Below are 60,948 nucleotides of genomic sequence, written 5' to 3'. Positions count from 1 at the left end.
GGGGACAGGAAGGCTGGTCCCTGAGAGAAGCTGGTCTTTTCCTGTCCTCCTCTCTCCAGGCCAGGGACGGACTGCTTTGGAGCCCACCTCTCACACTGGCACCGCGGGTGGCCTCTGCCCACTGCATGGCGACCCAGAGGGTGGCCCACCAGGACCTCCCCAAGACGGGGTGGAGGAGGGAGCAGGACACGGACGCTGGAGGCTGGCAGCAGCCACAGGAGCAGGTTCAGCTGGCTGCCTGCCTCTGCCCCAGAGCCCTGTCCCTCCACCACAGCCCTGTCACAGGCCATTAAGCTCTCAGCAGGTGCCCTGTGCTCGCTGGAGGCTGGGAGCCAGGTTGGAGGTGGACCTGGAGACATGCCATCTCGCCCCGCCACCCGGCCTGGCACTGTCGGGGCTCAGAGCCCTCCTTGAGGCTCAAGGCACTGGTGGCCAAGTGATGAGATAGTCCTTTGCCACTCAGGGTGTGGCACTTGTCCATTCCATCCCACACGCCTGCGGAGGCCCCTGGGTGGGGGACACGGTGCTGGGCTGGGCACCAGCCAGGAGGCCGCGTGCTCAGGCCCTCCCTAGCTTGGAGCATCAGGGAGGGAGGCTGCCCCGGCCCAGGAGGACATCCAGGAAGAAGTGGCCCTCAGGGCTCTAGGCCTAACCGACACTGACAGGAATCAGGGGACAGACAGCACCTCAATGGCAAGACTCCCTCCTGAGACCAAGGGGGCCAGTAACGCGTGTTCTCAAGAACTGTGACGCGTAGGAGATGGACCGGACGGACCTGTGGACACCAAGTGAGTCCAGGCCGAGGTGGCTCGTTGGAAATGTCGCGTCTTATTTGGGTCCCCTGATTTATTTATTTTTTTAAATGATGGCATTTATAAAGAACTGGCACTCAGAATGTTTTCTAGATATTCATTTAGGTTGAGGGTTATTGCTGAACCTCTGTTGGGGTACAATGACGTGGTATCTTTCATATGTACACACATGATCACAACATGTAAAACACATGTACATGTAAAACGATGTTGCTGTGATCAATAGGTATGCCTATACATTTGTGTGCATGTGTATTTTTATTTATTCACTGAATTATGAGCCCTTATCTTTTAGATACACACTGAAATATTTGTGGGGAAAGCATGTGATGTCAGGGATTTGCTTCAAAATGACAAGAGAAGGCACAGTCGAGGTGGCTGGGGAGGTCACTGAAGAGGTGAGGGTCGCTGGGTCTGGGTGACGGGTCGATGGGTGCGTTAGATGGTCTTATCTAGTTTTGCATCTGTTCTACATTTTTTTTTGTACTAGGAGTCAAACCCAGGGGTGCTTAACCACGGAGCCACATCCTCAGCCCTTTTTTGTATTTTATTTAGAGACAGGGTCTCACTGAGTTGCTTAGACCTCACTAAGTTGCTGAGGCTGGCTTTGAACTTGCGATCCTCCTGCCTCAGCCTCCTGAGCTGCTGGGATTCTAGATTCCGAGCCTGATTCTAGATTCTTTATATATATATATATATATATATATATATATATAAAGAATGCTACTAGCTACTGGGTTGTGTCTTCCTGCTACGAGCATGCTGGGTCGTGTCTGCCTGTGTGTGTGTGTGTGTGTGTGTGTGTGTATAAATTGTAGGTGGACACAGTACCTTTATTACATACATTTTTATGTGGTGCTGAAGATCAAACCCAGGGCCTCACACATGCTAGGCAAACATTCTACCGGCCCTAGATTCTTCATAATGAAAAATAAGACCTGAAACAGAACAGGCGGGGGTGGGGGGTGGGGGAGGGTCAGTGGGATGTGGGGGTGGGGGGGAGGGTCAGTGGGATGTAGGGTTGGGGGCGGGGCCAGCTCTGCAGTGGAGGAAGCAGCTCCTGCAAAGCCCTGAGGGAATACATACAGCTGGTGGCAAGTGAGGCCCCAGGGTTCACAGTTGCTGTAGCGTGAAGCTGTGCCAGGCGCTTAGGGTACTGAGATAACTAAGGCTCAGTCCCTATGCTCCAGGATGAAGACCAATCTCAGTGGAGAGCCCTGCCCTGGCTAAGGAACCAAGAGACCAGAACCCAGTGGGAGAGGCCAGGAATGGCCTGTGAAGCTGGATTGAGAAAAACAGAGGCAGTGGCCGTTTGTCTAGAAAAACTGGTAGACTAGGTGGCCCAGGAGGCATCAGGCAGACACAACCCAGCATGCAAGCAGCAGGAGGCCTGAGGATGGAGCTGCCAGGTGTTTATCCAGGCTCCCAACAAAAATCTTTGCTGGAACTGTAGAACACCCACCTTTGTTTTGAAAATCTTAAATTCTCTTGTGTTCTTCCTGGGTGACCTCAAGCAAGTTACTTAACCTCTCTGATCCTCAATTTCCTCTTATAGAAAATGGGGATAGTAATTGGACTCATCTAAGATGATTATGAATTAAATAAGAAAATACTTATAAAGCATTAAAAAGTGCTTGTGTTAGCTATTATTATCTTCCAAGTTTCAGGGCGGAAGCTGCCCTCCCTGGGGGCCACAAGGGGAAGACAGTGACGGCTGATCTGTGAGCACCCAGTAAGGAGGTGGGACGGCCACGAGCTCCTCCTGGGCAGCCCTGGGCAGGTTTGTGATCAAGTTCTGAGGACAAGCAGTTTCCTTACAGCAGTGAAGAGGGGCAGGTCCAGAGAAGAAGTTGCTGGAAGAGGGGCCAAAGGGAAGACCCCTGGGGCCCATCAGGGCCAGCGTGGCTGGCCAGAGCCACTCCACACAGAAGGAAGCCCGGGGTCCAGCTCCAGGATCCACCCCTGGCCCTGTTGCCCCCTGCGGGTGGCTTCTGGACCTGGGGTCCCCAGGAGGGGGACATCAGCCCCATGGGGAGGGTGGGGCCTGCTGGCCCCTCCCACTCGGGGACAGGGCCTTTCCCTGCAGGCGGCCCTGGGACCACTTCCTCTTTCTTCACTCTGAAGCCAGGAGCCGGCCTGCTGAGCCCGTGGGAAGATGGGAGCCCACTCCAGGATGTCCTAGTCCATCGCATCCCCAAGCCAGGGTGGCTGAGTCTGCTGCTAGAAGTCCCCGTCCCTACTTCAGGACCCCCCTGCAGGCCGGCGGGATGGAGCCGGCAAATGAGGAGAAGCTGGCCTCTGTGTCCAACCTGGTGACTGTGTTTGAGAACAGCAGGTACTGGGCTGCGGGGGAGGGTTGCGGTCAGGCAGGCAGCCCTCCCGTCCTGTGCCCAGCGGCACATGCTCCAGGGCCTCCTGAGCCCCCTCTGCGAATAGCGCTCTGGGGGGTCCTGCCCTGGGCATCCTCCTGTCTGGGCAGCACCCACACCCTTGGTCATGGGTCCCTTGGAGCATAGAGAGTGCAATTGGGGTCCAGGAACGCGGCACCATGACAGAGCCCCGTGTGTTGGAAGAGTTAAAACCAGTGTGAGCCAGGCTTGGTGCCACAGGCCTGAAATCCCAGCTGCTCAGGAGGCTGAGGCAGGAGGGTCTTGAGTTCAAAGCCAGCCTCAGCAATTTAGCAAAGCCCTGAGCAGCTCAGCGAGACCCTGTCTCTAAATAAAATACAAAAAAGGGCTGGGGATGTGGCTCAGTGGTTAAGAACTTCTGGGTTAATCCCTTGTACCTCCCCCACAAAAAAAAAAAACCCAAAACCAAAAACCAGTGTCGTTATGGGGGGAGTGGACAAGGGCAGTGTCGGGGCTGCAGACCCCACCCACTGCCCTTCCAGCACCTCCCAGAAGTAATAGCTAATCCTTCCTGAGCATCTCCTCCCTGTGGGTAGGGCAAACCTATAGCTGGTCACTGCCACAGGACACATCGAAACTGAAAGTGGACGTCATTGAAACGGAGAGAGAAGCGGGGACTGTGCCTGGCGAGGCAGGGTGGACGGACGGACAGCCTGCCCAAGGGCACCGTCTGCGCCCCCTTCGTGCCATGATCATCCTCACGGCCAACCTGGGCTGCGCGGCCTCTGCTTCTGTGTCCACCTTACAGATGAGGAAACAGAGACCCCGGGACGCCCCTGCTTTCAGTCCATGTGCTTGCTGTGCTTTGGGGCAATGCTGAGGCTTCTGCTGAAGGGAACAGGCAGGATCAGATGTGGGAGGTCCCTGGTGGCCTGGCAAGGGGTGCATGTGTGTGTGTGTGGGAGTGCGTGTGTGTGTGTGTGTGTGTGTGTGTGTGTGAGAGTGCGTGGCCCTCACCACTCAGCAGACATTCCCCAAGCCCAGGCCTGTGTTAGCATCAGCCGGGGGTCGGGTCCCCTGGAAGGAGACTGTGAGAAGGGATTTGCTGCAGGAGGTCTATTGTGGAGAGCTCTGGGGACAACCAGAGGAGAGAGGAACAGGAGAGAGGGGCTGGCCTGCGCCAGGGAGCTCTGGGGTGGTGGCCCTCCGTTGTCCCTGCTGAGGCAGAGGTCTGGTTGGGATTTTACCGCCCAGGGACTAGTCTGTTGGTCTCCCTCTCAGAGAGCGGTTCCCAGAGGGGGTCTTCCCGCAGCCGCCAGCCAGGGACTCTTCCCCAGCTGGGGGAGGTGAGCGGACCCCCACCCAGAAGGGAGTGGGGCTCAGCACCTGTGGGAACCCGAGAGGAGGAGGAGGAGGAGGAGGAGGAGGCTACCCGTGTTCGGATGCTAAGCTCCTGTAGTGACCACGGTGCAAGGTCGTGGGCAGGAGACGTCCTAGGAGGGGCCAAGGTGCTGTACAGGAAGAGCCTCCCGTGGGCCTGATCCACCCAGGGGGCCCTGCAGCCACCTGAGCTGGGTGACGTTGCCCTGACTCTCCCAGGGTCCTGGCCCAGCTCGTCCCGCTCAGCACCGAGGACAGCTCTCAGGCACCGCCTTCCTGGCCCACCCAGCCCCGGGTGTGGGGGCCGCGGGCCTCAGCCAGCATGCCAGGTGTGGGGTGACCTCAGTGGAGCCCCCGGGCACCCTGCGGCTGCCCAGCAGCACCCTAGAAGGAGCGGGCAGCCCTGAGACCTGAATGGCGACCCAACAGGTGCCACCAGGAGGGTGACCAGCCTCTACTGAGTGAGGGGCGCCCCACCAGCGCCTGGCCCGGGCTTCTCGGGGGGCTCCAAGGCTCGGCTGATGGGAAACCGGGGTGAGGAGGAAGCAGAAGTGGGCCTGGCGCAGGCAGAGAAATGCAGAAGCTGAACCCGAGTGTACAACAGAAAGCCCGGGCGGCCCGGCCAGGCTGCAGGCGAGAGGCTGAGGAAGCAGCTCTGGGGTGCCGGGGAGGGCTGAGAGTCCTGGGGCAGCAGCCTGGCCCCCTGATCCCTCTGCCACCCACCGGCTGGGTGGCCTGGGGCAGGTCACCATGGCTCTCTGGACCTGTTTCTCCTTTACGCAGATGAGAAGCAGCTCAGGGCCAAGGCTCAGGACCGGCCCGTCTGATCCCAATCCCACTTTTGTCGCATCCAAGCGGCAAGTCCCTGTCTTTCCTGTGTCTCAGTTTCCATGGCTACAAAATGGGAATCATAAGAATCCTTTCCTGCAGAGTTGGAGCTTGCGTACGTGTCTGACCCGTGACGCTCCAGCCTCTTTCTCATAACAATGCCTGCTCTGCGCTGTGGTCACAGCCTCTCCATGCCAGGGGAGATGGGGCACAGCCCATGTCACTGGACATATCCAGTGAGGGTGGTTATGTCCCTCATCTACAGAATGTAACTGACCAGCAGACCCAGAACGCAGGGTAGCCAAGCTGCCCTTGGAAGCCCTGTCCTGGGGGAGCAGGGGATCTGCTCTTAGCCTGGTTTTTCTTCAGCGGGTCATGTGGGGAGCCAAGGTCCCATCTGAGCTTTAGCAGGTCTGCCCTCACTTTAGATCACTCCATGGCTCCCACCTTCCCTCCATGTATCAGTTATTGATGCAGGGGTGAGGCGCAGGGTGATCTGAGAAGAGCCAACTAATAAGCTTTGTCTGTAGAAGGGGGAGGGTCTTCTGAATTCGACTGCATTTCAAACAGGGAAGTATGTAGTTCCCCAGAGAATAAAACAGGGCACACTGACTCATCTTGAAGACTGAAGTTCCCTCCAAGGTTCGGGAGAGACGTGGAAGTCTTACTTGGCAAGTTTCTCCGGAGTGCCGGGCGCTCGGGAGCCGCTGCCCACCAGAAATGGACATCAGTCACCCCCCGAACCCTCACGGGGACAGGCTGCGGTTCTCCCTGTTCTCTGACAAGGACACTCTTGGGTCTGCTCCTTTCTCAGGACCCCGGGAACAGCGCCCAGAGACCAGGCCCAGCCACCATCCCCAGAGCCATGGGAGAAGCCGCATGTCGGGGAGACCCCCGAGTCTGGGCCCAGGACCGTGAGCAGGAGGTGTCTGAGCTCCCTGAAGAACAAGCTGTCCAGTGGGGCCTGGCGGAGACCTTGCCAGCCTGGGGACTCTGCAGGGGCAGTGCCACAGGTAAGCACTGGGCCTCTCCCCTGACCGCCTCCGCAGATGCTGTCTCCCGCCAGAGCCCAGCGGGGGGCTTGTGTGATCAGAGATCAGCCAGAAGCTGGACGGTCCCCCCTCACCAGCCCGGGATGGCTACAGCCCCTGGACTCTCCCCACCTGCCCGTTATTCCATGCCTCCCTGACCCCCGTCAGAATGGCAATCACCAAGCCCACGAGGAGCAACCCGTGTTGGCGAGGATGTGGGGAAAGGCACACCCTTGACATTGCTGCTGGGGCTGCAAATGGGTTCAGCCGCTCGGGGAAGCAGTGTGGAGATTCCTCAGAAAACATGGAGTAGAACCTCCATTTGACCCAGTCATCCCTCTCCTTGGTATATAGTCAAAGGACTTAAAATCATCATACTGCAGGGACACAGCCACCTCAATGTTTATAGCAGCTCAACTCACAGTAGCTAGACTATGGAACCAACCTTGGTGTGCCTTCAATAGATGAATGGATAAAGAAAATGTGGTACCTATACACAATGGAATATTACTCAGCCATAAAGAATAATTAAATTATGGCATTTGCTAGCAAATGGATGGAACTGGAGGCTATCATGCTAAGTGAAATAAGCCAGTCCCCAAAACACAAAGTCCAAATGCTGTCTCTGATATGTGCATGTTGACTCACAAGAGCCTGGGTGGCGGGGTGGTGGTGGTGGTTCAATTTTGGTCTTTTAGGCAAGGAAATCGAAGCTTAAGACACTTGTTCAAGGTCACAGGGCTTGGAACAGTCTTCACCTTGTGAACTTGGGATGCTTCACAGCTGTGGCCTCAGTTTACCCTCTGGAGGGGGCACCAGTCTCACACCAGAAATGGAGGTCTGAGTGCTGATTTCCTGTCCTTAAACTAACACTGGGTCTGGTCCCAAGTGGGTCACCTCTCTCCTACAGATTTGTTTCCTGGACTGTGGATCGGGGCCGGGGGGGACAATACATAGGACTGTACTCCAGAGCCAGCTCTGTGGGCTTGCACCCTGCTCTTCCTCTTTCTCACTGTGTGACTTTGGGCAGTCACTTTAACCTCTCTGTGCCTTATGATGGATGATCACAGTGGTGTGTTCTGGTGATCAAATGTTGTGTAGCAGACACCCCAAACATAGTGGCCTAGTATGACCTTATTGGGGTGACCAGCATGCTGCAGGACAAGTCTTCTGTTGGTCTTGGTTGGGGTCTGCATCAGTCTGCCAGGCTGTCTTGCCAGAATCCCACCCGCTGTGTGCTTTGGACAACAGAAAGGTGTTTTCCCACAGTTCTGGGGACTCAAGTCCAAAATCAAGGTGTGTGTGGGGGGGTGGTTTCTAGGGAGGCCTCTGTTCCTGGCTTGTAGATGGCCACTTTCTTACTGTGTCCCCGAGAGGCCTTTTTCCTCTGTGCATACACATTCCAGTGGTCCCTTCTCTTCTTAAAATGACTCCAATCCTATTGGTTTAGGGTCCGTGCTCCTCATCTCACTTGACCCTAATTACCTCCTTCAGGGCCCCCATTGCCAAATTACAGCTACAGCTGTTGGAGGTGAGGCCTTCAGCAGGGAGCTGGGGTGTGGTGGGGACGCAGGTCAGTCTTTTATCTTTAAATTAAAAAATATATATATATACACACAATACATTTATTTTATTCATTTATTTATATGTGGTGCTGAGGATCGAACCCAGCCCCTCACACGTGCTAGGCGAGTGCTGTACCACTGAGCCACAACCCCAGCCCTGAGACTTTTATTTTTATATTTTATTTTGAGATAGGACCTTGCTGAGTTGCTTAGGGCCTTGCTAAATTGCTGAGGCTGGCTTTGAACTTGCGATCCTCCTGCCTCGGCCTCCCAAGCGGCTGCGATCACAGGTGTGGGCCACCATCCCTGGCACCTTAGTCTCTAACAAGGTCTCTTTCACGTGGCCGCAGGCAGGTGGCGCCGCAGGCTGGAATGCCCAGGGTGGCTCAACCTGTGAGCTGCTCCCTGGGCAGGGACAGCCGAGGCTGGGCTTCTAGGAGCTGCCTTTCTCCGTGTGGCCTCCAGTCTCCCCTCTTTGGGGCCTCCCCTGGAGGTCCCTCCATCAGGCAGCCGCCTCTCTTGAGGTGGTGACTCCCAGCTCCCGAGGGAGCTGCCGGGTTCAGGGGGCCCTTCTGAAACCCAGCACGGGCTCAGCCTCCATCTGCAGGTTCTCTGATGGCCTGGTGCCAGGGCCAGCCCAGATGCCCTGGGGATGGCTGGAACAGCGGAGGGTGCTCCATGGTGACAAACCGAGGGCTCACCAGAGGCGCCCCAGCTCCCTTCTCCCCTCTCCTCTTCCCGTCCCTGCAGGAGCCCGAGGAGAAGAAGGTGGTCCGGGAGCTGCTGGAGACGGAGCAGGCCTACGTGGCTCGCCTGCACCTTCTGGACCAGGCCAGTGGCCAGCACCCCCGGCCCAGCACCAGTGTCCCCTGCCCGCCACCCGCCCTTGTCCTCAGAGCAGGGCTAGGAGCCCTGGGTTTGAAGCCACTGAACCCTGTGGCCGGAGGCTGAGAGAGTGGGGATGAGCCCCTCATCCCCGCTCCCCTCACATCCCTGGTGGCCAGGCCAGCGCCCACAGGCTGTCCTCCCGGCCTGTCCCCCCAGCCTGTCCCCCAGCCTGTCCCCCAGCCTGTCCCCCAGCCTGTCCCCCCGGCCTGTCCCCTGGCCTGTCCTCCCAGCCTGTCCTCCCAGCCTGTCCTCCCGGCCTGTCCTCCCGGCCTGTCTCCCAGCCTGTCCCCCCGGCCTGTCCTCCCAGCCTGTCCTCCCAGCCTGTCCCCCAGCCTGTCCCCCCGGCCTGTCCCCTGGCCTGTCCTCCCAGCCTGTCCGGGCTCCTCACCTGCCATCCCCCATGGACACCCTGACTTCCTTAAGGAGCCCTAGAGCCACAGGGCCAAATGGCTGACCCTCAGCCCAGGGCGCTTCGGCCTGGTGACTCAGGTCCGAGAACTCCATAGACCCCAGACGGGCCTACGTTAGTCAGGCATCAGACTTTGGCCAAATCCCCACATCCCCAAAACTGTGAAGTGGCCAGAGCAGTCTTCCCTGCTGTCCCTCCCACAGGGCCACTGCGGGCGGGAGTCTGGGAGGTCAAGGGGCAGAGCCCTCAGCACCCCAGGCCCCTCTCCCCAGGCTGGGCTGCCTCCCCCGGGTGGGCCGGTGGGCGCTCCCCCAGCAGCCGGTGACCCAGGGTGGCGGCCCCAGGTGTTCTTCCAGGAGCTGCTGCGGGAGGCGCAGGGCAGCAAGGCCTTCCCCGAGGACGTGGTCCGGCTCATCTTCTCCAACATCTCCTCCATCCACCAGTTCCACGCCCGCTTCTTCCTCCCTGAACTGCAGCGGCGCCTGGAGGACTGGTGAGGCCGCCAAGCCTGGCCTGTGCCCGCTGTGTGGCCATGGTGGTCCCTCCCCAGGGCGAGGGAGGGACAGGCACAGGTGTGCGCAGGAAGGGGCGGTGGGGCTGGAGGCTGTGGAGCAGCCACACTGACCTTGGCCTTGGACTTCACGTCTGGTAACTGATCCAACCTTGGAATCAGCGGCCACTCGATGGCCACATTGTGGTCACACGAGAAACCCTCTTTGCTTTCAGAGGTAACCACCATTTCATGGAAAAAGTCACTTGCTTTATATATTTTGCCAAAGAAATGCCATGATGTCCAAAGTGTCCTTGGAAGTCTTCGGTAAAGGAGAAGGTCACCGACTGGTGGTCAATAGATAGGGGCCTTATTACAGATATGTGTTTTACTTTGTAATCACCATTAAAGTAAATATTTTAAGGTCTGGGGCTGTGGCTCAGCAGTAGAGTGCTCGCCTAGCACGTGTGAGGCCCTGGGTTCGATCCTCAGCACCACATAAAAATAAATAAATAAAATAAAGGTATTGTGTCCATCTACCGCTAAAATAAATAAACTATAAGCTGGGAGCGGTGGTATATATGACTGTAATCCCAGTAGCTTTGGAGGCTGAGGCAGGAGGATCTTGAGTTCAAAGCCAGCCTCAGCAATTTAACAAGACCTTAGCAACTCAGTGAGGCCCTGTCTCTAAATAAAATACGAAATAGCACTCAGTGGTTAAGTGCCCCTGAGTTCAATCCCTGGTACAAAGAGAGAGAAAGAGAGAGAGAGAGAGAGAGAGAGAGAGAGAGAGAGAGAGAGAAAGCGAGCGCTGGTGTGGTGGTGTACACCTATAATCTCAGTGACCTAGGATGCTGAGGCAGGAGGATTGCAAGTTCAAGGCCAGCCTGGGCAATTTAGCAAGACTCTGTCTCAAAAGAAAAAAAAAAGGGACATGGATGTAGCTCAGAGGTAGAGGGTCCCTGAGTTCAATCCTTAGTATCCCCCACACACTCACACACACACATAAGAGAGGGAGAGAGAGCAACCCTATGAGTCCACCTACCATCATTCCCATTTGTTTCAGAGTAGATATTGAGGCACAGAGAGGCCACGTGATTGGCCCAAGGACAGCGGGAGTGACTGATGTGGTGGAAATGCAGCTGAGGCAGGCCAGCTCCCGGGGTGGCTTCTTACTGTCCCTGGGTTGAATGACCCCCAGGCCCTGCCTTGGGAGCATGTGGATACATTCTTACCCTCTGAGCCTCCTGTTCTCATCTCTAAGATGGGCTAAAGGCTCTTTCCACCCGCAGGGTTGTGAGAGTGGAAAGGGCTGAGGTGAGGGAGGGCCCTGGTCATGCTCCACGACCAAGCATGGAGGAGTCGCCCAGCCCTGTGGCAGGCCTAGCGCTGGGGAGGTGGGGGCCAGGGGACAGGACGCCTGTCCTGGGGGCGCCTGGGGGACCAGCCCGCCCACACCACCAGAGCCCAGGGCTGTTCAGGGAGCAGGCCCCACCCCGCCCAACTGGAGTCCACAGAGGAGGTGGCCAGGCTGAGGACCATCCCTGGGTGTCGTTGCGCAGGACGGCCACGCCCCGCATCGGGGACGTGATCCAGAAACTGGCCCCGTTCCTGAAGATGTACAGCGAGTACGTCAAGAACTTTGGGCGAGCGGCAGAGCTGCTGGCCACCTGGACCGACAAGTCCCCACCCTTCCAGGAGGTCATCGCCCGCATCCAGGTGAGGCCGGAGGGGAGCCTGGCTGGGGTTTGGGCGTCTCCCGGCTCCCGCCCGCCCCACGCCCGCCCACCTGCTCCTCCGCAGAGCAGCGAGGCCTCTGGGAGCCTGACCCTGCAGCACCACATGCTGGAACCGGTGCAGAGGGTTCCCCGCTACGAGCTGCTGCTCAGGGAGTACGTCCAGAAGCTGCCGGCGCAGGCCCCCGACCGCGCGGACGCCCAGAGTGAGGAGCCAGGGCTGGGGGGGGGGGGCACGCCCACCTGTTTACTGAGCACCTACAATATGACTGTAGGATCGTCATCATCAGTAACGGTGGTTGAGACCTTATGGACATTATCCATACCGCGAGCCATTGTGTGTCAAAAAAGGTCACTGAGACCCAGAGAGTTGAAGTGACTTGCTCAAAGTCACACAGCCGGAAAGGAGGAGAGCTGTAGGGTGCCAAACCTTGTGCTTCTCCCACTGTTCCGGCTTTGTTCAGGCAACAGGGAGTCACCAAAGCCAAACTGCGCTGCCTTCGGGTCCCTTCTAGTCTCCCTACCCTCCATGGCCTGCGCCATCCAGACACCGCCTGTGCAGGACGCCCAGGGGCAGTGCTGGAGGTCCCGAGGGCCTCCCATCCCAGCCTCCAGCCCCTAGCCCCAGCTTGTCAGGGGATGACCCTGGCCTGCCTCCTCTCCAGAAGCCCTGGACATGATCTTCTCTGCGGCTCAGCACTCCAATGCGGCCATCGCCGAGATGGTAAGCGCGACCCTGGGCGAGCGCGTCGGGGACCCCTGGGCCTGTCCTGCCTCCTGTGGCCGGATCCACGCCTGCCCACTGCCAGCCGCCCGCCCGTCCGGCTCCACAGAGCAGGGCCCTGCTGGCCTGGCTGAAGTGCCCCTCCCCTAGGAGCGGCTGCAGGACCTGTGGGAGGTGTACCAGCGCCTGGGCCTCGACGACGACATCGTGGACCCCTCCAACCACCTGCTCCGCGAGGGCCCGGTCCTCAAGATCTCCTTCCGTCGCAGCGACCCCATGGAGCGCTACCTTTTCTTGGTAGGGGCTGCTGGGAGCCTCCCACCCTGGGGAGGGGAGCTCCCGGTTCCTCTGGCCCAGGTGGCCTCTGTCTGGCCACTACCTGGCACTGCAGGGTCGGGGGGCGGCAGGGAAGACCCGTGTTTTGTACTGTGCTATGATGCCTGGTGACTTAGGAGGTCAGGAACTACCTCTGGGCCTCAAGAATTTCTAACTACAATCTTCCCAGAGATGCCCCAGCAAACAAAACTGTTGGAGTTTGAACTGGCTTCAAACCAGTGTTAATCCTGTTCTAGGACAGGCACAGCAGGAAGGCATTAGGTTAGCTACCAGGAAGAACTGCCTTCTTCACTCTGAAGAAGCCAGGGGCTCCCCTGAGATCTGGCAAGGTGGTCCCACCTCCCTCCCCCAAGGCCCTGGGCCCTATGCCCCCTTGAGGACAGCCTAGTAGGTTTCTGAGGTTGGCTTTGTTCCCTCGAGGCCCACAGGTAAGGTGACCTTCAGCACCATCCCAGTGGGGCAGGGGCTAGACAGCCCCCTTCCTTCTCCTCTGTGAAGTCCAGGGAGTTAGGCCAGAGAGTGACCAGAGGGGATTGGGTCAGTGGCTCCGCCCACCCTGGGAAGCCCCGCCTACCCTGGGAAGCCCCGCCTACCCTGAGAAGCCCCGCCTACCCTGGGAAGCCCCGCCCACGCACTCACCCCGCCCCTGTCCCCGCAGTTCAACAACATGCTGCTCTACTGCGTGCCCAGGGTCATCCAGGTGGGCGCCCAGTTCCAGGTTAGGACCCGCATCGACGTGGCCGGGATGAAGGTGAGAGGCTCTGCCGGAAAGTGGGCTCAGGGTGGGAGAGCGCCCCGGGGTGACCCAGGTCCTGGGCGGTGAGGGAGCTGGTGGTCCTCAGCACGCGGGGCTGGAGGAGCTGGAGGGAGAGCTCACCCGCGGGACCAGCCTCCTGCAGGGGCCCTTCCTGGGCCCGAGGGGTGGGGCATGGTCCACAGGCTTCAAGGAGTGACGTGCCCTCCAGGCCCCTGGTGGCGTGGTGGCTGCAGGTTCTGAGTCAGCAGGTCTGAGCAGGGCCGGGCAGTACTGGGGAGTGAGCCAGGGCCTCTGCATGCTAGGCAAGGACGCCACCCCTGGGCTGCGTCTCCAGCTGCCGTCCCAGCCCTTTAAAATGTCTGTATAAGCCAGGCTCAGTGTCGCACACCAGTAATCCCAGCCACCTGGGAGGCTGAAGCAGGAGGATTCCCAGTTCGAGGCCAGCCTGAGCAACTTGGTGAGACCTTGTCTCAAAAAATAATCAAGGCTGGGGATGTAGCTCAGAGGTAGAGCACAGGCCTCTATGCAGGAAGCCCTGGGTTCAAGCCCTAGTGCTGCCCAAAATAACAATAATGCTGCTGCTGATGTTAATTGCATTCTCTAACAATCAGATAATACATATTTCAAAATCAAACAATATAAAAATATATATACAATGAGCAGTCTCCTCCCTGCCCTGTCCCCTTGTCCCCCCTCTTGAAGTCACCTTGGCTTCTCTTTGCACATACATACTATTACCATGGCCATGGCCCTGCACCCTGATTGTTTCACTAGTAGTTCTGGAGAGTGTTGCCCTTGGCACATTAGAGCTGCCTCATCTTTTTATGTGGCTGCATAGTATTCCACTGTGGGTGGGCTGCAATTTACTCAACCAGTGTTCTGCTCAGGGCTGTGTAGATTGTCTTCAGTTGTCAGCTGCAGGAAATAACCTTTCAAAGTCAGCCTGAGTGTGAGTGCAACTACTGTTGATCCCGCTGAGAAAGATAAGAAAACCAAGACTCTGGTTAAGTGTTTTGCTTGCGGCAAATCTTGGTTTGGACAACCTGGATTCAAAGCCCCAAGCGTACCTGGGTCTGGAGCCTGTGGTCTAATCCCCACTCTGAAAGTTCCCAAGTGAGGCTTCTGCCCAGAGCCGTGAAGTCTGTGGCCAAATCTCAGACGTTGAGGAGGAAGTGGCAGCCATCCGTCCTGACCACGGCACCACTCTGAGCCCACTGTGTCCTGAAGCCAGGGCTGGAACTGCAGGGGCCTGGCCTCCCTCGACCCTTCCATGTCCCCATCCCCCACCCTGCCCGAGCTGCAGGTGTGCTCCAGTCTGGAGCCTGGGCCCTGAGACAGCTGGGGATCCCCCTGCTCCACGCTAGATTGTCTGCAGTGGGCACAGCCTGCAGGCGCTGATGGCCCGTGGGGTCATGGGCACCTCCTGGGGGTTCACAGCCCATCCCCACCCTGAGCTGACTGAGGGAGGAGTGTGTCATCACCCCCGGGGATCTAACTTTCCACCCCCAAGTGGCCAGAATGTCCCAGAGGCCGGGATGTGTTCAAGGGTGTCTCTGTGGGATCCTCCGTGGGTGGCATCTTGTCACAGACTCAGGCACAGAGAAGGAGGCAGAGATTGACAGAAAGGTCAAGAAACAGACACATAACATAAAGAGAAAATTCGTAGAGGTGGGGTGCAGCTTGGTGGTAGAGTGCGTGTTTGGCGTGTGCAAGGTCCTGGGGCCCATCCCCAGCACCAGAAAGAAAATATGTCCTTGGTGGCTGGTGAGCTTGTCTCCCTCTAGCGGCCACACAGCACCCTCTCCTGGATGGTACTGGTATGGCAGGTGCTGAGCTGTCCACAGCCCCATGTCTATGCTGGACCATTTTCTGAGTCTGAGGTTTAGAAGAAGCCGTCTGGTTTTGAACGATCAAGATGGCTCTCACCGACCTTCTACGACACGCTGGCCTCCCTCTGGTGTGTCAGCTGACTCCACAATCTCACCTGGTCTTAATGTTTTGCCATCCTGCATAGGGCCAGTCTGCAAAGAAGGAAGGACTATGGGTCCAGCCCCTCAGGGACTCCATGTACAGCTGTGCAGGCTGTGCACTGCACAGGATACCTCATCTGAGAGGGTGCCATCTGCAGCAGACTGCTCATTGGCCGACTCTGACAGTAGCGTAGATGGCATATTTATAGTGAGAAGTGTCCGGCAGATGGCAGTCAAATGTCTTGTTCCAACAAAATCTGGATGTTATGCCAGTTTGCCAACAGATGTCAGTAAACAGATGTCATTTGGAGGAAGGGGGTCCTTTCACCAATGAAGACAAAGGACTGTGTGGGCAAGCGGGGCTCCGCGGTGACCACACCCGGGGCTGGGTGGGGCTGGGTGCAGCAGAGGCTCTGTGAGCATCTCAGGGGGGACCTCGACCCTCAGGTCAGGAGTTCCCAGCTCCCCTTCTTTTGGGGGGTGTTACAGGGGACCTGACGCAGGGCCACTGACCACACCCCCAGCCCTGTTTTGTCCTTGATTGAGCGCAGGCTGCTGGGTGGCTTTCCCTGGCTCTCTTCCCCCCACCTCGCCTCTCACCGCCTGGCGGCCTCCCCGGGGCCCAGGGCGGCAAGTCCAAACCTCTGCAGGCCCTAGCAGAGGGGACACTGGCTCTGGGGCCGAGGCCAGGCCTGCTGGGGGGAAGGATGTGCTCGGGGTCAGTGCTGTCAGGGATGCGGTGCCCCCCCATCACGTGTGAAGTCCCGGCCACTGCGAGGCACGGCAGAGGGCTCAAGGGTCAGGTGGCATCAGACCCCAGTTTCCCAGGCGCAGGCACAGGCTCAGGTGTGTCTAGGTTCTTTTGTGACCCTCTCCCCGGGGCCCGGGAGGTCTGCGCTGCCAGGACCCAGGGCTGGGGTGGAGAGATGTTCTCCCACCTGAGCTTTGGTCTCCCCAAACCTGAGCTGTGACCCTTACTTTGCCATTTCGATGCTGTGTGACCTCAGGCAGGTCTCTGTGTCCTCATCTCCTCCTCCATGAGGATGGTAATGTCTGCCTTCCAAAGTTGCTGCGGAGATTATTTTCTTTAATATTTTTTTTTTTTTTTTTGGTCCTGGGGATACCCAGGGGCACTTAACCACTGAGCCCTTTTTATTTTTTATTTAGAGTCAGGGTCTCACAGAGTTGCTTAGGGCCTCGCTAAATTGCTGAGGCTGACTTTGCACTCGGGATCCTCCTGCCTCAGCCTCCCGAGCCTCTGGGATCACTGGCGTGGGCCACGGCCTCCTTCAGCCTTTTTATTATGGACATTTTTAAGCCAAGAAAATGGTGCACTAAGCCCTCACATACCCGCCTGGTTTGGGGACCCAGTTTCCATTTGGGGTGAAGCTTTGTGGGGGGCTGTTACCTGCATTCTACACTGGGCCACCGGAGCTGGGACTCCCGGAGCTTCAAGGCCGCTTGGCTTAGAGGGGGCCCAGCGACAGGTGCCTTTTGCTGGTTGGGCAGGACTAAGGAGGTGGAGGACCAGCTCCCCATCCCTGTCCTCGAATGTGAACGGCTTCTTGGGCACAACCCACCTCCCTTCTCTCCGCCGTGCTGCGGAGGGGACACAGAGCGACAGGGCTGACTGGTCCCCCCTGCCTGCAGGTGCGGGAGCTGCCCGACGCCGAGTTCCCCCACTGCTTCCTGGTGTCGGGGAAGCAGCGCACCCTGGAGCTGCAGGCGCGGTAGGAGCGGCTGGGGGGGGGCAGGCAGGGGTCCGGCCGCGCGCCTTGGACACCCATGAGCACCTTCCTTCTGAGCAGGTCCCAGGAGGAAATGGCTTCCTGGATACAGGTATGGGAACGCTCCAGGGCTCCTAAGACTCTGACCCTAGAATCCGGGTGTGCCCAGCTGCTCCCTGGTCTGTCTGTGGAGTTTGGAGTCAGCCCTGGGTTCAAATCCTGCTGCCTCTCTCTGCCTTGCTGGAAATCCTAGGGCGAGTCCCTTAACCTCTCTGGGCCTCAGTTTTTACATCTGTACTCTGGGGCTAGTTTCTCTGCTGGGTCTGTTGGTTTGTGGGTGGGCGAGGAGATGAGCCCTCCCTGCAGCTCCTCAGTGACACCCCCTCTCCGCCCTCCGCCCCAGGCCTGCCAAGCAGCCATCGACCAAATTGAGAAGCGGAATGAAACCTTCAAGGCTGCAGTGCAGGGCCCCGAGGGCGACGCCCCGGAGCAGGTTGGTGAAGCCTGTGCCCCCTCCGTGGAGCCCCCTCCCATGAGCTCCCTCTCTGCTCCACCCTGGCCGGCTCCAAGGGACAGGGAGTGTCACCCATCAGGAGTGATTTGAAGCCACCCTTCCTCCCAACATCTCCCCAGTCAGCGACTCCGAGACAAAGTTTCCCACTAGCAAAAACTGCCTTGGGGGGCCGCCCCCTGCAGTGTCCCAGGGAAGGGGACAGAGACTCCAGCTCTGGCTGCCGGCCAAGTGCAAGTTTAGGATTTGAAATTACCTGAGAAACGTAGCCCATGGGACCGGGGAGGCAAGTGAGGTGGGTTAGGGAGACTATCTGGGAGTTGATTTCCTATATGAGCTTGCTGGGTGACTTTGCTGAGTGACTGGACCTCTCTGGGCCTCAGTTTTCTCACATGTAAAATAAGAATTGTAGTAAGTAACCCGTCACGAAGGCTTGATGAGTTCAGTCAGTTTCAAGTGGAAGCCCCCAGGGACACCCCGCTGCGCAGATCTCCTCCAGCGCCGCTGCCCAGCCCTCCTTGCCCCACAGCTGCAGTCTGAGGAGCTGGGCCTCCGAGCCCCGCAGTGGGTGCGGGACAAGATGGTGACCATGTGCATGCGCTGCCAGGAGCCCTTCAACGCCCTGACCCGCCGGCGTCACCACTGCAGGGCCTGTGGCTACGTGAGTGCCCCCGCCAGCGCCCCCGCCCCGACGTCCAACCAGGGCTCCTTCCTGGCCAGCTGCTGCCCAGCCCCCGAGCCTGGGCGCAGGCGGCCTGGTGCAGCCCCAGCAGCGCTCAGCTGAGAAGCCCCGCTTCATAGATAGGAAATGAAGCTCCCATTAGTAAAAGGACCTGGGAGCTGACCCTGTCCTCCCACCTGCCGTCTGTCCACCATTTCCCAAGGGTCGGTGCTCAGCTGGGCTCAGGAGCCAGGGCAGCCCCCACCCCCACCAACACCTCTTGCTTTGCGCCTGGTGCACCTGCTGCTCTGTGGGAGCCCGTCCCTGTCACAGCATGTCCCCTCTATCTACTCTGCAAGCAGAGAAGCCCAAGGCAACCTCCGTCTTTAACAACCTCTGGGGCACAGGAGGAGTGCACAGGACAGGTTGGGGCTAGTCAAGGAGGTGTTCCCCAAATACATTAGACTGCAATCAGGACAGAGGTCAGTTTCTAGGACCGAGGACACACCTACACACAGCAGGCAAGCCCTGAGTCACATGCACCCGCCAAATAGGAGAGGTCTGGGGACTCGCTGCTGTTCTGTAAGTGAAAGTCTCATCCATCTACACTCGCACCTGTGTAAGGAGTCCCTAAACACAGGGAAGAGGCCTGCAAGGTGGCCCACACCTGGAATCCCAGAGGCTCGGGAGGCTGAGGCAGGAGGATCAGGGGTTCACAGCCAGCCTCAGCAATTTAGTGAGGCCCTAAGCAACTCAACGAGACCAGGCAGGGGATGAGGCTCAGTGGTTGAGCGCCCTGGCTTTAATGCCTAGTACCACAGGGGGAAAAAAAAAGCTCCAATTTGCCTGTAGTTTTGAAGAATTGCAAAATTAGAAGTTGGTGAAGCAGAAAAATATTTACTAGTTATAGTAAATGATTTAAATCTCTCAACAAAAATAAAATACTCCCAGGCCAGCCAGAGCCTCTGTGTGGGGCCCTGGCTGCCGCGGCCTCTCGTGCCCGAGCACATCTCTGCGCCCTGGGAGTCGGTGACTCATCCTTTCGGTGGCCCAGGTGCCTGGTTTCCGTCTCCCCGGCTGCCAGACGGGAGGCTTGCCAGGGAGGGACGTTCAGCACTGCCCTGGGCGCACACGCCCCTCCCGGGCCCTTCCTCTCGCCCCTGCTCCTGCACCCCCTTCCTGGCTGCCCATCTTGCTGGGTGCTGTTCCTGGGTCTCCCTACACCTGGCTCCCTTGGTCTCCCCAGCCTGATCCACAGCAGCCTTTGGGGCTTCTCAGTGATGGACTCGGGGCGGGGTGTGTGTGTGTGTGTGTGTGTGTGTGTGTGTGCGAGCGCGCGCTCCATCTCTTCCCAGGTAAAACAACTGGCCCATCATTTTTTCTATTAGAACATTCTGGACTCTGGGATGGAGTAGAAGGCAAAATTTGCATGAGTCCCAAAGCAAACAGAGGGATTTTAAAGACACACCCTGATTGTGGAGGGTCTGCGCTGCCAATTTGCTGTGTGGCCCTCAGCAAGTCATTGCCCCCTCTGGGCCTGCTGTCACCCTCACACGAGGACAAGAGCCCTGGCCCTTCACTTAGAGCACTTTGATAAGTGAATGGGTTAAGGCCCCCAGAGTCCCGCCCCCCCCATGAAAGGGGGGAAGTTGGGGCCCCAGCAGAGGGGCCAGGCCTCAGGCCTACAGCCTCAGACCCAGAGCCTGGCAGCCTGGGGGACCAGCTCTGCTCTGCCCCTGCAGCCCGATGGCTCTCCTGTCCCCGCCCGCTGACCGATGCCGTGTCCCCCAGGTGGTGTGCGCCCGGTGCTCCGACTACAAGGCCGAGCTCAAGTACGACGGCAACCGGCCCAGCAGGGTCTGCCTGGACTGCTTCACCTTCCTCACGGGAAGCGTGCTGCCCGAGGACAGGGACAGGAGGCGGGGCATCCTGGAGGTGGGGCCTCCTGTCCCTTGACCTTGGGGTCCCTGCTGGGCGGGTCCTGGGTGCTGAGGGGCAGTGCGGTCACACCTCCCCTCCTCTCCTCCCCCAGCCGGGCACCGGGGGCCTGGCACCACACAGAAGCGCCTCTGTGTCTCTGCCCACGTCCCCGAGGCCTGCCCCACCGTCCTCGGAGGTGTCTCAGACACCACTGGACAGATGGGGACACTGAGGCTCCAGGACAGGCAGAGCCTGAGCTCTGTCCACCCTGAAGTCCTGAGAGACTGCAGGGTCCACCAGCTGGAAGGGACTTCAGGGACCAGCGGGGCCTCTCCCGTGGAGACCCAGGTCCAGAGGGTGACCTGCCCCACACTTTTGTACGTTCTGTCCACTGCCTCGGGGCCTCACCGAGCCCCTCCCCTCCCCCACAGAGGCCCCCTATGGGGTCCCAGCTGTGTTCCACAGATACCATGTCACCCAGCCCAGATCCTGGTCGCACCCCCCAAAGGCCAGGTGGACGCCATGTCCCTAGGAGATGAGAAGGAGCTGTCTGCACCCAGGTTCAAGTTGGTCCTTCCCACGGACACTGGCTCCCGCCCAATCCCCCCTGTCCCTCCAGGCCTGGTCCCTGCCCAGGCCCCAACTCTGTTCCTTGGGGCATCCCACCAGGGGTGAAGCCTTCCCGGCCCCTGCCCCCCATGGGCACACATGCTTCGGGTCAGGTCCCGTCGGGGCTCCATGCAGCTCAGCCACTGGCCAGCCTGGTGACATAGGCAGGCACATGGTGTGACATTTCTGAGTCCCTGGGGCAAATGACCCCTCCTTGCTTCAAAGATTAAACAGGGAGTCGTCCAGCCCCAGGCCTCCCTGTGGCGTCCAGGACACTGGTGCCACTGTCCTCTCTGCTTCCAGAAAGGCGCCCCGCCCGGGCCCGGCCAGAGTCTGATGTGCAGCTTCCTGCAGCTCCTCGGGGACAAGTGGGGCAAGAGCGGCCCCCGGGGCTGGTGTGTCATCCCCCGCGATGACCCCCTGGTGCTCTACGTCTATGGGGCTCCTCAGGTAAGGCCACCACCTGCCTGCCCGGGTCTGGCCTCCCCACGGTACAGGGCAGGGTTGGCCCCTTTGTCAGATGGACACCGAGGCCCAGAGTCCAATCTGAGCTGGAGCCAGACAGCAGGTGTCCTTCCCCCTCTGAGGGCCAGGTCTTTATGGGGGACCCCCCTGGGGTCTCAGGGGCAGTGTGTGCTCTGGCGCAGGGCAGAGGGCTGGTGGGGTGGCAGCCCACCTCTCCTTCCTCCCCCAGGACATGCGAGCCCACACCTCCATCCCCCTGCTGGGCTACCAGGTGACCCCTGGGCCCCAGGGGGACCCCAGGGCCTTCCAGCTGCAACAGTCGGGCCAGCTCTACACCTTCAAGGCCGAGACGGAGGAGCTAAAGGGCCGCTGGGTGAGGGCCATGGAACAGGCAGCCGGGGGCTGCAGCCCCGGAGTGACTGATGACAGGGACCTGTCTGACTGAGCCACCACCGGCCACACGTCCTGTTCCAGCATTTAGGGGACGTGGTGCACATCTGTAATCCTAGAGGCTTGGAGGCTGAGGCAGGAGGATGGAGTTCAAAGCCAGCCTCAGCCATTTAGTGGGCCTCAAGCAACTCAGCAAGACCCTGTCTCTAAATAAAAATGTGAAAAGGGGGCTGGGGTGTGGCTTAGTGGTCAAGTGCCCGTGGGTTCAATCCCCCTTAACCAAAAAAAAAAAAAAGAAAGAAAGAAAAAAAAGTGAGAGAAAAAGAAGAAAATATGGGTCCATTCCTTTGAGAAGGGGGAACCAACTGTCCCAATTTGCCAGGGCAGAAGGGGTCCCTGGGCCATGGGACATTCAGTGCTAAAACTGGGAAAGTCCGGGTAATCCAGAGTTGTTGGTGCTCTTAGTGCAGCTCTCAAGCTGGATTGCTTTACCAAAGTACTGGTGAGCCCAGCGCGGTGGCCCACGCCTGCAATCCCAGCCACTCAGGAGGCTGAGGCAGGAGGATCACAAGTTCAAGGCCAGCCTCAGCAATTTAGTGAGATCCTAAATAACTTCGGGAGACCCCATGTATCAAACTTAAAAATAAAAGGGGCTGGGGATGTGGCTCAGTAGTAAAATGCCCCTGGGCTCAATCCCCAGTGCCAAAATGAAAATAAAACTAAAAATACTGATGAATATATCCACATGTTAATTTTAAGATTAAAAAATATCAACCAGTACGGGAACTCTCTGTATTTTATGATAAATTTTGTTGAGCAATCTAAAACTTCTCTAAAATGTAGAGGCTACTTAAAAGGAAAATAAACTTAAAACAAATTCTAAGAAAAAAAATCAACCAGGAGTACGTCCTGGTGCACACCCCAAGATTCCAGCACCTCAGGAGGTTGAGGCAGGAGTAGCACAAGTTCGAGGCCAGCCTGGGCAACTTAGCGACACCCTGTTTCAAAAAAAAAAAAAAAAAGAGCTGGGGATGTGGCTCAGTGGTACAGTGCCCCTGGGTTCAGTCCCCAGTATGGGGGGAAGAAAAATTAAAAATAAAGACTATCAATGTCTGTGTCCACCACCCAAGATTTTCATTGACTTGGCTTGGGATGTGGGAGACCTGGGTATTTTTTTAGGAGTACCCACAGGAGTCTAGGGTGCAGCCTGGGGTACGTGGGTGAAGATAGCAAGCTGTTACCAATGGTCTAGCAGCAGGATGGTAGCAATACTGATAAACATCTAGAGGGCCTAGCACTGTGCTGGGTGTTCTATGTGGATTATCTCCTTTTATCATCAAGGATTGCGGTCCCCATTTTTCCCTTGAGGATACTGGCCCAGAGAGGGTTAGTGACTGGCTTAAGTTCACACAGCTCAGGAATGCCAGAGTCAGGGGACTAAAGTCAGATATTTTTCCATCAGATAGCAGAACAGTAAGGTCAGGAGAGCAGGGAGGAGAGTGGGAGAGGGAAAGGAGGGAGAAAGAGCCAAGAAAAGGGAGGGAGAGAGGGAAAGGGTGAAGAAAGAAGTTGGTACCTATATCTGTGCCCCTCCATGAGCCACTCGAGGAGGAAGCTGCTTTTCCACAGGAGACCACCAGGGGGTGGCAGTGGTCAGCAGTGGCCTGGGCCTGGGCCCCTGGCTCTTCCGGGCAGTTCCATCTTGCTGGGTTCTGCCCTTGATGGGAAGGGCGTGGGGAGGAATGGACAAGTCACAGGTGTTTGACCCACCCTGGGCCAGGGTGGCCTCTGGCCGGAGGACACTTCCCGTTTGGAGGGTGTGTATTTTTTCCCCTGCAGGTGGTTTTAAAAAGCCCAACAAGCCAGGTGCCGTGGGACACACCTGTAATCCCAGTGGTTCCCGAGGCAGGGGGGTCACAAGTTCAAGGCCAGCCTGGGCCATTGAGCCAGACCCAGTCTCAATAGATAAAGAGCTGGGGATGTGATTCAGCGTAGAGCACCGTGGGCTCCTTCCCCAGGACAGGAGCTCCGTGACCGACTCTCTCGGGGCCAGCCACGGGCCCCCTTCACTCGTTCACCCAACAATACCAAGCATCTTGCAGGAACCACACGCAGTTCCTGCAAAGTTCAAGCGTCCCTGCCCTCATGGGGGTCACGTTCTAGTGAAGGACACGGGCAACAAGACGAAGAAGTGAAATAGAGAGCACACAGTGTGAGAAGTGCTCCCATAAGGGGCCCAACCAGCCTGTACTTTCAAACCTTAAAACTGAAAGTCTTCAGTTCCAGGAAGCCACTCCCTTTCCAGGCAAACGGGACAGCTGCTCACCCCGCAGAAGAAAAAAGTGAGAAAGAGCATAGATCGTGTGTGCGTGCACGCGCATGTGTGTGTATTTATTTATTTTTTTAAAATGTTGTTTCTTTTTTTTGTTTGTTTTTGAGAGAGAGAGAGAGAGAGAGAGAGAGAATTTTTTGATATTTATTTTTTATTTTTTTTAGTTTTCAGCAGACACAACATCTTTGTTTGTATGTGGTGCTGAGGATCGAACCCGGGCCGCACGCGTGCCAAGTCGAGCGCGCTACCGCTTGAGCCACATCCCCAGCCCCTATTTATTTTTTTACTGCTTTTATTTTTTAAATACAGGACAGTGGAATGCATCACAATTCTTATTATACAAACAGAGCACAATTTTTCATATCTCTGTATGTAAAGTATGTTCACACCAATTCATGTCCTCATACATGTACTTTGGATAATGATGTCCATCCCATTCCACCATCCTTGCTAACCCGCTTGTGTGTGTATTTAAAAGGAAAATGAAGGAAGGCCTTAAGAAGTTAATGTTTAGCGGCCCAGGCCTGTAATCCCAGCAGCTCGGGAGGCTGAGGCAGGAGGATCTGAATTCAAAGGCAGCCTCAGCAACAGAGATGTGCTAAGCAACTCAGTGAGCCCCTGTCTCTAATTAAAATACAAAATAGGGCTGGGGATGGGGCTTGGGGGTCGAGTGCCCCTGAGTTCAACCCTGGTATCTCCCCCCCAAAAAAAGAATCTGTGTCCTCCTACCTCAGCCTCCCAGGGAGTGGGATTATAGGAGTGCACCGCCACTGTGCCCGGCTTCAGGGGGACATATCTGGTGGCCCTGATGGACCTCGAGTCAGCTGGGAGAGAACCTTACCCCCCACAACCCTCCCCACTGCCTTCCTCCTGGGACATCTTTTCTCAGCCACCAGAATCCTGGGCTCTGGGAACAGGCTTCATGCCGTCATTCATCCGTCTCTTCCTGTGATCGCTGGGCTACCATATTGTTTACTATGCACTAAGTGCCTGTCACTTCCTCCCCAAACAGACTTTTTTTTATGCTGGGGAGTGGGGCATGTGGCATACTAGGCAGGCGCCCCACCACTGAGCCACACCCCCACCTCCCAAAACAGTTTTTTGACATCCGTTCAAGTGTCCCCATTGGTAGATGAGCAAAGTAGTCAAGCAAGGTTAAGTAACTGGCCCGAGGTCACCCAGCCTGTAAGTCATGACCTCAGTTCACACCTGGGCCCCGCTGATTCCCCCGGCTGGCACTAGGGGGCAGTGTCTCCCAGGGGTTGGGGGTCCAGGCCACCACCAGCCCTGGCAGACCCCACCCAGTGGGGCCTCTTAGTGGCTGTGGGGTCTTAGAAGCTCCACCGCCCTTGCTGGGTTTCTTCCCTAAGGGTGGGGGAGGAGGGTGTTAACTGAATGAATAAGTGTCCAGCACTCCACAGCGGTGGCCAGTGGTAACTGTCCCAAGTCACTGTGGTGACCATCTGCTCTCCGGGCTGTGCGGCTGCCTCTGGTCACACACTGCAAGCATTTACCGAGTATCTAGAAACACAAAGTTGAATAAGTGGTTGTTCCTGCTCTTGGGGACCTCCGAGTCTAGGCCTCTAGAATGCCCTGGAAAGGTGAGGGGTGGGGGGACACTAGGGACTGAACCCAAGGGCGCTCCACCGCCGAGCCCCATCCCCAGCCCTTTTCATACTTTATGCTGAGACAGGGTCTTGCTCCATTGCCCAGGCTGCCCTTGAACCTGAGATCTTCCTGCCTCGGCCCCTGGAGTTGCTGTGATTTTAGGTGTGATGTGAGCCACTGCGCCCGACTCCCTGGAAAGCTTTTGGAAAAAAATTCCAATATCCAGGCTGCACCCATGCCTGTCACCTGAAAACCCCCCCCGGGATGGGCAAGTCACAGCGCACCAGAGACTACGGGGCAGTTGGATCAGCGGGGACAGGCCAGCTCTTGAGCTCTGGTCCCTAAATTTTTCTAGAGGGTTTAGTCTGCATGGGAAGTGGCTTCACTGCGGAGTTCAGGGTGGTGGAGGAAGGTCAGGGGGAGGGACGAGGCCCTGGGCTCAGGACGGTGTTGGGTGAGCGGAGGTGGGTGGGATGGCAAGCCCACCCTTTCTAGCAGAGCCCTCAAAGTTTAGAAAAAGGGCACAGCCACTAGCCAGCACCGCCATCCTGCCGTAAGTCCCCCACACTGCCCTGTGTGGCCATCCCAAGCCTACCCCTTGCCTCTTGGCAACCTCTTCTGACCTATGATTTTGGCCTGTCCAGTGTCACATAAATGGGATCCTGGTGGCTTGAGCCTGGCTTCTTTTGCTCCGCATTGTGTCCTGAGACTCCACCATGACGCGGCCTCTACCTGGACTCGCTGCCTCCCACGGCTGAGGAGTCCTCTCCCAGGTGGGGACAGCGCCGCCTGCCTCTCTGCTCACCACTGAAGGACACTGGTTCCTGCCCGTGTCAGCTTTTCGTCTCTGTGACAAAATGCCCCAGAAAAGCAGCTTCAAGCGGGAAAGGTTTGTTTTGGCTGCCAGTTTCAGAAGTTCTAATCCGTGGTCAACGGTCTCCATGGCTTTGGGGCCCAAGGTGAAGTAGCAGGAGCACGTGGTGACGGAGAAGCTGAGAAGGAGAGACACAGAGAATGAAAGTCAGGGATCAGGGACAAGATGGACCCTTCCAGGGCACGCCCCCAGCGACCTGCTTCCTTGAAGTAGGTCCCATCTCCTAGGGTTGCCAATAGTCGCCTTCCAATAAGACCATCAACATGGACCCCCAGGGCTGAAGCCATCGGTGAGGTCAGAGTCCTCAGGAGCCAATGGCTTCCCCTCTGAGCCCCTCCATAGTCTTTGGAGGCGTTTCAGATCCACACTCGGATACTTGCCCTTGTGACAATTTTGAGAGATGCTGCTTTGAGCTAGAAACATCCATGTCCGGGTTTTTGTGTGAGCACAGTCTCTCTTCTCCAGGGTAAATGTCTAGAATGGCCCACTGGGCTGCGTGGGGAGCGTGTGATGAACTTTACCAAAACCACCGACGTGGTGGTTCCGCATTGGTGACCCCATCTGCATTCACACCCTTGATGCATGAGCGTCCCTGCCCACAGTGTTTGATGTAGCCAGGGCTGCGGGGGGAGGGGGTGTTTTTATTTTATTTATTTTTGGTTCTGGGATTGAAGCCAGGGCGCTCTATCATGGAACCACATCCCCAGCCCTTTTGCGTTTTTATTTTGAGACAGAGTCTCACTCAGCGGCTGAGGCTTGTGATCCTCAAGCCTCAGCCTCCCGAGTCGCTGGGATTACAGGTGTGCGCCACTGTGCCTGGTGGTTTTTGTTTATCTTAAAAATGTTGGTGCCTATGTAGTGCTCACGAGCTTTTCAAAGATTATGAATATAAAGAAATAAGGACCTTTAATAGTAAATATTTTGCAAACAGTGATCATTGAAGCACCGACTGTGTGCCAAGCATATGCTAATACTTTCGAAATCCCAGGGCTGGTACGGTGGGGGGGCACCCTATGGACGGTCAGGAAAGCTGGAACCCCAGTGCTGTTGAGTGCTCCCCCTGACCTCGGGCAGAGCCTGCATGGACTCTTGGTCAAATGGTGGCAAAGCCTCTTTGCAGGATTTGGTGTGAAGTCAAACAAGATAACGCACACAGAGCCCCAGGCCCGCAGCAGGAGGCCGCAGCCCCTGGTCCTCGGGTCCTCGCGTCCTTCCTCGCTGGCTCTTTATGCACATTCCAACATTCCTGGGATAATTTGTTCCAGTTGCTTCCACCTTCAGGAAACATTCCAGAGGGGCCCCTCCTCACCTCAGCCTCTCTGATCCCAGCAACTGTTATCTCCAGGGCTTTGGAGGCCTGTTTGTGTGTGTGTATGTTAGAGCGTCCCCAAAAAAAGTTTCCCAAGCTCCGTCCCCCCCAGCCACACCACAGTCCTTCTGCACACAGATTCTTTTAAATCTGAAACTTGATCCAGTGGCCTGTTCTCAACCCTCCAGGGGCATCCAGTCAGAAGTCCATCTGATGTCCTACTCATCTAGTCTACCAGGCCCTTTGTGATCTGGCCCCTGGCTGTCTGTCAGAGCTTGGTCCTCTCCTCACCCATTCTCTTTCTCCCTCAGCACACTCCCACCCCAGGACCTTTGCACCTGCTACTCCTTCAGCCTTGAAAGTTCTGGCCCCAGAAATCTACGTGGTGTGCTCCCTCATTTCACTCAGGCCTCTGCGTCAGGGAAAGGTACTTCTTGCCCACCTGCCTTTCCTAGTGCCCTTTGCCACTCTCTGTCCCCTCTGCTCCACTTTATAATAATCACACCTACATTAGACTGCCTTATCTATTTTCTGCTTATTTGATTAATATCTGTCACCACTACTAAAAAACGTCAAGTCCCTGGAGGGCAGGGACTTTGTCTCTGGTTCACTGCTGTTTCCTGGCCCCTGGTCCCTCTTCAGTGAAGATCTGGGGACAGTCAGAAGGAATTGTGGGGCTCAGACAGGGCAAGGTGAGCGTCCCATACCTAGGGATCACCGCTGTCACTGTGGGTGAGGTCACAGAACCTGCCTCCGCCTCTTTTATTCATCTTGGCCTCCCAGAATTCAGACTGGGCAAGCGCTTGGGAAGGACAGCCTGGCCAGTCCTCGCCAGGCTGGCGGCCACCGGGTGCTCTTTCCTTCTCTGGAGGTGACTGGAGGTCAAAGAGGTGAAGTGGAGTATCTGAGGTCACAGAGCAGCTCTGGACTCTCTCAGGGACCAGGGCACGGGCCTCCTAACTGACCACGATCTCAGGACCTCACTCCTTGGTCCCTCCCGGTGGCTGGACTCCAGGACCTGTTTCTCTTGAAATCGGGAAGAGTGGGCGTCTTTACACCATGGAGATGAGCAGACGTAAGGATTGGCAAGTCAGCGCCTCTGACTCTCAGCCCCCATTTTTTTTTCTTTGTTCAAACATCAGTGTTTAGTCGGACAACACATAAAGTCTAGCAACATTTACACAACCAGTTTGAGTGTCTGTTGGCTCGTTTTCAATTGGGAAATTTAACCAGAATGTCACCAAAATGTTGACTGGGACTGGTATCATTTAAGAAATGGGCCGTCTTTGCATCCCCTAGGCTTGGGCCTCTTGTTCCATCAGGACTTGGTTAGAGATGAATGGCCCACAAGTCACCAGCCTTTGAGCGATTTGTGTCATGGTGGAAATTGGGAGTTGGCGGTGGGGGGGGGGGAGTAGAGTTCAGCCCCCATTTTTAACAGGCCCCTGGCCCCAGGGCCCGGGGTTCTCAGGCCTCCGGTCACAGGGTCAGCTCTGGAGCTTACAACCAGCAGACCACCCGCCCCTCGAAGGCAGTGAGGACACCTCCTGCATCTCCCTCTCTCACCTGTCCACACTCTGTCCTGGGCCAGCTGCCAGCTAGACTGGGGCTGAGGAAAGAACTTCTGCAGGCTGAAGCCGTGGGCGAGGGTCCTTTCCTACTGGGCTCCTGCACTGACCCTGGCCTCTGCCTGAACATGGTTCCTGCTGTTACCGGCAGGCCCGGGGCTGAGCGCTGACTCGCTGGGGACTTTTCTACCTCTGGATTTTTCTTCTCCCCATGACCCTCACTCATGTTTCTCATCTTGGCCATCTCCTCAGTTCTCGCTCAAAAAACAACAGCTAACTTTTATGGATTGATTGATTTTGGGTACTGGGGATTGAACCCAGAGTCACTTACCACTGAGCCACGTCCCCAGCCTTTTTAATTTTCTTATTTTGAGACAGAATCTCACTAAGTTGCTTAGAGCCTCTCTAAATTGCTGAGGCTGGCCTTGAACTTGTGATCCTCCTGCCTCAGCCTCCTGAGTCTCTGGGATTATAGGCGTGTGCCGCTGAGACCTGCAAGAGCTAACGTTCAGTGAGCACTTACTATGTCCTTTCCGTGTGTCCACTCGTGTAACCCTGAAGGAATAAAGGATGTGACTTTTCAAAATGTGCCACGTTGGTCTACTGATGATTCCAAGCTGAAAACACTGGAGGGACGGTCACTTTGTGAGCCATTTGGCCTGTCTCTCCTTCTGGGGGGCAGCCACAGAGATTCTTTGGGGAGGGGGGTTCTTCTGACACCAAAATCTGAAAACAGCCTTGGTCACAGAGACTGGTGCTCGGGGTTGCAATGAAGCTGAGTAAACAAGCCCTTTAAGGAACGCTCACCTTCACCACCCCCTGTTCACACCCCCAGTCTCTCTCTTAGTGACGGCCTTAGAATTGGCTTTCCTAGTCCAGGGATCCACTTCTCCTGTATTTCCATCAATGTCAGTCATTCTTTTCTTTTTTGGTACCTGGGATTGAACTCAGGGACCCTCGGCCACTGAGCCCCATCCCCAGCCCTGTTTTGCATTCTGTTTAGAGACAGGGTCTCACTGAGTCGCTTAGGGCCTCCCCTTTGCTGAGGCTGGCTTTGAACTCGCGATCCTCCTGCCTCAGCCTCATGTCAGTCATTCTTTATCGAAAAAGTATAAAAACTTGTGCTTCGGTCCTTTCTTTGAACTTTCTTGGGGAGAGCCCCATGTCTGTGCAGATTTAATAAAACTTTTATGCTTTGCTCTTGGTACAGAGTTCTTGTGCTAATGGGGTCCCTAGAACCAGCCAAAAGGACCCCAGAACTCAGGGGTGGTGGGTGGGGTCCGTCTCGCCGTGGTCCTCAAGGCAATGCCACCACACAGATGGGCACAGGGAGCCACAGAGGTTCCAGGAGGCGCCCCATCTGCAGCTGGTGGACGGGAAGCCGGACTTGCTGGGCGCTGGCGGGAAGCACATAGCACACAGGCTTAGAACTTGAAACCCTGGGTCCAGTTTGGGCTCTGCCACCTCCTGTGACTTCACTCTGGGTCTCAGCTTCCTTCCTCATTCATAAAATGGGCCGACCAACAGCCGCCCTGTCCATTCAGAGGGTTGTCCAGGGGTCAGCTGATGTCATGGGCACCGAAGGGCTTTGAAAATGGCAGAAGCTTAGCAAGTGAGTGGTTATTAGTTCACCAATATTATTATGGATTAGGTTCCCGATTTCCATTTTCTGCTGCCTCTCAGGAAATCTTCTTTTGGGTGGGAGGGCCTGGGGATTGAACCCAGGGGAGCTTAACCAGTGAGCTACATCCCCAGCCCTTTTTAGGTTTTTAATTTTGAGGCAGGGTCTTGTTTGGTGACCGAGGGCCTTGCTAAATTGCTGAGGCTGACCTTGAACTTGGAAGCCTCCCTCTTCAGCCTCCCAAACTGCTGGGATTACAGGTGTGTGCCACCCCGCCTGGCCTAAGGATTTTCTGTGTGTCTCTGGTGCTGGACTCACAATGCCCAGCGAGCTCCCAGGCAGGGACCCTTCTTCTCGTCCTCAGCTCTCAGCAGGGCTCTGATTCCTCAAGTTGTGGGGAAACTCAGTTCCCCTTCCCCTCTCTCTAACACCAAGGCCAAGACCAGCACTGCTGCTGTCTAGCTGGAATAACACAGAACACGTCTTAGACATTAGAGTGGAGATCAGTTGGAAATGATACTCTACTTTCTAGAAGGAGTAAAATTTGCAGAAACCTATATTTTTGTGAATCAAGGCAATAAACCCTGCTTTAACCTCTTTCCCTCTCTCTCTCTCTCCCCCCTTCCCCTCCTCTTTCTGATGTACTGAGGGTTACACCCGGGAGCACCCTGCCCCTGAGCTACATCCCCAGCACTTTCTGTTTTACTTTGAGATAGGGCCTCACTAAGTTGTCCAGTCTGGCCTCAAACTCTTGATCTTCTTGCCTCAACCTTTGGAGTGCAGGTGTGCAGCACCGTACCTGCTTTTAAACATATTGCATAGTTTTAATATATTTCTTTTTTTTCCCCATTAAAAGACATTATCCTTTTGGAAGCATAACTCACGGTAAGTGTTCAGCTGGGCGACTTTCCCACAGGTTCACCCACATCACCACAAAGACCTTGAACATTCCCAGAACCTTAGAGCCTCCCTCGTGCCCCTCCCAATCAACACCTGCCCCCCGCAGTATTGATCTATTTTTCGATAGGCTGTGGTACACATAGTTCAAGATTCAAAAGGTACAAAGGATAAATTCGAAACTCTTCCCCCCTCCGGTCCTGCTGGCAATCACTCCTTTTTCTCTCCCCACAGTCAGTATTACTGGTTTCTTGTAGATGCTTCCAAAGAAAGGGATACACACGCATTAAACATTCTCCCCTTTCTACGCGAAAAGCACCTGGCTCTTCAACTGTTGTGTATGTTGCTTTCTAAAAAAATGTCCCCCTCTTAACACAGATTAAAACACTATAATTAGATCCAGACATGGTGGTACATGTCTGAAATCCCAGCTACTCAAGAGGCTGAGGCAGGAGGATCACAAATTCGAGGCCAGGCTCAATAATTTAGGGAGATCCTGTCTCAAAATAAAAATAAAAAGTACCTTGGGCCGGGGTGGTAGCTCAGAGGTAGAGTGCTGGCCTACTCAGCACACATGAGACACTGGGTTCGAATCTCAGCACCACACAAAAATAAATAAGTAAAATAAAAGTTTTGTGTTCATCTATAACTATATATAAAAAAAAGTAACTGGGTAGCTGAGTGTGGTGGTACACGCCTGTAATCCCAGAAATTTGGGAGACTGAGGCAGGAGGATCTCAAGTTCGAGGCCAGCCTCAGCAATTTAGCAAGACTCTAAGCAATTTAGGGAGACACTGTCTGGAAATAAAAACTATAAAGGTCTGGGGATGTGGCTCAGTGGTTCAGCACCCCTGGGTTTCATCCCCATTAAAAAAAGGGGGGGGGCACTGGGGATACGGCTCAGTGTTGGAGCATTTGCCTAGCATGTAGGAGCCCTATGTTCAGCCCTTAGTGCCACAAAACAAAACTCACTAAAATAATTTGGATAATTGGCAAATTAGTAACTTTTTTTCTGCCTTGGTACTGGGGATTAGAGCAGAGTTGCTCTGCCTTGTAGCTACATCCTCAGTCCTTTTTATTTTTTAATATCCAGACAGTGTCTCCCTAAGATGCCTAGGCTAACCTGGAACTTGGGATCCTCCTGCCTCAATTTCCCCAGTTGTTGGGATTATAAGAGTGGGCCACTCTGCCCAGCTTGGTTTGTTTTTAAAATACAAAATTCAATTTACTGAACAATTCTATGCCCTGCCTTATGGCCCTCAGAGAGTGCTTGGGCAACAAGTCCTACTATTATATCCAAAAATGTAATTCAACTAGGAAAACATAACACACGGTAACTTTTTGATAGTGCTTTTAATACATGATTATGCCAGGTTCTGCCTTATTGGTACCATCTTTTCCTTTATCATTTCTCTCAATAACAGGAGAATGAATTTATAGTCACAGTAACTCTTGAGCCATGAAGGGCTGGTGTAAAGGAGCAAGTCAGGCGTGGTGGCGCACGCCTGTAATCCCAATGACTTGGAAGGCTGAGGCAGGAGGATCGTGAGTTCAAAGCCAGCCTCAGCAACTTAGCAAAGACCCCAAGCAACTTAGTGAAAACCTGTCTCAAAATAAAAAAAGGGCTGGGATTGTGGCTCAGTGGTAAAACACCCTTGAGTTTAATTCCCAGTACCAAAAAAAAAAAAAAAAAAAAAAAAAAAAACAGAAAAAGAAAAAAAAGTAGTGGTGAAAATTTGAAGTCTAAATTGTAGAATTTCTCAAAGGCCTGACTTACAGAGTTGACTGGGTTGGGGTGAATAGGGAGGGAAAGGACTATGCTGTACTTTCAGATGTATTCAGCAGTGCTCCTGGGAAATGGGTCAGGAGATTCCAGGGTGCTGATGGACTTCCTCCTAGGGAGGGCGGGTCAGGCCGGCCAGAGGGCAGCTGGGGGCCGGGGCTTGGGCGGGGAGTTCCAGGAAGCAGGCCAGGGCGGGCGGAGGAAGGCTCCCGGAGTCAAAGTCCTCAGGAGGCTGAAGGGCCTCGAGGCTCCAGAGTCATGGTCACGGGGCAGGGTTTCCGAGTGGGGCCATCCAAGCCTAGGGTGAGGGGCAAGCTGGGAGGCACCAGGTCATTTCTGAGAGTGAGGTCAAGGTTCACTGGTCTCTGGGTGCATGTGTGGGGGGTGCTAACTCAGATGCAGGTAGGTCTGGCCCAGGCTCCCTGGGGAGAAGTGCTGAGATAGCAGCTCCCCCAGAATCGCACCCTCTGTGTACCTGCCCCTTTATCAGGGGACTTTGCTGCTGGGTGTAATGGATTTCACCTCCCCTCAGATCTGGGTGACTCCTGACTTGCTCTAAGTAATAGGCAGAAAGGAAACGGAGCAACTTAAATTTTTTTTTTTTTTTGGTACCAGGGATTGAATTCAGGGGCACTGGACCCCTGAGCCACATCCCCAGCCCTATTTTGTACTTTATTTAGAGACAGGATCTCACCAAGTTGCTTGGTGCCTTGCTAAGTTGCTGAGGCTGGCTTTGAACTCACAATCCTCCTGCCTCAGCCTCCTGAGCAGCTGAGATTATCTTCGCGCATCACTGCATGGGCTGCTGTGCAACTTCTGAGGCTGGGTTTCTGCGTTTGCTCTTTTGGAATGCTTCATCCTGAAAAGAAACCCTGCAAAAGACCACAGGGAGCCAGAGGCCCAGGCATCCGGCTATTCTAGAAGGCCCAGCCCAGCCAATTTATTAGCAGACTGTAGCTACAGGAATGAGACCAGCGGAGGAGCCCTCCAGCCACTTCTCAGAACTGCAAAGAATAAAAAAATGCTGTTTTATTTATTTTTAAGTTTTTATTTTCATTTTTCATATTTACATGGACACAATACCTTTATGTTTTTTATTTATTTTTATGTGGTGCTGAGGATCAAACCCAGTGCCTCACACCTGAAAGGCAAGCAGTCTGCCATTGAGCTATAACCCCAGGCCCTAAACTGCTGTTTTAAATTATTATGTTCTGGAATGTTTTGTTACATGCAATAAATAGCTGATACATCCCTCTACCCTATACACGTCCTGCTCAAGTCTACAAAGGATATCTTTCTATCTCATGTTAGGCCAACTCAGAACTTCTTATGTATTAATAATTACATCCTCTAACCAGGCACAGAGGCACATGCCTGTCATCCCAGCAGCTCTGGAACCCAAGGCAGGAAGAGCACAAGTTCAAAGCCAGCCTCAGCAACTTAGCAAGGCCCTAAGCAACTCAGTGAGATCCTTTCTCTAAATGAAAAATATAAAAAAAAGGGCTGGAGATGTGGCTCAGCGGTTAAGTGCCCCTGGATTCAATCCTTAGTACCAAAAAACAAAACAAAAATGAATAAAATGCCTGGAATGTAGGTTGGTGATAAAGCCTGAGCACCTCTGGGTTCGGTCCCCAGCTCTGCCAAAAAAAGAAGAGACAACAAAGATTCATGTCCGTAAAGGAAAGGCCATGGGCGGGCACCTTGGTAAGGCCGCCACTGAGCAGCCAAGAGAAGAGGCCTTGGGAGAAAACCAGTCTGCTGACACCTCGATCTTGGACTTGCAACCTCCAGAAATGTGAGAAGATAAATTTCTGTTGCTTAAGGTCCCCCGTTGGTGGCAGGGGCAGCCCTAGCAAATTAATATAGATGTCAACACTCAGATTCAGGTCTCCCGCTTTCTTAGAATCTTCCTAAGACAACAAGATATCCCTCTTGGGCTGGGGATGTGGCTCAAGCGGTAGCACGCTCGCCTGGCATGCGTGCAGCCCGGGTTTGATTCTCAGCACCACATACAAACAAAGATGTTGTGTCCGCCAAAAACTAAAAAAAAAATGAATAAATAAATATTAAAATTCTCTCTCTCTCTCTTTAAAAAAAAAAAAAAAAAAAAAGATATCCCTCTTTTTTTTTTTTTTTTTTTAATATTTTGTTTTAGTCGTAGTTGGGCACGATACCTTTATTTTATTTTTATGTGGTGCTGAGGATCAAACCCAGCACCTGCATGTGCTAGGCGAGCGCTCTACCACTGAGCCCCAGCCCCAGCCCAATATCTCCTCTTATATTGAACTGGCAAAGATTTTTAATAGATAAACACACAGATGTGGAGAAATGAAATTTCTCAATCACCGCTGGTGGGAGTCTAAATGAATACAACTTTCTACAGGGAACTTGGTAATGCCTATGAACACTTTAAAATGTACTTACTGCTGGGTGTGGTGGTGCATGCCCGTAATCCCAGCAACTCACTAGGCCAAGGCAGGAGGATCCCAAGTTCAAGGGCAGCCTCAGCAACTTAGTGAGGCCCTAAGCAACTTAACAAGATCCTGTCTCAAATTTTTTTTAAATTTAAAGGACTAGAGATGTGGCTCAGTAGTAAAATGCTCCTGGTTTCAATTCCTGGTACTAAAAAAAAAAAGAAAGAAAAAAAATGCATGGGAGTACACACCTGTTATCCCAGTACTAGAGATGATGAGTTAGGACAATTGCAAGTTTGAGGCCACCTGACAATTTAGCAAGATCCTGTCTAAAAAAAAATAAAAAGGGCTGGGGATGTGACTCACTGATAGAGCACCTCTGAATTCAATTCCGAGTAACACACACACAAACACACACACACACACACACACACACACACACAGTACTCAGCAATATTTTTTTTTAGTGGAAGCAAAATATTGGAAATGACCTATGGCAGATTGTACTTTCTAAAGATGGAAACATCAAAGTATTCCATTTCCCATGCTCTTTTCTTATTTTTTATTTTTATTTTTGGTCCTGGGGCTTGAACTCAGGGGCACTTTACCACTGAGCCACATCCCCAGCCCTTTTTAATTTATATTTTTATTTAGAGACAGGGTCTCACTGAGTTGCTCAGGGCCTTGCTAAGTTGCTGAGGCTGGCTTTGAACTCACAATCCTCCTGCCTCAGCCCCCCAGGTTGCTGGGATTACGGGAGTGTGCCACTGCGCCCCTCTCCCCATGCTCTTCTTACAAGGTGATGTTGGCACCTCCCCTGAGAGGTGGGGTCTATTTCCTCTCCTTGAACCTGAACAGAGTTCTGTAGTTGCCACAGTCCACAGAATACAGTGGAAGCCGAGGTGACAAACATATTGCTAGGTTATGAAAGGCAGGGCCTCTGGGACAGCTTGCACTGGGGAAAGCCAGCCACCACCTCCTGGGGACACCCGGGCAGCTCTGTGGGAAGGATCCCATGTAGAGCAGAGCTGAGGCCCCAGCCTGCAGCCAGCACCCACTTTCTAATCACCTTAGAAAAGGACCCTCTGGTCCCAGGTGAGCCTTCAGATGACAGCAGCCTCTGACTGCACCTGGCTGCTGCCACGTAAAAGCCCACCAGGGACAAGTGTTTAGCTGGGTCCTTCTCAGATTTATGACCAGCAGAAACCATAAGAGGAAATAAGTTCCTGTTGTTTTGCTTTACTAAGTTTTGGGGTAATTTGTTACCCAGCCATCTATGACTAATACACAACTTACATGTTCATCAACTGGGGACAAGGTAGATATATTATGGTACATGCATAGAATGAAATTCTGTGCACTACTGACTTGGAAAACTCTTCAGAATAATTTGTTAAGTGAAAAATACAAAGAACAGAATAGTATAAAAGATACTATCATTCATAGAAGAAAGTTCGAGATGCGGGTGTATGACAGTGTTAAAGCATGCTTATCATCTCAGTGACTTGGGAAGCTGAGGCAGGAATTTGAAAGTTCAAGGCCAGTCTCAGCAATTTAGCAAGACTCAGTTTCAAAATAAAAAATAGAGCACTCCTGTAATCCCAGGGGCTCAGGAGGCAGAGGCAGGAGGTTCTCGAGTTCAAAGCCAGCCTCAGCAAAAGCAAGGCGCTAAGCAACTCAGTGAGACTCTGTCTCTAAGTAAAATACAAAATAGGGCTGGGGATGTGGCTCAGTGGCCAAGTGCCCCTGAGTTCAATCCCTGATCCCAAACAAGTAAATAAAATAAAACATAAAATGCGATGGGGATACGGTTCAGTGTAGAACATCCCTGAGCTCAGTCTCACCACAGAAACAAAACAAAATGTAAAGTTCAAGTGCATTAAATAATGTTTTCTCTTCAACTCAGAAATTTCACTTCTAGGAATTTATCATTAGTAAATAATCATAGCAAAGATTTAAATAAAAGGAAACTAAGTATTCAACCGTAGAAGTGTTGACCCTCCCAGGGCCCTCTCCTCCTCTGCCCAGCTAGAAATAGCTCCAGAGAAAATGATTTCATGCCCTGTGAAGTGATCTAGATAGAGTAATGGATAAGAAGTTATGAAATGGCACTAGGTAATCTTATCTTTCACGTCCATAGTTATATAAATGGAGATTAAGATGTGGATGAAGACACAGAAAAAGCTAAAGATAGAGCTAGAAAACCAAATGTTAACTGATGATCTCGGGGAGGTTCCCCGATCATCCTTGATTTCCTTTTCTTCTTTTCAAGCCATCTCTTTTCAACAACAAACATGCTACTTTGTAAAAGTGCAAGCACTAAAAGTTTGTCTTTAAGAATTCACTAAGGTGCAGCCAAGGTGGCAAGCACCTGTAATCCAGTGGCCCTGTCTCAAAATAAACACAAAATAAGGGCTGGGGATGGGGCTTAGTGGTTGAGTGCCCCTGGCTTCAATCCCTGGTATAAAGGATTGAAAAGGGATCTGGGATGTAGTTCAGTGGCCGAGCACTCCTCCAACATGCTCCAGGCCCCGAATTCAATCCTCAGTACTGCCGAAAGAAAAAAGTAAAAAGTCTTTTTAAAAGTAAAATAAAAGGGTTAGGGATGTAGCGCAGAGGTAGAGAACCTGTGAGTTCAATCCCTAGTTAAAAAAAAAAAAAAGAAAAAGAAAAAAGAAAGAAAGAAAGAAAGAGCCAGGGACACAGACTCACACACTCAGACACACTCCCTGGGTCCCTATGTAAGGACACAGGGAGGAGAAGATGGCATCTACAAGCCAAGGAGAGAGACCTCAGAAGAACCCCACCTGTGACACCTTGATCTCAGGCTTGCAGCCTTCAGAACCACGGGAAAACATTTCTGTTGTTCAATCCGCCATCTAGGGGCCCTTGTGTGGCTGCCCAACCGCACTAAGATGCTGAGCTTCTTGGGGACACTTTTACCTACACTTTACATAAGATCAATAAAATGCCCATTGTCCAGAGCAAAGAATAGTGCCTTCTGGTGATGACATGGAGGGGTGACGCTGGTGGCGATAGTGGGGGACCTTGGGCACCTCCCTGCAGGCTGCAGCTTCCTACCTCTGGCCCTCCCAGCAGGCACAGCCTGGAGCACCAACAGCCTGGAGCACCCAGGGCGGCTCCTGATATGGCCCCCAGCTCCCCATGTGGACCTGCAGCCTGGCCTGAGGCCCTGGCCCGCCCTGTCTCCCGGTTCTCTCCATCCCCAGAGATTTGGGTACCAACAATTGCACCTGGAAGACGGCTGCTGGTGTGTCCAAGAGACTGTAAGGCCCTGAGCTTCTAGATGCTCAGGTCACAGGCTTCAAGGTGTCAATTATATTAAAGTGAACCTGTTGCCGAATGCTTGGTCCTTGTCCCCCTTGCCAATCCAATAACAAGGACATTATTTTGAGAAAAAGAAGTTTTATTGCTTTGTTAGTAAAGGAGAAACACAGGGGACTCCTGTCCCAGAGGCTGTGATTCTGCCCATCAGCAGGAACAGGGGGCTTTTAAAGAGGTGATTCAGAGGCTACATTCCGTGTGTTCTCTGTCCAGAGTTGGAATTCACTAGTTAATTTGGGAGACAGTCATTTCTGAGATCTGGTGCTGTCCCCAAAGTTTGAGTTACCTGTCCCTGTGGTGGGTGTGTGCTCAAGGACAGATAACTCTGCCTAGGATGGGGAAGAAAGGTAATCCTGTTCCCCTGAGATGAGGGAGGGGGAGAGATTAGGGAGGAGCAGGGAGAGAGGAGGAGAAAGAAACACGCCCATTTTAAAAATCAGTTGGGGTGGTACAGGAGCAAGCCATGTTCAGAGCATAGAGTGGACACTGGTACACAGCGTATCACGTTCAGTTTACACGACTGTAGGAGCTGGGTTGCAATTGCCTGGTTAACATTTGGTGGGCATTTAATAATTTCATTCTGACTATATACTTTTCTAGTTTGGGAGGTATTTATGGCTGTCTATGGCTTGGGGCCATGTGACCCACAGAGACGTTCCCAGGATCCCTTCCAAGGAGGTCCCAGCACAAACTATACTCCTGGCCCAAGGGGAGCCTCCAAAGTACCCAGGGTCCAGGGCAAGGCCCCACCTCCTTCGGCCGATGCAGGTGGCAGGGACAGCTCTTTCCTCTGTAAACTCCATCCTTGGTTGACTTTTACCTCTTGCTTCTTGTCCACAGGACCAGAAAAACCAAGGGCTAGAAGGCTCACTAGCCATTGCCAAATCCAAACCTTCTCCCCATTGCCCAGCTGAGAAAACCAAGGCCTAGAGAAGGCAGGGTGACCTTCAAGAGCACCCTTGCATTTCTCGTGGAATTTGAACATGAACTCTGCCCTGGGCTGAGCTCCTTTGATTGCTCAGGTAGAACCCCAGGGCGGGGTGTCTCTCCACCCTTCCCTGATCCCTGAGACTCCCAGGTTCATGGTCATCCCAGTCAGCCTGCTGTCTCTCTCTCAGCAGCACTTTGCTGAGGCCAGAGGAAAGGCCATGGCTCTGCTCCAGGTGCAGAGAGAATCTTGGGCTGCCAGAAAAAATACAGGTTACCAGTTAAATTTGAATTTCCAATAGACAACAAATAACTTTTTTTTTTTTTTTTAATTTTTGAGACAAGTTTTCAGTAAGTCACAAGGCCAGCCTTTAACTTGAGATCCTCCTGTTGAAGCCTCCCCAGTAGCTGGGAGTTCAGGCGTGTGCCATGCCACCACACCTGGCTAACAGATAAACTTGAAGCTTCCAGATGTTCCAAGTGGAGTTGTTCGTCTGAAATTCAAAATCAGCCGGACTTCCTGTATTTTTATTTACTCAAACCGGCCACCCTGTAAGGGTCCCCCCTTTGGTTGGGCCAGCCCCTCCCCGCTGCAGCTGTGAGTTTTCTTACCCCCTCAGCAGCGTGAGTCACCCAGCTGTGGACCTTCAGGCAAATGTTTTTGAACTGAACAGCATCATGGTTTGGGGGAATCCCCCACTGTCCCCAAAACATGTGTTAGCATAGCAGAAGCCCTAAAATAATGTTGTGGGAGAAAAATAGAAAAGGTGACGAGAATTCAAAATGCCCTGGGGAGGGCTGGGGCTGCCTGAGTGGGACGAGGACAGCCATGACCGGAGCCCGGCTCTTCTCCACAGCTGGCTTCGCGCACCGTGGGAAAGCGAGGACCAGACCTTCCCAGGCACCTCCTGTGAAGGTCCAATATTCTCCCACTTTTCTGCGAAGAGGTCTCCTAGGAAGGAGACTTGACTTGAGGTGGCTTGACTTGAAGGATACTGATTGTATCTTCCCCCTTGGGATCATCGTGAGGATCAGAGGAGGAAATTCATGCAAAGTGCTTGGCACGGAACATGGCACACAGTGAGCGCCCACAATCAATGGTGGCTATTGTTCTGAGCACGGAAGGTCATTACCCCCAAGCAAGTGGGTTTTTTTTTTTTTTCTTTTTTTCCTGTGCTGGAGATGGAACCCAGGGGTGCTCTACCCTTGAGCTACATCCCCAGTCTTTTTTATTTTATTTTTTTTATTTTGAGACAGGGTCTCACTAAGGTGCCCAGGCTGACCTTAAACTTGAACTCTTCTGCCTTAGCTTCCCTGGGATTCCAGGTGTGCGCCACCATGATGGCAGGAAGAGCGCTTTCCACGCGGGATGCCCCTGACGGAGGGCAGGCCACACTTCCTGCACGTGTGCGCGTGTGTTGGTGGCGTAAGGGGGCAGAGAAAGGGAGGCCGGATGGGGCCTCCAGAGCTGCGGGTCTTTTGTTTCCTTGCCTGGAATGTCCACCGTGGGCCCTGGCGAATGAGCTGCGGCTGACCCTGGGTGGGAAAGCCCCTGCAGCTGAACTTCTCCTTGAAGCCTGGGCTCTGCCCCAGCCCTGGGTTGGGACACCTTGGCTTCTTAGAACGAAACGGAAAGCCCTCCGGAGAAACTCCACCACTTCCCCTTCCTCGCTAAGAGGAACTTGGAGTTGCCCTGACAGGAAAGTCTTGGTGGGTCTTCTCGGAAGCCGCCACCACTGAGCCACTGAGGAAAACCGCAAGTGGAGGACCAGGCTAGAGGCCAGGCAGGGGGAGGATCAGCCATTGCCAAAGCCTTCACCTCAGCCGCAGGCAGAACGGGGAAGCAGTCAACTCCTCTTCAGAGGGGCTTCGTGCTGCCCCCCCTGGCCCTGTGCTGCCCAAGGTCCCTTCCTAGTACCCACCAGCCAGGATGGTCCTGTGTTCAGCGTCAGGGACTCCCCAGCTCTATCTCCCACCCATCAAAGTGCCTAGCTCCCACCCCTCGGAGAGGTACTGACTCTCCTTGGAGGGACCGAGTGGGAGCTGTGCTGGGGTAGGTCACACCCTGGAGCTGCCTCGGACACCCTCGTGAACTGAAAACAGGGCATCAGCTGGGCACATGGGGATGCCTGACTTGGCAGGGAGGGCTGCAGGGACGGCTGTCCACTCTGGTCACTGCTAGACTGGAAACAGGCCTGTCTCTAGGGTTTGGGGCGCCTCACCAAGGACATATCCAAGGACAGCTGCTGTAGCCAGGAGGAACAGGTCACAGGGACACATCACATCCAAGGCCCAGCACCCCAAGGGACTGACAGACCCTTGGATCCTGAGTCCTAAGCTTTGGTACAAATGAGTCGGGATAGTGTCACACCAGAATCTGGCCACCACCTGTGGGGACAGAGTCCAGACTCTGAAGCTTGTGCAGGACCCTTTGCAGGAGCTGGGGTCTCCCTCCCAGCTCTCCCTGCAGGCTTGGCTCTGGCTGGCCCTTGCCCCTTGCCCCAGCCATCTCCTGATCAGTCTGAGACCAGGATTCCCTGGGGAAGGATTCCCTGCTCCAACCCCGGTCTGGATGGGTAGGGGTGCCTCCGTGACCTCATGGGGTACATCCCTCTCAGGACCCTAATCCATTTCACCTTGTGATTACCGAGTCTCATGACCGTCACCCTGCCTGGAGGCTCCCTGGTGACAGCTGTGTAGGCTTGGCATATCTCAAAGAACATTTGATAAGGGAACAAATGAATAAATGAGAGAATTTGGTGCTACCAAGTCTTGTGGCTGAGGGCCACACGTGTCCACAGGCTCAGACATCCACGTGTGGACAAGTACGCCCGCGTGCAGCGGGAGGAGACACGTGCCGCCGCCTGCCATGGTGATCCTGAGATGTGCCTCGGTAGGTCCGTGCATTTGTCCCCCGGCGTCACCAATGACGCTTTCTGGCCAGCAGGTGGCGCTGCGCCCCGCCTCTGCGGTGCTCGTCCACCCACACCACCGCCGGCTACCAGGACTGCAGAGGCCTCTGCAGGCTCACGCAGCCCACCTCCCTCATCCCACAGGGAACCTGGGCTGCCTGGGTCTCCTGGGGAGTCAGTCTGTTTTTCCCCAACCTTGCAGACAGGGCTCCGGCGCGGCCGTGCCCCAACTCCAGTTCAAGCCCTGCCTGTGCAGTCTGCGCTAGCCCTGAGCCGGACCCAGCAGGGCAGCCGGCCGATGCAGCTGCAGAGCAGAGGTTAAAGGCATGGGTTCCAAGCGGGTTGTCATCCCAGTGACATCGGGAAACTGAGGCAAGAAGGATCACAAGTTCGAGACCAGCCTGGGCCACTAAGAGAACTACTGTACCAAAATAAAGGGGCTGGGGATGCCGCTCAGGGTGGAGCACTTGCCTAGTAGGTGTGAAGCCCTGAGTTTGACCCCCAATATCACAGGCAGACAGTCGCCGGCCCCACCTCCAGAGACCCAGACCCCCTCGGCCTGGGGCGGGACCTGGGAAGGTGTTGCTCCTGCTGCTCCTCCAGGGGACCACTTTGGGAATCAGGATTTTTATAATCAAGTCAGGGGAGACACTCCATTCACGAGCAGGGCCTCCCACGAGGACAGAATGGAGGCCGAGGAGATGGGGGGACACTCCAAGGCTGCAGGGGTCTGGAGAGAGCCCATGCTCGGCCTAGGCGGCAGGAAGGGGAGAAGGAGGGCCACGTGGAGCTCGCTCTGTCCTGCAGCAACTGTTCCCGCCCCGCCCCGCCGGGCGCCTGCAGTCCTGGGGGGGGGGGGGGACCAGGGCGCGGGCCGGCGGGGACTGCCTCAGTCCACGTGGCCGCAGCTTTCCCTGGAAGAGATGGGCTGGTCGGTTCTCGTTCCTGCCTGGCCTCGGCAGCGCCTCCGCTTCTGGGAACTCACATTTCCTCTCTTTCCTTTTTTAAAACGAGATTTTAATCACACTGTCAGAAAGGTAACTCGAGGCCATCTTAGAACATCAATACAATGCAGAAAAGTGTAAAAAAGAAAATGATAGTGATCCAAGATCCGGAGAAAATCGTGGTTAGTTTTTTTCTGGGCTGGGAGTGCAGCTCTGGTAGAACCTTTGCCCGGCATGCTGGACACCAGGGCTTTGATCCCTGGCAATGAAAAAAAGGGGGGAGAGTTTAGTGTATTTCTTTTCTGTATATGTGTCTGCCTCTGCAAAATATTGCATCCACTTGACATTGTAGCATAAGTCTTGTCCTTTGACATTAAAACTCTTGGGAGAGCTGGGTTCTGTGTGCGTACCTATAATCCCTGCTACTTGGGAGGCTGTGGCAGGGGAATTTTGAGTTCAAGGTCAGCCTCAGCAATTTGGCAAGACTCTGTCTCAAGGGGCTGGGGGTGTAGCTCAGTGGTAGAGCACTTGTTTAGCAGGTACAAGGCTCTGGGTTCAATCCTCAGCTCTGCAATAATAATAATAATAATTCGGCCACAAAATTCAAAGTAAGAAGGGTTGGGATGTAGCTCAGTGGTACAGCACCCCTGGGTTCAATCCCCAGCACCAGAAACAAAACCCAAAAAACCCTCTTAAGAAACATGAATCTGGGGCTCGGATTGTGGCTCAGTGGTAGAGCGCTCGCCTACCATGCATGAGGCATTGGGTTCTATCCTCAGCTCCACGTAAATGTAAAATAAAGATATTGTGTCCACTTAAAACTAAAAGATAAATATTAAAAAAAAAAAAAAAAGGAAAGAAAGAAAGAAACATGAAACCTGAGGTTGGGCACAGTAGTGCACACCTGTAATCCCAGCAGCTGAGCTGCGACAAGAGGATCACAAGTTCAAAGCCAGCCTCAGCAAAAGTGAGGTCCTAAGCAACTCAGTGAGACCCTGTCACTGAATAAAATACAAAGTAGGTCTGGGCATGTGGCTCAGTGGTTGAGTGCCCCTGAGTTCAATCCCCAGTACCCTCCCCCATGCCCGCCCACACACAAAACCTGAATCTGTCAAGTGCAAGGTTCAAGGATGGGTCCACTTGGTTCAAACAGGTCCTAGCTGTTGGACCGCAGGCTGTTTATTTATTTATTTAGCTCTTCTCAATAACTCTGCAGTGAAGGCAGGAGGCCGGGTGCTTCCTTCATTTCTGATGGCTTGCTCAGGAGAACTTTCTAGAAGGGGACTCACTGGTCAAAGGGCATTAACACTTTCCAAAAAGGCTGCACTGGTAGATGGTACCAGCCAGGGTGGGAGTGTGGTGGCAGTCTGCTGGGCCCAACTCACATCAAACCTGGGCAGAGTCGACCTCCTCTTCTTGGAGCCCAGATTGTCTTGACCCCTCACCCTCCCCTACCCCACGGTCAGCCTGGGACTACCTTCAAAATACCTCCTGCTGGATGCCAGGGGCACGGCTGTAATCTCAGTTTGAGGCCAACGTGGGCAAGTTAGCAGGACCCTGTGTAAAAATAAAAATTAAAAAGTGGGGGTGGGGGGCCTAGGGATGCAGGTCAGCGGCAGAGCACCCCTGGCTCCCATTCCCAGTGCTCCAGAATACATCCTCCATGAAGCTCTCCTTCCCTGGCCACCACGACCACCGACCACCGATAGCTCATTGCCTCTCCCAGACCCCTGCCCCCTTAAAGCCTCCACAGCACCAGAGTGACTGTTTTACTACACTTGATCCTAGCCAGAGGCCAAGAAGCGATCAAAGCAATTCTTTTAAAACCTAGCTCAAGGGCTGGGGTGTAGCTCAGTGGCAGAGCATTTGCCTAACGTGTGCAAGGCCCTGGGTTCCATCTCTGGCACTACTGAGGGGAAAAAAAGGGGGGGGGGGACCCAAGGTCAGCTCAGATCAATTCTCAGCTCAAAAATCTTCCAGCCTTTCCCATCCCACTTGGAGTGAGGGGTGGGGTAAAGACCTTACCTTGAACTACAAGCCTCTAGGATCTGTGCCTCCCCACTCCCATTGCCTCCTTCCTACCAGTCTAACTCACCGCCACTGCTCTTCCCCACTAGATTCCCTTCTTCCCTCAAAGCACCTCCAAGCACATTCCTGCCACAGGGCCTTTGCACATGTTGCCCCCACCCCCACCTTTGTTTCCTCAGACATTTACAGGGCTCTTCTGTTTGAAAGTTATACATAACCACAAGCAAATATTTTGGAAAGGCCCTCCTTAAGCACCCCCTCTAAAATAGCACCCTGACTCCTGTTTGTTCTCTTACCTCAGTGGTGTTTCTGCAGAACACTGCTCCCTGATTGGATTACTATCTGCCTTCCCCAGGAGAAGAAAGCCTCCGTGAGGGCAGCAGTCTGTGTTGTTGGCTTCTGGATCCCAGCACCTGGTAGACTGCAGGTTCACAGTAGGTGCTCAGGGAACACTGCAGAAGGGATAGCTGAATGAATGGTGCCTGTTGTGACTCCCCTCCAGACGCTGCCTGATACCTCTAGGTCCCCAGCTGGTAGGCTGTGCCTGGCATGGGGTAAGCACCGTGTAACGTCTGCCGTACAGATGAAGAGAGCAAGGAACTCAAGGCGGGCGCAAGAGACCACAGCCCAGGGTGGAGATTCAGAGGCACCCCTGCCACTCGCCATCAAGTGACCTAGGACACGTCACTCACCGCTTTAAGCCTTTATCATCTATAAAATGGGTGTGACGATATCTGTGCTGTGGGCATCACTGCGCCTGGCCAGTGAGGATTCGATGCCAAACATAGGCCAGAGGAGCCTTGCCCACGTCCAGCCCCTCCATGAGGCTGCAGGGACCTCAGTCTTGCCGGGGCGACACTCCTTCCTTGACCCCAGAGAGCCCCATAGAGAAAAGCCTGTGTGCCCAGGGCCTGCTGGTGTTTCCATGCCGGTCCCCTCCTGGGATGACAGCAGCCCTTGACACTGAGCTATGGCTGACCGTCTTTGCTATAGACACAAACAACTCCAACTTTAGTCTTGGGCTGTTTGGTTCTGGGGAGGGAGGGCCTCAAGTGCCCCACCTGAGGGGGCGGGAGACACTCTGCATTGGCCAAGGTCACCAGGGGACTGGGACCTGGCCAGCCTCTTCCCGGGCATCTGCTGCTTGCCCTCGCCACATGCCCTGGGCTGCGGGGTGAGGTCTGGGGACCCACCTGCGTTCCTTGCTCTGTGTGTCCATGATCTCATCTCAGCCCTGCAGCCACCCACAGAGCAGGAGACTCTGCCGCGTGCTGCAGATGAGGGTAAGAGGCCCTGCCCCGGCATGGTCTGCTGGCCTGGGCTTGGGCAGGCGCCCTCATGGGCCCTGGGCTCCAACCAGGCAGGAGTACCGTGGTGGTGGAGGTCACCCCACCATTGATCCTATCCCTACACTTAATGAACTGACTGATGGACCCTCCTGCAGGCCGCTGGTCCTTGGAGGGTCCTAGCGCTGGCCAGACTCAGCTGTCTTCCCTCTGTCGTCCCAGGGACTCAGAGAGGGCTAGTTGACAAACAGGCCCTGGCAAGGAGGGGCGTGGGCCGAGTGAGCGAAACTCCTTTTAGGAAGATCTCAGGGCCAAGGTTGAGAAACCAGAGTCCTGCCAAGGCCTGGGGGCGTGGAGAGCCCAGGTGAACCACTCAGTCCTCAGGAATGGGTGGGTCTCCAGAGGAGGAGGACACTTCCTCCACCCAGCCCAGGGTCCTGCTCAATCCTTACTGAGGAGTTTCCTGGCGACAGGCAGTGACCTGTCGGCTGCCTGTGTGGGAAGCCGCTTGGCGTGGCTCTCACCGTCTCATTAGCGGTGATTCACCCAGGACTCACCTGGCTGTCGGAGACCTGTCCCACTGTGCTGGAACCAGCTGGGTAGGCACGCTTGGAGGGCTGGGACCTCGATCCTCTTGCTCTCCCTCCTCCATGGTGCCCAGGGCAGGGCTGGCCAAGAGCACAGTCAGAACTCAGAATTCTTTCACTCAACCAACAAGTATTTATTGCACACCTACTCGATGCCAGCCATTGTGAGGGGTGCTGGGGATACAGAGTGAGCCAGGCAGACCCAAATCCTGCTCTCCTGGGACCCACATTCTTGTGGGGAAAGTCAGTTACACTTGACCACTGAGCCACATCCCCAGCCCTGTTTTGTATTTTATTTAGAGACAGGGTCTCACTGAGTTGCTCAGCGCCTTGCTTTTGCTGAGGCTGGCTTTGAACTCAGAGATCCTCCTGTCTCAGCCTCCCAAGGCACTGGGATTAAGGGGTGTGCCACCGCACCCGGCTTTTTTTTTTTTTAACTGGGGATTGAATCTGCGGGAGCTATACCATGGAGCCACATCCCAGCCCTTTTTATTTTTTATTTTTGAGACAGGGTCTCACTACATTGCTAAGGGCTTCACCTAAATTGCTGAGGCTGGCCTTGAACTTTTGATCCTCCTGCCTCAGCCCCCTGGGGTAACGGGCATGCGCCACGGCGCAGTGTCCGAGAAACTCTTGAAGAGGGTGGGCGCTGTGCAGGCAAACACCTCCCTGTGGGGAGGACGCTTCAGGAGCAGTGCGGAGACCCTGTCTGAGCTGAAGCAAGTGGGCAAGGGGAGGGGCAGAAGCTAGGGCAGAGAGGCAGGAGGGGCCCTGCGCGGGTCCAGGCGGTCTTTGTAACAATTTTGTCTTGAATTTGGTAAAAATGTTCCCAGGTTCCCCCAGTTGAACCCAAGACCAGTTCCCAGCCTTCTCGGCCCAGCTCAAAGCTCGAGCTAACTCAAGGGTCAGGGGTGATCTCCCTGGGAGGGGACCCTCCAGCAGGGTCCGGGTGGCAGAGGGAAGCTGGCTGTGAAGAGTATGAAGAGGACCCAGGCTGTCTGGAGAGCAAGCACCTGCTACAGAGAACTTCTGTGGGAGGGGGAAGAAACAGCTGGAGCTGAAAAAACTCCGCCCACCCCACCCCGGGGGGTCCGTGCAGGCTCCTCTTGACCACACCCCGTGGACGCTCAGGACTCTGCCCCGCTCTCTACTCTGGGCCTTTGCACATGCTGTCCCTCTGTGCTCTGGTCCTTCCCCTGTGCGTCCTCACTCATTCTGCAGATCTCGACTTGGACACCAATTTCTTCCCAACTGGTCCTGGAGTCTCCAGAGCAGGTGCTCCTCACAGATGCCACCATAGGCCCAGCATATGACGCATTTTTTTATGGTGTCAGAATTGTCCACTGAGGGTTCTGGCTTCTCTGTGAGACCATGGCATTCGTGGGGTGGGGACCGTGTTGGGGATTTACATCGTCCAAGTCCAGCGCAGAGCCTGCCGCAGCGTGGGTGCCCAGATGAGTGAGTGTGTGAATGCCCATGAGGACGCAGAGCCCTCGGAGGTTCTTGAGCAGAGTGACAAGATCAGAATCATGTTTTAGGAGGTGACTCTGAGTCGGGTGTGTGTGTGTTGGGGTGGGGAGGGTTAGAGGAGGTGACACTCCCAGACTAACTTACTGCAAAAGACCTAGCAGGACCAAGGAAGAATGGAGCAAGGTTAGACTCTAGGGGCCAACTCCTGGAAGTGGCAGGACCCGCAAGATCTAGGAGCGGTTTTTGGAAGGGACTGCAAAAGAACCTGGTGGCCACCAGCCCTGTTAAAATATCTTATTGAGAGACAGCGTCTGGCTGAATTGCTAGAGTCTCACTAAGTCGCTGAGGCTGGCTTTGAATTTGTCATCCTCCTGCCTCAGCCTCCTGAGCTGCTGGGATTACAGCAGTGCGCCACTGTGCTGGGCCTTGCTGATGTGTTGCCTGTGGAGGGAAGCCTTGGGCACAACAAGGTAGCACAGGGACTATAAGCTCAGGCCTTGGAGCCCCCTATGGGTTTGATCCCACCCCCTCTATGCAACATTGGGCAGATTTCCTCAGCCTCTCTCTTCCTCGGTTTACCCATCTATAAGGTAAGACTAAGGATGAGAACTAGTCACTGCATTTCATGGGCTCCACGATGATTAAATTTGATTCTCATTCTAAAATTTATGAAATCAAGGGGAATCTTAAAAACCACTGGCATGCTGGGAAGTGCTGGTGTACACCTGTAATACCAGACTCAGGAGGCTGAGGCAGGAAGATCCCAGCTTCAAGTCTAGCCTGGGCAACTTGGTGAGACCCTGTCTCAAATAAAAAAAAATAAAAGGACTGGGGATGTGGCTCAGTGATTAACCTCCCCTAGGTTCGATCCCTGGTACGAGGAAAAAAAGAAAAATCACCGACACATGACCGGTTAATGGACAGCACTCTAGTGGTACATCAATAATGCCATAGCTAATGATTGACAGAACTTGGGGTCTGATGGAACAAAAACACACGTACCAGTACCTGACATGTTGTAAGGGCTGAATCAATGTCCTGTTATTCCTGTCATTATTTGCTTTTGGAGTATTGTTTAAGATACAAGGTAACGAATACCCATTAAAATAGGGACAAATATAATTTGGAGCTAATATAGAAAAGGAGTTATTATCATTAGATAACAGGGATTGAACTCAGGGGCACTTGACCACTGAGCCACATCCCCTGCCCTTTTTTGTATTTTATTTATTTATTTATTTATTTTTAGAGACAGGGTCTCACTGAGTTGCTGAGGGGGCCTCGCTAAATTGCTGAGGCTGGCTTTGAACTCACAATCCTCCTGCCTCAGCCTCCCAAGCTGCTGGGATTAAAGGCGTGCACCATGGCGCCAGGAGGAGTTAATTTATAAATTAAGTAGATATAAAAGGGAAAAAATTTGAGTAATTTCCCCCAAAAAGCACCCAAAACCTAATGCTTCCTCCCACAGAATTCTGCTAAAGTTCCAAAAAAAAATCTTTAAAAATTCCTCCTTTACAATGAGGACCAGAATTCCTGGCTCCCCCACCGGCAGGGGGAACCAGGGCACGTCCCCAGATGACTTTGGGGGTGTTCCCTGTGTCCTTGTGAATTTCCCTGAGTCACCATTACTCACTGCCCACAATCAGGGCCCTGCTACCTTCCAACCGGGAGGCTGACACTCAGGGACCGAGGGCTGTCTTCCAACAACAACGTGATTCTGAGTGTTCTGCACGGGCTGCAAAATGCGCCCTGCCCGCGAGAGCAGGGTGACCCTCACCAGCGTTTTATTTTTGGCCTCCCGGGCTGTCCTACCCACTGACTTGGCAGGTCCTGGGCGAGACGCCCTGTTTGCTCTCCTCGCTTAAATACCCGTCTGGAGCGGGCCCCGCCCCCGGGGCCCCGCGGCGTGGAGACGGCGGGCCTGGGGGCGGGGCCTCGGGGTGGGCGGCGCCCGAGCCTCGGTCTCGCGCAGAGGGTGGGAGTCCGCCCCCGGGAGCTGTGAGCGCGGTGCTGGGGGCCACTCCCCCTGGGCTCGGCGCGGTGCTGGGGGCCACTCCCCCTGGGCTCGGCGCGCCCCGCCCTGTTCTGTGCTCACTTACTCTGGTGAGGCTCACGCACAGGGCAGATTTGCTCCTGGGTTTGGGGAACTGAGGCACAGAAGTCCGGCCACACGCAGGCATTGTGCACAGGTTCGGATCTAAGAGCGTCTGGATGGGAGTTTTGGGGCCCCACAGCCAAAGTGCCTGCCCCCGTGGGCTCTCAGCTAGAGGAGAGGCAGGACAGGTGTGCCCCTGGGACTCTTGCAGGGAACGCAGCTGGCCAATTAGCCATGGGGGGGGGGGGTCTCTAGACAACTGCCTGTGTCTAGGCCCCCACGTGTCAAGTGTGCAGTTTTCGGCATCACAGCCCAATCCCATGGCCCTCCTTGTACTGGCCACTCCAGTCCAGAGCCCTAAATTACAGTGGCCCTGTCGACTGGCGAGATCCAGTGAGCCGGGTTTCTAGGTTGGGGTTGGCACCCGGACAGTGTCCGAGCCTCAGGACACACTGCCTCTGTCTCAGGGAGTCCCCATCTGCATGGGGAAGTTGGAATTCACAAAGATGAATCCAGGGCTCCTCCCCAGCACAGCTGTGCGGACCAGCAGCATCCCGAGGAGGCAGGAGGCAGGGGGCAGCTTCCCCCACCCCTGTGCTGCAATTGCAACCAGGCCTCACGTACACTAAGGCAAGCGTTCCACTCCGAAGCCACATGCTCAGCCCCCCTTTTTATGTTTTATTTTGAGACAGGGTTTCACTAAGTGTTACCCAGGCCGGACTTGAACTTGCCATCTTCCTGCTTCAGCCTCCTGAGGAGCTGGGATTACAGGCTTGTGCCACCACACCCAGCTCCACCAGGCTTTGATCAGAACCACCTTTATTTTATATAAAGGCATTCTCCTAAGGGAGCCTCAAGCCTCTGCCTCCATGGAGTTCCCCAGTCCCCAGCCTTCCCATGGTCTTCGGCATGGAAAGGAGCTGTTCCCTTGTGTGTCTCATCCATGTGAGTGTGACTTCCTAAAGCCAGGGCTGGGTCCAGATCCCCTTGATCTGCCAGCACAGTGCTTAGTAAGCACATCTCTTAAGCCATACCTGGCACCTAGTACTGTGCTACCTCACTGATGTCTTCCACGAGCTAGGAGACAGGGTTCAGCATTTCCATGTATGACCCTCATTTTAAAGATGAACAGAAGCCGGGCTTGGGGGCACATGCCCGTTATCCCAGCAGCTCAGGAGGCTGATGCAGGAGGATCGCGGGTTCAAAGCCAGCCTCAGCAACAGTGAGGCCCTAAGCAACTCAGTGAGACCCTGTCTCTAAATAAAATACAAAAAAGGGCTGAAGATGGGGCTCAGTGGTTAAGTGCCCCTGGGCTCAAGCCCTGGTACCAAAAAAATAAAGATGACCGGATCGAGGCCCAAAGAGATGAGCAGCCCTGTCTGCGGCAGCAGTAGCCAGTAGCAGATGTGTGCTATCAACCAAGGTCTGTGTAACCCCGGAATCTCGGTCCTTGACCCCTGTCCCCTGCTGTGTGCCCGCGGGTACTGGCGGGTGAGATGCTTGGTAAACCGCTGTTGGGATCTGTGACTTCACGGAGCAGCCCTTGAGCTTGTGGTTTTTGTTCTCATTTTAAAGATAAGGAAACTGAGGCTCAGGAAGACTTGAAAACTTGCCCAGTAAGTGGTTGAGCCCCGTCAGGTTTTTCCACGCCATGCTCCACCTGCCACTGTCCTTCCACCTGTCTCTCCTGGGCAGCACCTGAACTTTCAACCTAACTTTTCACCCAGAAGCAAAGCTTCTGGGCCTCCTCGGGTTGGGCAGTACCCCAGCCTTGTCACCTCGGGTACCCCAGGCATGTCACCTTGAGACTTTGGCCCTGGAGGGATTGTGCCTCAGGGCTCCTCCCCAAAGCTCTTTCAACAGAGCCTAAACCACCCTGGTTTGCACTGCTCCACAGCAGTTTCTTCACCAAGGGTGACCTTGGGACAGATGACGAGAGCAAGATAACAGTGGCGTGAGGTGGCTGAAGAGGAGGAGGAGGGCAGGGGCTACTCGGGAAGATCCAGCTTGTCCTGGAGGACGCCCCTTTCCTTGGTGGCATCTGCTGGGCCAAAGCAAATAAGTAGTGTCCTTGGCGGGCCTCGGAGGGGCGAGGGCCAGGGCAGGAGGAGCTCTCACACTGGAGGCACCAGCATCCCCTCTTGGCACCCACACCAGGATCATGGGGTCCCAGGTAAAGCCTCTAGATGCTTGGCCAGCCCAATCATCACACTTAGGAACATCACTGGAGAGCTGAGAAGAAATCCTAATCATTTTGCAGAAAAGGACTCTGTGTACTTCACACCCATGATGATGGCCAGGATCAAAACCAGAATCAGGTCACAGCCGCAAGAAAACCTGACGAACACAATATAATACAAATACTTTAGCAAGTTCTTTTATTTTCTGTTTACCTTTTCTTGGGGGGTGGTAACCAGGGGTTGAACTCAGGGGCGCTCGACCACTGAGCCATGTTCCCAGCCCTATTTTGTATTTTATTTAGAGACAGGGTCTCACTGAGTTGCTTAGGGCCTCACTGTTGCTGAGGCTGGCTTTGAACTTGCAATCCTCCTGCCTCAGTCTCCCAAGATGCTGGGATTACAGGCATGTACCACCACGCCAGGTTTATTTTCTGTTTACCTTTACCTACTTGTTCTGATTTGTCTTTTACCAATTTAAAAGACCCATAATATTTGGATACTTTCATCTGTCCCTTCAATCTTATAATTCAGGTGAAACACACACACACACACACACACACACACACATTTGTGTACATGCATGACTGAATTTTCTCCTCAACTTGGGAATCTTTGGCCAACCACTCAGCATTTTATTAAATTATTTGGGTTATGTTTTTATTACTATGACTTAGTAGTTTAAAAGTAGTATTGTGTTCACTATATTAGATAAAAATTTACAATAAAATTAAAGCATTAGGGAGGTTGGAGAGAAATTGAAACCTCGTGACTGCTGGGATTATGAAAATGTCCAACCACGTGGGAAACAGTACAGTGACCCTTCAAAATATGAAAGATAAGCTGGGTGTTGGGCGCTGTGGTGCATGCCTGTAATCCCAGTGACTTGGGAGGCTGAGGCAGGAGGATAGCAAGGTCAAGGCCAGCCTGTGCAACTCAGCAAGAGCTTATCTCAAAATGAAATAAAAAGGTCTGGGGATGTTACCAGTGGTAGAGCTCTCCTGGGTTCAATCTCCCAGTAGTATCACACACAAAAAAATTAAATTAAAAATTTCAAAATATACATACGTATGTTAAAGATAGAAATAACATATGAACTAGTAATCCCACTTCTGGGTATGTATCCAAATGAATTGAAATCAGGATTATGAAGAGCTATTTTCACTCCACTGTTCATTAAGCACTGCTGGCAATAGCTAAATATGGAAGCAAATGAACTGTCTTGGCTGATGCCCAGATAAACAAAATACAGTACACACATGCAATGGACTATTATGCAGTCTTAAAAAGGAAGGAATCCTGTCATATCTACAACATGGATAAACTGAAAACAGAATATTAAGTGAAATGAGCCAGTCACATACAAAAAAGTACTGTATGATCCCACTATAAGAGGGTTTCTGGGGCTGGGGCTCAGCAGTAGAGGGCCCGCCTAGCACGTTCGAGGCCCTGGGTTCGATCCTCAGCACCACATAAAAAAATAAACAAATAAAATAAAGCTATTGTATCCAACTACAACTAAAAACCATTTTTTTAAAAAAAGAGGTGTTTCTGAACTTGGAATGGAACCACCATTTGACCCAGTTATTCCACTCCTGGGTTTATACCCAAAGGACCTAAAATTGGCATACTACATGACACAGCTACATCAATGTTTAGAGCAGCTCGACTCACAATAGCTAAACTGTGGAACCACCCTAGGTGCCCTTCAGTAGATGAATGAATAAAGAAAATATGGCATATATACACAATGGAATATTACTCAACATTAAAGAAGAATGAAATTATGGCATTTTCAAGTAAATGGATGGAGTTGGAGAATATCATGCGAAGCCAAAGAAGCCAATCCCAAAAAACCAAAGGCCATATGTTCTCTCCGATGAGTGTATGCTGATCCCTAACAGAGGGGTGGTGGAATGAAGGAACTTTGGATCATGCAGAGAGGAGTGAGGGGAGGCGAGAGTGTGTGGAGATGGGAAGGACGGTGGAATGAGATGGACATTAGTACCCTATATCCTTGCACGATTGGACTACTGGTGTGACTCTACACCATGATCAGCCAGAAGGAGAAGTTGGGCTGCATTTGTGTACAATGTGTCAAATGCATTCTACTGTCATATACAACTAATTAGAACAAATAAAAAAAGAGGTGTTTCTGCTTCAAACTCATAGAGACGGAAAGTATGGTGGAGATTGCCCAGGAATGTGTGGAAGGGGAATTAGAGAGTTGCCATTTAATGGGTACAATTTCAGTTTGGGGAGATGAAAAAATTCTGGAGATTTGTTGTATAACAGTGTGAATATGCTTCACATTGAACTCTATTCTCTCTCTCTTATTTATTTATCTATTTATTTACTTTTGTGCCAGGGGTAGGACCCAGGGGCGCTTAACCACTGAGGCACATCCACAGCCCCTTTTGTATTTTATTTTGAGACAGGGTATCCTGAGTTGCTTAGGGCCTCACTAAATTACTGAGACTGGCTTTGAACTTATGATCCTCCTACCTCAGCCTCCTGAGCTGCTGCACCCGGCTCGGCTCGATCTCTACTCTTAAAAATGGTTAAAATGGGGGCTAGGGTTGTGGCTCAGTGGTAGAGCACTTGCCTAGCATGTGAGAGGCACTGGGTTTGATTCTCAGCACCATATACAAATAAATGAAAAAATAAAGGTCCATTGACATCTAAAAAAATTTTTAAATGGTTAAAATGATAAAGTTTATGTTTTTTGTTTTCTCCACAATTAAAAATATTTTTTTTTCCATATGTGAAGGTGCACATCAGTAATTGCAACATCTCAGGAGGCTGAGGTGGGAGGCCTGCATCTGGGTTCAAGGCCAACTTGGGCAACTTTACTGTGCCTGTGGCAAAATGGAAAGGGCGGTGTGTGGCTTGGTGTCACCATGCTCACCTACTGTGTGTGAGGCCCTAGGTTCAGATTCCAGTATTGCAGGCTCTAAAAGTGGAATGAGTTCTTAGAAAATGGGGATCTCTTAATTTCCTCGGGTTGGAGGAATTCATGCTCTTGACCAAGCTAGGCATTTTATATTTGCTACTTTCTTTAATTCCTACCACAGGTTAATGTGGAAGGCCACCTCCGGATTGAGGGCTCCAGTCAGTGCCTCCTGAGGGGAACTCCCTGTCTTCTTGAAAACCTTTAAAGTGAGTGCTCCCCATTTCCTCCAAATGACCATAAGTTCCTTGGTGACCGGCCACAGGTTTCTTGACCTGCTAGAGGACTCAAGTTCAATGCTGGACACATGGTGTTAGTGGTTAGCAAACACTAGAGAATCAGCTGATATTTTTTGTAAACTTTTCAAAGTGCCAAAGTGGATTTTCACAGGAATCCCAGTAATCCCAGCGGTTTGGGAGGCTGAGGCAGGAGGATCACAAGTTCAAAGCCAGCCTCAGCAACTTAGTGAGTCCATAAGCAACTCAGCGAGACCCTGTCTCTAAATAAAATATAAAAGGGGCTGTGGATGTGGCTCAGTGGTTAAGTGCCCCTGGGTTCCACCCCTGGTACAAAAACAAACAAACAATTGGAGCACATTTTAGCTCCCAAAGCCCTTTCATATACAGTGGCCTGTTTGCTCCTGTGGAGTCCCCAGTGAAAGAGATCATTATCATCTCCATTTTTCAGATGAGGAAAGCTAAGCCCAGGGGGACATGTCCAAGGTCGCACAACCCAAACTGCAATTACTGGAGGCACATCCCAGACTCTGGTGTCCGAGCAGGGTGGGATCCCTGGCCCTCTCTGGGGTCTGGGTCTAACCCCTGCTGTGCTCACCTGCAGCCTTGGTCCCTCCCAGATAAACACAGGACAGTCCTGAAGGCAGGAGGCACCTTTCTTGGGACTCTAGTTGCCGCTCTGAACACTAAGTCAAGTGCCGGGTGCCAGTGCATGTCACGCGGGGGCATTCCCAGCCCCGGGAGAGAGCTGGTCAGAGGGTCGGGCTGGAGGCCAACAGCAGGGAGGGCTGGCAGCTGGCACAGACGGGGTCAGGCTGGGGACACAGGGCCCTGGTGCCCTGAGAGCCAACCAGGTCTGCCATCCAGGGCTGGAGATCTGGCTAGAGGGGCTGGAGGTGGGTGCAGATGAGGCTGCTGGTTCTCTGCCCCGTTTCCCATCGGGGCCCAGGGCAGGCCTCTGTGAGGCTCTGGCTCAGGGTGAAGGCAGGAGACAACCTGCAGATGGGGGCCATGGGACGGCCCCCCAGGGGCCAACCACATCTGTTTGGGCCTTTCATTATGAAAAATTTTTCCTCTGATTACAAAAGTATCTTGTATTTACAATAGAAAAAATGAAGACCACCAAAACCCACATATGCACAAAATAAAAACCACCCGTAGTGCCATCTTTTCTTTAACTCCATAAAGTACAAAAGTTAAAAAGCAAATGCCCCATCCCCTCCCTCCCAGCTCTCCCCACGGCCCTGTGCGCAGAGGTCAGTGTGACGGCAAACCCTGAGGGCTCCTTCTCTCTTCTCCTCCCTTGGAAGGGAACAGGAGCTGAGCTTCCCAGGAGGGGACAACTCAGTCACTGTGTAATCCCAGCTGCTAGGGAGGCTGAGGCAGGAGTATCACAAGTTTGAGGCCAGCCTCAGCAACTTAATAAGATCCTGTCTCAAAATAAAGAGTCAAATAGGGCTGGGGATATAGCTCAGTGGTAAAGCCCCTCTGGGTTCAATCCCCAGGCCTCACACATGCTCTGCCACTACACCGCACCCCCAGACCTATGGTTTAATTTTTAAAAAATTTATATTTATGGATCTCCCCGTTATAAAAGAAACACATATTTTTGTAGGAAAAAAAAAAAAAAAGCATAACTAAGAAAACAATATTTGCTCATAAAATATCACTGCTGCTATCTTTCATTTTTTTTTTGGGGGGGGGGGAGTACCAGATATTGAACTCAGGAACACTTAACCACTGAGCCACCTCCCCAGCCCTATTTTGTATTTTATTTAGAGACAGGGTCTCGCTGAGTTGCTTAGGGTGTCACTAAGTTGCTGAGGCTGGCGATCCTCCTGCCTCAGCCTCCCCAGCCGCTGGGATGACAGGCTGCGCCATTGCGCCCAAGTGCTACTGTAGTTTGATGGGGAAATCTCCTAGTCTATTTTCTCTGTCAATTATACAAATATAAGTACAAAAACACATTCACACACACATACGTAAGTCGTGCCCGGGTGGGACCTTCCCTTCTTATTAGACCGTGTCATTAGATGTCCTTGGACCACATCTTTTTGATGCCTGCATGGGTACTGTCACAGAAACTCCCAATTACTGGGACCCAGTCCCCTGCCCCCTCCGCCGGCTTGGCCCTCCCTGTGCCCTGCTGGGCTGCGACGGCCTTGGGGGCGGGTACTCTGAGCGCAGGTCTCTGTCGCGGGAGGTGGAGGGGAGGGGCCACCGCAGGGAATCCCGGAACGCGGGGACCCGAGAGCCACCGCCTGGCCGATTGCACAGCGGGCAGGGCTGGCCCTGGCGGAGTGGCAGGGAGACGTGACAGGCAGGTGTCCTTGGCCGGCCAGGTCCCCCTCCCTCGGCACAGGCAGCGCACGTTCCGCGGCCGCCGAGCCTGTCCCTCTGGTCCGCGCGGCGCTGCGCCCCCCCCACACCGGCGCCTCCCTGCGCCGCGGGCGAGGCGCCCACACCCTGGCCACGGTGCCCGGCCGAGGATCGGGGCGACACAAAGGCGGCCATTTACAGGCTGCTGTGCAGGAGGGACAGCCCAGCATTGACACTGCGCCGTGGGGACCTTCTACCCCGGACAGCCGGGCCCTCCCCGCGGGGATGCCAAGGAAGCCGAGGACCGCGGTGCCCGGAGACGTGCGAGCTGGTCGGTAGCACAGGACATTCGCCAGAGGGGGCCTGGCCAAGACGGGCCTTGGCCTGAGTCGCCGAGGGCTCCACAAAGAGGCTCCGGTCCTTCGGAGGCCGCTCTGCTGAGGCCCCTCCAGGGCTTCCTGCCATCCCTGCGCTGCTGGATAAGAAAGCCTCACTGTGTTCCCCGCAGCCTGCAGGACCCCGTCACCCGCGGGGAGTGCGCTTCACCGTTTACATGATAACCTCCAAGGCCCTCCCAGGCCTCCTCTGACCACAGCAACCCCTTGAATGCCAGGCATGGCGCACACGCCTATAATCTCAGCGGTTCAGGAGGCCGAGGCAGGAGAGTTGCCAGTTTGAGGCCAGCCTGAGCGATTTAAGGAGACCCTCAGCATCTTAGTAAGTCCCTGTCTCAAAATATAAAGGACTGGAGATGTAGCTCATGATAGAGTGCCTCTGAGTTCCATCCCCACTTCCAAAGCAAAAGCAAGCAAACAAACAAAACCCACAGAATAAAAATAAAACTGCAAGGGAGAATTTCCTATCTTCATATTATAGATGAAGAAACTGATATTCAGAGAGGATACAAGTCCACTGGCAGGGGCTGGGGATGTGGCTCAAGCGGTAGTGCTCTCCTGGCATGCATACGGCCCAGGTTTGATCCTCAGCACCACATACAAACAAAGATGTTGTGTCTGCCGAAAACTAAAAAATAAATATTAAAAATTCTCTCTCTCTCTCTCTCTCTCTCTCTCTCTCTCTCTCTTAAAAAAAAAAAAAAAAAAAAAAAAAAAAAAAAGTCCACTGGCAGGATAGGAACCAGAAATTCAGAGGACGTTGGACAAATGGGATACAGAGTTAAATAACACAATCCTTGTTCTCACCGCTCACATGTCCTAAAGGGTGTCAGATGTATCTGATTTGGAAATGGGACTGTTATGGTTCTCACTTGAAAGAACAAGCACAGAGATGTGAAGTAACGCAACCAAGGTCACACAGCTCAGTGGTGGCAGAGCCAGCATTTGAACTCAGTGAGCTCCCCACTCCATGCTATTTACTTCTACACAACCCACAGCCAGAGGTGTGGGCAGGTGGGACTGGCACTGCCAGGTCATTGACAGGAGAGCTGGGCTCCTCTTCAACACAGGTAAGTTTTCAGGCTAACTGGGACCCTCCCCTGGGAGCACCTGAACGGGATGGTCTCGTTCAACCCTGTGTCCCCACTTGTCCCCGGTCCCTTACTCCTCAAAGTGGGGTCCAACAGTACCCAGGAACTGGTTTGAAATGCAGAATACCAGACCCAGAGTTATTAAACCAGAATCAGTATCTTAAGACTTGAGTGCGAATTAGAACGAGGGAAGCCCCCACAGCACTTTTGGAAGAAAGAAATT

The 60,948-nt window shown here is 53.8% G+C and overlaps 1 protein-coding gene and 1 long non-coding RNA gene across 6 annotated transcripts; one reads left to right on the top strand and one right to left on the bottom strand.

The window, feature by feature from the left end:
- Window positions 1-2,488: 2,488 nt before the first annotated feature.
- Fgd2 (FYVE, RhoGEF and PH domain containing 2) lies at window positions 2,489-29,834 on the top strand. 5 transcript variants are annotated; one of them, XM_027943595.2, is made up of 17 exons: window positions 2,489-2,592; window positions 2,937-3,147; window positions 6,183-6,381; window positions 8,715-8,795; window positions 9,606-9,754; window positions 11,314-11,470; window positions 11,555-11,693; window positions 12,153-12,211; window positions 12,362-12,508; window positions 13,206-13,298; window positions 16,925-17,004; window positions 17,083-17,113; window positions 17,405-17,494; window positions 18,042-18,173; window positions 19,965-20,108; window positions 21,006-21,152; window positions 21,397-22,337. In XM_027943595.2, the coding sequence occupies exons 2-17, from the start codon at window positions 3,080-3,082 to the stop codon at window positions 21,610-21,612; spliced, it is 1,932 nt and encodes a 643-aa protein (XP_027799396.2). In that variant the 5' UTR covers window positions 2,489-2,592; window positions 2,937-3,079; the 3' UTR covers window positions 21,613-22,337. The 5 variants fall into 5 exon arrangements, 4 of the variants coding, with proteins under 4 accessions (XP_027799396.2, XP_027799398.2, XP_027799397.2 ...); XR_011707744.1 differs by lacking the exons at window positions 2,489-2,592; window positions 21,397-22,337 and adding exons at window positions 26,142-28,107; window positions 28,618-29,834 and having other exon boundaries at window positions 2,631-3,147; XM_027943597.3 differs by lacking the exons at window positions 2,489-2,592; window positions 21,397-22,337 and adding an exon at window positions 26,142-29,834 and having other exon boundaries at window positions 2,631-3,147.
- A 15,713-nt stretch (window positions 29,835-45,547) lies between these two features.
- LOC139706039 (uncharacterized) lies at window positions 45,548-48,065 on the bottom strand. The gene is made up of 3 exons (XR_011707743.1): window positions 47,963-48,065; window positions 46,416-46,571; window positions 45,548-45,648 (listed from the first exon to the last, which is right to left on the bottom strand). It is a non-coding gene; the product is annotated as an uncharacterized lncRNA (long non-coding RNA).
- Window positions 48,066-60,948: the final 12,883 nt, after the last annotated feature.

The sequence above is a fragment of the Marmota flaviventris genome, chromosome 6, assembly GCF_047511675.1.
Source record: "Marmota flaviventris isolate mMarFla1 chromosome 6, mMarFla1.hap1, whole genome shotgun sequence".
Taxonomy (NCBI): Eukaryota; Metazoa; Chordata; class Mammalia; order Rodentia; family Sciuridae; genus Marmota; species Marmota flaviventris.
This window is presented reverse-complemented; position numbering and strand designations above follow the sequence as displayed.

Excerpts from the sequence above, each read along its gene's own strand:
- Fgd2 (XM_027943595.2), top strand. The coding sequence starts at position 3,080 with ATGGAGCCGGCAAATGAGGAGAAGCTGGCCTCTGTGTCCAACCTGGTG. Across the intron at positions 3,148-6,182 it reads ACTGTGTTTGAGAACAGCAG|GACCCCGGGAACAGCGCCCA; the intron begins GTACTGGGCTGC and ends CTCCTTTCTCAG. Across the intron at positions 12,212-12,361 it reads ATGCGGCCATCGCCGAGATG|GAGCGGCTGCAGGACCTGTG; the intron begins GTAAGCGCGACC and ends CCCCTCCCCTAG.